Genomic DNA, 72,089 nt, shown 5'->3' with positions numbered 1-72,089 from the left:
GCTTCTTCATGTCCCAATTTATCGTTACAGAGCAAGTCAACAATTAGAGCGGTGTTTGCAATATCTGCACATGGTAGCTGAGAAACATTTCACAATATTAAAGGAATCATATTGAAGCCTTTTACACATAGGTCTAGATTATTACACACACAAATGGATCCTGATTTAATTCAGTGGCAACTAGAAGAACAATGAACACTAGAATTGTGAGTAGTGTTTTTTAAATTTAATAAGATTAAATTAAAATTTCAAAATGAATTTAAAACTTAAGCTATATTATATATCTTTGATTTATCATTTTTAATATTAACTATAATATGTATTTTTATTTTATTTTAATAGATAATGTTAAAATATTAAAAGCTAAATAACTTTGAAAACATACAAATATTGTTATTTTTTTAATTTACATTTACCTGAATTCTATATTTTTTGATGAAAATATGTTCAAATTTCATTTTTTAATTTATTCAATCATTACTGTCAGCAGAATATAAGTTATGTGAAAACCTTGATAATAAAATAGTGATTTTTGCTGATATAAATAAAAGGAAAATAAAGCTATGGAATAAGTACATAATTTGTGGTGTATGTGTGTATGTGTGTGTGTGTGTTTATTTAATTACTAATTACTTATCTAATCATCACCAGCCCACTAACAAAACGCCCAATTATGCTCAGTAAAAATTTAATTCCTTTGTCATTGGGTATTTGACAGTGTTCCATCATATAAAACCCACTGTTTTACGCATTTTGATTCTGTCATAATGAAGGTGTATTTGTCATGGTAGAAGGACAGAATATCTCATTAACCACCTTGGTACCTTGGTTTATAACTTCATCATTTTTAGATGTAAGGCACGACCTTGATCTGTGCCCTTGCCACAGAGGCTCTGCTTCCCAACCCACCAGCTTCCAACACAAGCCACAGCTGAGTCTCTTTGGCTCTGATTGGGTCATGTGATCCTGAACCCCTGAACCATTCTCTCCAACCAATTAAATGCAGTGTAGCATAGGCCAGCCCTCAAACACCTGCCCTTGTAGAATCTGGAATGGACCCAGCTCCACTTGAATGTCATAAAGTGAGTGTGATAAGAAGGGTGGTTCCCAGAGGCAGATCAAGTTTTGTGAGTTATAACATTTTTTCAACTGGGGGGCAGGGGGAGCTTTCTAAGAAAAAGACAGAAATTACAAACTCAAAACTTCAAAATTAGATATTGAAAGAAAATATTTCAAAGAAGAAAAAACAAACCCCAAATCCCCCAAAACAAAAGAAGGTCACCATTATCACAAAATCCTCCCTAGAATATCTCTATTAGTGTTGGTTTTTTTCCTACAGTTTTTGGCTGAATACTCTTCAATCACTTCTTCATACAACAATCACTTCAAAATATCTTTCACTGTTGTGGCCTCTCCCGTTGCGGAGCACAGGCTCCGGACGCGCAGGCTCAGCGGCCATGGCTCACGGGCCCAGCCGCTCCGCGGCACGTGGGATCTTCCCAGACCGGGGCACGAACCCGCGTCCGTTGCATCGGCAGGCGGACTCTCAACCATTGTGCCACCAGGGAAGCCCCAAAATATCATTTTTTTTAAGGAGAATAGAAAGATAATTCAGTCCTTATTCTACTAAAAAAATATTCTACTATTTTTTTAAATCACCGATAACTTTAAAATGTACTTTCAACTTCATATTGTATTGGTAATTTTCTGTGTATTTTATGCCAAATTATTATTATATTACTATCATTGCCAAATTTGGGACTTTTTTCACATTTCTCCTATGAATGTGCTGGATGATTTCAAGATATTTGACTCATCTTAAATACTCTTCAAATTGACAACACTCATTAACCAGTTTGCTGTCAATGTCCTCTTGTCCTATCAGATCAGTCACCGCAGTGGGCAGTAGTGAGTATTCCTGGAAGTCAGGAGTCACATTAGGATGCCAGCAAACACCGAACTATAATCGAGTGACTATGAACCACATAAATTCATCCGTTGAAGCACAAACTCAACTTCCCCTTAACTGGACTCAAAAATATGCCTTCAGCCCTTCTAATACTTTAAGTACAAGGGGAAATGTGAATGAGGAAGGTCAGGGTGGAAAGACAGAGTCATGCCAATGAGAAGCTTGGAGACTTAGGCTCGGTAGCTTCACAGTATACCCACCTCCGCGGGTTCCCCAAGGAAAATTCTGAAGCTCTTTCCTGAAGAAGGGGGAATGGATTCTGGCAGGCCAAAATAGCAGCTGTCCACTACAATCATGTTGGCTTTTAGTCCTTCCACCACTAAGTCCACTTTTTTCCCATGAATAAATATACCTTCTACAAAAGATTTTTTGCTGCCCTCAATTAAAATGACACCTTGTTTTTTGCTTTTGCTTTTCTCTCCCTCGAATATCCTGTACCCCATCTTTATGTGACCTAGTCATTCCCATCTTACAAGGCCCAGCCCAAGGGCTGTCTTTTTTACCTCTGATCTCCCTACCCCAGAAGTGTTCTATGGTCAAACAGATTTGGGAGAAGTTGCATGACTTCTCTCTCTCTCTTTTTTTTATTTCTCACAATTGAATTTTATTATTTTCTTTTTCTAAAAATTTGAAGTATAGTTGATTTACAATGTGGTGTTAGTTTCAGGTGTACAGCAAAGTGATTCAGATATGTATATATATATATTCTTTTTCAGATTCTTTTCCCTAATAGCTTATTACAAAGTACTGAGTATAGCTCCCTGTGCTGTATAGTAGGTCCTTGTTGGTAATCTATTTTATATATAGTAGTGTGTATATGTTAATCCCCAAATCCTAATTTCTCTCTCCTCCCCCCATCCCCTTTGGTAACCAAGTTTGTTTTCTACGTCCCTGAGTCTACAAATAAATTCATTTGTATCATTTTTTTCAGATTCCACATATAAGTGATATCATATGATATTTGTCTTTGTCTGGCTTACTTCACTTAGTATGATCATCTCCAGGTCCATCCATGTTGCTGCAAATGGCATTATTTTCTTCTTTTTTGTGGCTGAGTGATATTCCATTGTATGTATAGACCACATCTTCTTTATTCCTCTGTCAGTATGCCTGTGAGTACTTTGGGGCTTGAGAAGTTCCGCTCTACAAGAATAATCATTACTGAGAGCTTACTCTATACCAGGCTGTTCTCATTGCTGTACATGTCTTATCCTATTTAACCCTCACTACTTACTCTACAGAATACATTGATTTTACTGCTGAGGGCACTCTAGGGTTAAATAATTTGACCAAAATTGCACTACAGATAAGAGAAAGATCCTGGTGTTCAGCTCAGACACTCTTAGCCATTTTACTATACTGCTCATTTCCTTTTGTTTAAGCGGGGCTTCCTAACAAATTTAATCAACAGGTCCCCTCTCTGCACAACCCTTATTAATTCACCCATAAAAATAGGCTACACCCCATGCACCTAAGTTGCACCACTCCTGGGCCCTATCCCCTCTGCATCCTAGCAGAGACATTTGTGTATCCTTCTTATCTCCTCCAGTAAGTCATGAAAACCTCTAAAGGGACCTTCATTTTAATCATTTTATCCCCCAAGTCTCTCACAGTATCTGACACACAGTAGGTATTCAATAAATATTTGTGGACTTAATACATATTGATAGCATTTTAAACTTTCCCAACCTGCATTTAATTTCAAAAAGAAGAAGTAAATCCAATAAGTTAAATGCTAGAAAACGGAGACTAGAAGGTTTTATACAACTTTTCCAAATCCTTTCATATTGTTCCACTTCTGCTGTTTACTGAGTGAATAAGGAAATTAAAAAGCAGCGGCAGGCTGTTTAAATAGTCAGACAAATTCAATTTGGAATCAACACAAAGATGTATTATTTTTGAAGGTCCTTAACTGAAAAGGAATGGAAAATAAATAAAACTCAGAATCAATCGTAGCTTGATATCTGCAGCTTTGAAAGAGGAAATAACAACATTCTTAATAATGTCTAATAATTCTCATAGCACAGGGACACAAAAAATATTCATTCTGAATGACAACATGTCAATTCAGCTTCTTGTCCTTCAATCTGGAATAAACAAGGAGCACCCTCTGAATGTCCTATTTTTAAGAGCGACAAATGCAGAAGGGATTTTAATTTCCGAAGATTCAAGTTCAAATCATGAGTCATCTTCTCCATCTCAATCACAATTCTCGTATACTTTTTATTAGCTAAAATGAATATTTCTTACTGCAGGGGAAAAGGAATAGTATCTAAGCAAATTGGCCCACTCACTGTTGAAAACTTAATCCAAACACATTTTGCTACCAACAGAAATAAACCTCACCCAATTTTGCAGTGTCTTTCAAGACAACAAAATGGCTTATCTTAAAACTCCCTTAACCATATTATGAATATATCGCATATCACCAATCTCTATTACATTATTTTGATTCCAATAAGCCAGTTCAAATATTTAATGTGGATAGTTCTGAAGAGCAAAATTCTCTGCAGGTAACAACATGTGGACCAGAGCTGCCTGACAGGTAGGATCCCAGCTGTGAAACCAAATCCGATCCTCCACGTGACCTCCAGAAGGTTCCTGCCCCTGCCTTGCTTTTAGCCATTCAGTGGCTCTCCAGTACCTTCAGAAGAAAGGGTAGACCAGCAAGGCCCTCCAAGACCTGAATTCTTCTTTGCTCTTTAACCTTATTTATTACCACTCCTCATACAGAACCACTTCAAGTTTCCTGCACATGCCTTTTTATTCCATACCTCCATGGTTTTGCTCAAAATGCAAAATACCTTCCAATTCTCACCCTCCTTCTTCCTCCCTCCTCTGACCCTCCCTGCCTCTTCAACCTAAAACCCTAATCTTTCGAAACAGTGCGTAGCCATGCAATTCCACTCCCAGGTATACACACATCAATGTTCCTAGCAGCTTTATTCATAATAGCCAAAAAGTGAAAACAACCCCATCGTCCATCAACTGATAAATAGATAAACGAAATAGGGTGTACCCATACAATGGAATACTATTTGGTACTAAAAAGGAATGAAGTAGTAACACATGCTATGACATGGATGAATCTTGAAAACATTATGCTAAATGAAAGAAGCCAGATACAAAGGACCACATATTGTATGATTCCATTTACACTAAATGTCCAGAATAGGCAAATCTATAGAGACAGAAAGTATACTAGTGGCTGCCTAGGGATGGAGGGGTTGGGGGAAATGGGAAGTGATCGCTAATGCATACAGACTTACTTTTGGGGGGGGGGTAACGAAAATGTTCTAAAATTGATTGTGGTGATGTTTGCACAACTCTATGAACATACTAAAAGCCACTGAATTGTGTACTTCAAATGAGTGAATTATATGGTATATGAATTATCTATCAATAGCCGCTATTAAAACAATGCTCAGGGGCTTCCCTGCTGGTGCAGTGGTTGGGAATCCGCCTGCCAATGTAGGGGACACGGGTTCGATCCCTGCTCCGGGAAGATCCCACACGTCGTGGAGCAACTAAGCCCGTGTGCCACAACTACTGAGCCCACGTGCTGCAGCTACTGAAGCCTGCGCACCTAGAGCCCGTGCTCCATAACAAGAGAAGCTACCACAATGAGAAACCTGTGCACTGCAATGAAGACCCAACACAGCCAAAAGAAAAAAAAAGGTACATACATATGAACACTAAGACCTTATTAATTTTGATTATCCAATGAAGACTGGGATGGTCCAGTCTGAAACTGACCTATGAATTTTCTCTGAGGGTGTATTTTGCCAAGCAAAATAACAGCATAAACAAAACTTGTAGGAGTTTGTTTAACCTACTTAGCAGGAAAGAAAAAAATTAAGGGCTTTATTGACTCTATTATTCCTTTTTTCCTTTTTTTTTTTTTAGAAGATGTTGGGGGTAGAAGTTTATTAATTAATTTATTTATTTTTGCTGTGTTGGGTCTTCGTTTCTGTGCGACGGCTTTCTCTAGCTGTGGCAAGCGGGGGCCACTTCTCATCGTGGTGCGCGGGCCTCTCACTATCGCGGCCTCTCTTGCTGCGGAGCACAGGCTCCAGACGCGCAGGCTCAGTAGTTGTGGCTCACAGGCCTAGTTGCTCCACGGCATGTGGGATCCTCCCAGGCCAGGGCTTGAACCCGTGTCCCCTGCATCGGCAGGCGGACTCTCAACCACTGCTCCACCAGGGAAGCCCTGGTTTCTTTCTTAATTCTTTTGGAGTTAGTATTTTCCTGATTTTTAATAGGGAGCCTATATTACTTTTACAATCAGGATAAATAAAGGTCATTGAAATGAAAACAGTTCTTTTTTTTTTTCCTCCAAAATAATTCTTTTTTGAGGCCACAACAGTGAGAGGCCCGTGTACCGCAAAAAAAAAAAAAGAAAGAAAGAAAGAAACCAAATCACCGGGATTGCATCACCAGCTCAGGGCATTTACTTAGAAGCCTCTGTACCCTCAGCTGGAGCTCCCATATCATCTGTAGCCCACGGGAGAATCTGGGTCCTGCCTGGTCCTTTTTGATCAGCTCCCAGAAATTTGTACTCAACCAGGTCACCAGAGTTGGCACTAGAAAAAGCAGTTTTATCTCGTGTAAGCTCAGAGGGCTTTTGGAAGCCCAGACTTATATTTCCACCCCCTCATCACTTACAGGGTACCACGCCTCCCGTCTGTTTCGAATCCAGTGGCATTTCCTGGAATTCAACTGCCTTCCTCTCTCTACAAAGGAAGTGAACAGTTTAGAAACCTAGGATCTCCAGAATGGGAACTCAGTTATTGGCATAAATGTCTTTATACTGCTTCCCACGAGTGTAATTATCAAGTACCTTCTGTTTTGCTTCCGGTTTGTAGTACTTCATGTCAGATGTTTGACTCAGGTCAAGTTTCTGACCTTTTCCTTTTTTCTGTTTTTTTTACACTTTTATTGGAATATAGTTGATTTACAATGTTGTGTTAGTTTCTGCTGTACAGCAAAGGGAATCAGTTATACATACACACATATCCATTCTTTTTTAGATTCTTTTCCCATATAGGTCATTACAGAGTATTGAGTAGAGTTCCCTGTGCTATACAGTAGACCCTTATTAGCTATCTATTTTATATATAATAGTGTGTATATGTCTGTCCTAATCTCTCTGACCTTTTCTTATATAACTTAGTTTTCCTTGGACTCAGCTTTCAAACTCATTTGTCCTTGGGACACAGTACGGTGCAGTGGTTGTGTGAGTGTGAGTGTGAGTCTTATGACAGCACGCTGTGTGAGCGCTGCAATGGTGAAATAGGCACTTTGGTACATAGCTGGTGGGGATGGTAAAGGATCCAGGTCTCTTGGAAGGTAATTTGGCACTAGCTATCAAAATTACAAATACATATAGCCTTCAATTCAGTAATCCCATTTCTGGGAATGTATCCCACAGACAGACCTGCACACAGAGGAAATGAATGTGAGCTTCATCCTTATTGTAGCATTTATACTATTATTATGTTATTTATTATAATTATATATTATAGTACAATAGTATAATTGTATATTACAATATAATAATATAAGTATATATTATACTCTATATTCTATTGATACTATTATTGATATTTATTGTAGCATTCATATTATTATTATATTACTTTGTTATAATCATACATGATAATGGTATATTATATTATGGTATGTTGTATATAAGTGTATATTATTCTATTCTATATTATTATTATTACTCTAGCAAAAGATTTAGAAACAACCAAACTATCCATCAGTAAAAGATGGATGGTTGAATATTACAGAGCATCAGCATAATGGAATACTGTAGAGATGTTTAGAAAGTGAGCAAGTGGGAGTTCCCTGGTGGTCTAGTGGTTGGGATATGGTGCTTTCCCTGCCATGACCTGGGCTCAGTCCCTGGTCGAGGAACTCAGATCTCGCAAGCTGCAGGGCACAGCCAAAAAAACCCAAAACCAACCAAACAAAAAAGTCTGAAAGCTCTCTATGTACTGATATAGTAGATATTTAATTCTATATACAGAAGGTACATAATTCATATTATATGAAAGTGAATAGATTTTTTATAATATGTGATCTATATTATATATTCATGATGTATAATACCATATATATGTGTGTACCATATATATATATATATATATATATATATATATATATATATATGCTGAGAAAGGCAGCTTGGAGAGAGGTTAAGAGCACAGAGTCTGGAGGCAGACTACCTAAGTCAGAAGCCTGACCCCACGTCTTCCCATCTGTGTGATCTTGGGCAACTCACTTAACCTCTCTGTGTCTTGATATAATCATCTATAAAATGGAGATAATAATAGCACTTATCTCATAGGGTTGATGAGAGTATTAAGTGAGTTAATATGCATCAAATGCTTAGAACTGGGTGTGGCACACAGCAGAGAAGAACCATATAAATGTTAGTTACTTTTATATTCCATGAAGTGAAAAGAGCAAAGTTTGGAGGTGTATAATATGCTACGTTTTGTGTAAGAAATGGGAGAAAATAAGCACCCCTATTTGTATTTGCTTTTCTTTGCACAGAACAGCATTAGAAAAATACTTACAGGAGGAGGGGGTGTAGTGCCAGACATAGATAGGAGAAACTTTTTAAGTGCATTTCTTTGAATGTCCTTTCAACTTTTTGAGCCACATGGATTTAATGCCTTTTCAAAAATATATATATATTGTTAGTTTTTTTTAAAAAAGAAGTATGAACCTCAGATTCATGAGAGTCTGAACTCTGACTCTACCGCTCACTAGCTCCAAAGCCTGGCACAAAATTACAAAATTTATGACTTCTCCGAGGCTGAGATTTCTTTCTGCATAAAAATCATATCCACCAGTAATTGAGATGCACCAGTAACAGTGTAGGGCGGGCCCATGGCACGTGCTCAGGAAGTGTTAAAGGCCCCTGACTCCACTTGCTCTTCACGTCACTTTCTTCCAGGTGCCCCCAAAGACACTGATTCTCCTCCTCCAGCTGCTGGCATTCCAGAACCTGAGACCAGATTACCTGGGGATGGGAGAGGAAGGCCAGACTCTGGGATGAAATCAGAGCAGGGTTCAAATCCCAGCTAAGTGGATTATTACCAACTGCATGGACTTGAGCAAGTGGCCTCGGTTTCCTCATTTGTAAACTGAAGACAATGACAGCGTCTCCATCTTGTAGGGTGACGGTAAGAACTAAACATGGTGTTTGTGATGCACAGCTTAGCACAGAGGAGGCGCTGTGTCCGTGGAAGTGACTGTGACACGGAGGGCAGGAGGGGCTGGGAGAGACGGGGAATGGCGTTTGTTCCCAGCTCCCGCTCTCCCAGTGTTGTCAGTGCCTTAACTGCTGAAGGCCGGGTGCTAAGTCTTGCCCTCTTTAGCCTCCTGGGGGAGAGAGAGCGTCTGGGTTAAGAGGACACATTATCATTCTCAATATGCAAACAAGGCAGATAAGGCCCCAGCTCTCCAAGCATCTACACTCCTGTGGACCATAAACAAGCGAGCACAGAGAATTAGGATCATGTGTGTGGGCTGCTGCCTGAGTGAGATAGTTATGAAGGTAAATTGGAGAGCTCCAGGGGTTGGTTTAGGGTTTGACTATGCTTTTTGCAGATTGAAGATGTCCTGGTCTCCAGTTTTTTGAAAGATTGAGGACTTCAGACATGATATTCATCTAAGGAGAAGGAGGGGAGACTTCAAAATAGGAGGCAGTTTAAATCCTGTTTCCACCATTCACCTGGGCCTGTTCTCTCAATTGATGGAGTAGCAGTTGGGCTGGAAGGTAGCTAATTCTCCGGGTCCTGACACCAGGATCCGCTGCTCGATTTGGCATCAACCATAATATCTATGTGATGTCATTGCATAATATGATTTTTATGTCTTTGCAGACTTTACTGTTTTACTTTTCCTCTTGCTGAGAGCCATGTGCAGCTGTAAGTGTCATGGAGTCAGGTTTTTACTATCCTGAATGTGAAAGGCCGCATTTCTGGCAAGATGTGGATAAGCAAAACCCCATGTGTGTCTATAAAACTAAATAGTAATTCCAAAGTATCTCCTAGTATGAGCCTGGGATGTTACCCAGGTTTTAAAATATATAATTTAAAATCCATGATCCTCTTGAGAAAAAATTCAGGAAAGTAAAATAAATCTGCTCTTTTATATACACATGCCTCAGGGAAAACAGAATTTTATGTAAATAGCTGCAGGTGGTGATGTAACAGTATTACAATAGCCCCTATCAATTCTTGGAGTTTTCCAAGTGTGCTCTGAACAAAGGCTCTGAGTCTTTGCAAATTCTGTTCCTTCTCCCTGGAGTACCCTCTCCCTTCCTCCCTACTTGTACCTAATTCGCCTGAAAATTTTCTAATTTTCTTTCAGTTACAACCGAGACAACCCTTTCTCTGGGAAGAGATCTTCCTGTGCTCTCCCCAAAAGTGGGTTAGTGGCCCCTCCTCTGTGCTCTTTCAGCAACCTGAGTCTTTAGCAAATGATTTAAATAATCTTTACCACACTGTTTAAATAAAGTTCTTTTTTTGCCCTTGACTTCATAGGCACAGAATTGGTTGAAAAATAATCCTTGGTTTGTAATGCATTATCATTGCTGGCCTCTGCTTGGCCCTGTTTTATAGTTCAGTGTTTTATTTTACCTCTGTATTTATTTGTAACCATATTGCCCAGTAGAAATATAATGGAAGACTCATATGTAGCTTTAAATTTTCTAGTAGACCCATTTTAAAAAGTATAAAGCAACGTATGGAATTAATTTTAACAATATATTTTATTTAACCCAATATAGCCAAAAGATTATTATGTCAATAAATAATATAAACATTATTAATGAGATATTTACATTCATTTTTTTCCATATGAAGCCTTGAAAATCTGGTAATATATTTTACATTTAGAGCATATATTGATTGGGTCTAGTCACATTTCAGATGATCAATAGTCTTATGTGGCCAGTGGCTACCATACTGGACAGCACAGATTTATAATATAGCCAAACTCCATGCACACATGACCAAAAACAAGAACTAAAATACTACAAATAACTTATGTCTACCTATAGATGCTTCCCTCATCCTGCTTCTTGTCATCTGCTCTGTTGGCCCAACTAGAGGTCAAGTTCATGGAGGACAGAAGATGTATATTATATAGATGTTTATGTTTCATTATCTTCTCAAAGTGTGGTCCCTAGATGCTGCGAGTCCCTGAGACACTTTTATTTCAAAGTGTTTCTTATAATACTATTAAGCCGTCGTTTGCCTTTTTCATAGGCTGACATCTGCACAAATCACAAAAGCAATGGTGTGTAAAACCGCTGGCACATTACCACATATCAAGGTAGTAGCCCCATACAGCACTGGTAGTCATTGTAATCGTCAATGCCATGCACTTTCGGTTTTTTTAAAAAAGAAAGTTGCACTTAAAAAGTCCTTGATTGGGCTTCCCTGGTGGCGCAGTGGTTGAGAGTCCGCCTGCCGATGCAGGGGACGTGGGTTCGTGCCCCGGTCCGGGAAGATCCCACGTGCCACGGAGCGGCTGGGCCCGTGAGACATGGCCGCTGAGCCTGCGTGTCCGGAGCCTGTGCTCCGCCAATGGGAGAGGCCACAACAGTGAGCGGCCCGCATACCACAAAAAAAAAAAAAAAAAAAGTCCTTGATTAAGCATTAAAATGTATTAATATTATTAAATCTTGACCCTTGAATGCTCATCTTTTTAATATTCTGCGTGATAAATGGGGACACACATAAAGCACTTCTGCTGCACATCGACGTGCAAGTGTTGTCCCAGAAAAGCATTTGTGCCATTGTTTGAGCTGTGAGCTGAGCCAGTGGCTTTTTTCATGTAATACTGTTTTTACTTGAAAGAACAACTGACAGACAAACCATGATTATCCCGAGTTGGGAATTTAGTGGACATTTTCTCAAAATAAACAAAGTAAACCTGTCACTTCAAAGAAAACAACTCACAATATTTATTGACAATAATAAAAATTTGAGCTTTCAAGTGAAGACTCAAATTTTGGAAAATGTATATCTACCACTGTGAATTTCACAGCCTCTCAATATCTAAACAATTTTCCGGAGAAGTTGGTGGTGATATTAACAAATGTGAAAAATGTTTTGGTTGTTACCTAAAGAAGTGACAACATTTGGAAGATACGTATAGCTCAGGGAGCCAGTATTTCCCAAATGGCCAGTGTATAATGTTAACAAAATCACGCACGGATAAAAGATCCACTCAAAGTGCAGGAGGAAACAGTGGATTTTAACGTAAGAGAGAACAAAGTGTTCACTGATGTGGTTTCAAATGTTATGCTGCAACTAACTTTTAGGAAGTTATACTTACTGAATTTTGCTATAGTATCAAAGATTATCCACAATCATTTGAAAACGCTACCAAGATATCCCTCCCTTTCCCAAATGCGTACGTGTTTTCTTTCTTTTCCTTCATATACTTTGAGCAAAAAACATATTGCAATAGATTGAATCCATATTGCAAGCAGATATGAGGATTCAGCTGCTCTCTATTAAGCCAAAATTAAAGAGGTTTGCAAAAATGTAAAACAATGACATTCTATTCACTTTTGTTTGGGAAAATATAGTTATTTTTCATAAAACGTATATTATTCATGTTTCTATGTAACAAGTTCAGTATTGTTATTTTATTGTTTTTTTAAATAAGTTTATTTACTTATTTATTTATTTACTTATGGCTGCCTTGGGTCTTCGTTACTGTGCGCGGGCTTTCTCTAGCTGTGGAGAGTGGGGGCTACTCTTCGTTGCAGTGCGCGGGCTTCTCATTGCGGTGGCTTCTCTTGTTGCAGAGCACAGGATCTAGGCATGTGGGCTTCAGTAGTTGTGGCTCGCAGGCTCTAGAGTATAGGCTCGGTAGTTGTGGCACACGGGCTTAGTTGCTCCGCGGCATGTGGGATCTTCCCAGACCAGGGCTCAAACCCGTGTCCCCTGCATTGGCAGGTGGATTCTTAAGCACTGTGCCACCAGGGAAGCCCTGTTATTTTTAAATAAATTAATAAGTTAAAAATTTTAAATTTCTGTTTTAATTTCTAATATAGTAAGTATTGATAAATATAACTAAAATAAAGCTCTGAGACCCTCAATAATTTTTAAGAGTGTAACGTATTTCTGAGATGAGACCAGAAGTTTGAGAACCACCAGTCTAGCACATTTCCTATTCTATTCTATTCTATTCTATTCTATTCTATTCTATTCTATTCTATTCTATTCTATTCTATATTTTGCTTACACATTGTATTGTGCTTACATATTATATTTTACTTGTATATTATATTTTGCTTACATATTATATGTGTTAATATGGAATATATTTTATAGCTTTCATAATATTTTACTATTATCTTAAAAAGTGATCAAAGTCAACATCACCGGTGATGGGACAAATCAACATCATGTGCATCCCATATAATGTACTGAGATAGACACAACATCTTTTCTATGGTATTCTTAACAAAAATGTACATCCTGAATCTAATCGTAAAGTAACTTCAGATAAACCCAAACACTGACATCTACCAAATATTTTACTTGTACTTTTAAAAAATGTCAATATATGAAAAAAATACAGGACTTCCCTGGCGGCGCAGTGGTTAAGAATCCGCCTGGCACACTGCAACGAAGAGTAGCCCCCACTCGCTGCAACTAGAGAAAGCCCCCGTGCAGCAACGAAGACCCAACACAGCCAGAAATAAATAGAAGTAAATAAATTTCAAAAAAAAATTTAAAAATATATACAAACAGGGACTTCCCTGGTGGCCCAGTGGTAAAGAATTCGCCTTCCAATGCAGGGGACGAAGGTTCGCTCCCTGGTCAAGAAACTAAGATCCCCATGCCGCGGGGCAACTAAGCCTGCGTGCCACAACTACTGAGCTCGCGCGCCTCAATGAGAGAGCCCGTGTGCTGAAAACTACAGAACCCATGCGCTCTGGAACCTGCGCGCCACAACGAGAGAGAAGCCTGCGCGGCACAATGAAGAGCCAGCGCACCACAACAAAAGATCCCACTTGCCTCAGCGAAGATCCCGAGTGTTGCAACTAAGACCCGATGCAGCCAAAAAATAAAGAAAATAAAAATAAGTACTAAAAAAGAAGGCAATTAGACAATATTATTTTTTAAAAATACAAATAAAAACAAAGCAAAACCAAGAAATGGTTTCAGTTTAAACTAGCCTAAAAAGATATGACAATGGAATGCCACCTATCATCTGGGGGTTTTTTACTATAAAATAATACTGGGCTTCCCTGGTGGCACAGTGGTTAAGAATCCGCCTGCCAATGCAGGGGACATGGGTTTGAGCCTTGGTCCAGGAAGATTCCCACATGCCACAGAGCGACTAAGCCCGTGCACCACAACTACTGAGCCTGCGCTCTAGAGCCCGCGAGCCACAACTACTGAGCCCACGTGCCACAGCTACTGAAGCCTGCGTGCCTAGAGCCCGTGCTCTGCAACAAGAGAAGCCACAGCAATGAGAAGCCCTCACACCCCAATGAAGAGCCGCCCACGCTCGCCACAACTAGAGAAAGCCCGCACGCAGCAACAGACTCAATGCAGCCATAAATAAATGATAATAAATAAAATAAATATAAAAAATATTAATGGCAATTGGAAAAATCTGAATAAAGTCTGTAGATTAGAAAATAATAGTCACTGTTAATTTCTTGATCTGGATCATTGTACAGCGGTTATGTCAGAGAATGTTCTTGTTTTTAGGAAATACACCGTGAATAGGGGAAAGGTATCATTTCTATTATTGACTCGGATGTTTCAGAAAACAATATGAGAGAGAGGAGGTCGGAGAGAAAAGAGCAAACATGGTAAAATAATATTTGGAATTTGGGAAAAGGAAGTTCAGAAATTCCTCGCATTATTAGTGCAATTTTTCTGTTAGTCCGAAATTGTCAAAATAAGGAGTTAAAAGGGAGAAAGTTTACTCAACAAATACACGAGTGAATCTTTTTCTAGATACTCCACTTTTTTCAGCTTCTGGATTTAGATGTAAGAAGGATTAAACGGAGGAAAACGAAAAGTCTCTTACAGACATAGAGAACAGACTTGTGGCTGCCAAGGGGGAGGGGAGGTGGGGGAGGAATGGATTGGGAGTTTGGGATTAGCAGATGCAAACTATTATATATAGGATGGCTAAACAATAAGGTCCTACTGTATAGCACAGGGAACTATCGATATATTCAATACCCTGTGATAAGCCATATGGAAAATAAAATGAAAATGAATATATATATGAGTCACTTTGCTGTATAGCAGAAATTAACACATTGCAAATCAATTATACTTCAATAAAATTTTTTTAAAAAACAAAACCAAAAAGTCTCTTAAGGTTATTATTATATCCTTACATTGCTTTAACAATATGTGCTAAAAGTGCCTCCAAAATTTACCTACCCCTGTCATTTTTCTTAAAAGGGCCTTTAAACCCCAGAAATTGAGGTTTTCATTACATGCACTGCAAATTATTTTGTTCCTACTTTGATGTGGCAGGAAAGAGGATCCTTTGCCAGTCTCTAAGGCAACATGAAGAGGAAAGAGTAATTAGAGAATTACTGTTGGAAGAATTTAGAAAGGCGCTTGCGTCCCATCTTAGCTTTGGCCATCAGGAATTAGGACAGCCGGCAGGGAAGCTTAACCTCAGCGGCTCTCAGTTCCAGGAGGCTCTGGACCGCAGGGCCAGTGGGTGGGACGCCGGATCCGTGAATCTTCGTTCCACTCCTCTGGTCTGGAAGTGCACCGCTTGTGGCTTGACTGCTTTGAGGGTAAAAAAGGAGCTTGGGGCATCTAGGATTGGCTGAAAACGTGTGTGGTTAGGAGTCTAGCCCTGCGGATAATTAGAAGCAGATCCTGGAGTGAGGGAAGGTTTTGTGTTTGTGTTTTTTTCTTTTTAAAACAACACGCCCTCCGTCTTTTCTTAACAATTCAATTCTGCACAGGTCGCCTCGCCCGCCTCCCTCTAGCGGCCCCGAGGAGGATCGTCACAGCCGGAGGAGCCATTGTTTTGACCGTGGCTTCCTTGTCCGGACAAGGGGCGTGAGCATTGGTTTCTTGTTTTAAGAGAGAGAGCTAGGCTTCCTTGGTGGCGCAGTGGTTGAGAGTCCGCCTGCCGATGCAGGGCACACGGGTTCGTGCCCCGGCTGGGCCCGTGAGCCATGGCCGCTGAGCCTGCGCGTCCGGAGCCTGTGCTTCGCAATGGGAGCGGCCACAACAGTGAGAGGCCCGTGTACCCGTCCCAGGAAAACTTGAAGAGGGACCCACTGGCACACACGGAGAATCCCCAAAGCCATACTTAGAAGAAACTACAGAGACCTTATCTCCTTATCACTCAGGGCCTGCAAGCCGTGCACACCCCGCCCAGCTTCCTTTCTAACCTGCTCCCAAGCTCTATGGGCTTCCACCAACTGCTTTATTTTTACCGTGTAGCCAGCAGCACTCTCTGGCATTAGACTGTGCATCCATGTATCTGTTCATCGTCTGTCTTCCACTCTACAATATAAGCTCCAGGAAGGCTGCTTTTTCTTTCTTGCTCTCTCCTCAACACCGATCTCCTGATACGTGTATTAGATTCCCATGACTGACCTAACAAATCGCCACGAACCTGGTGGCTTAAAACAACGGAAAATTATTCTTTTACATTTCTGGGGGCGAGAAGTCTGAAATCAGTTTCACCGAGCCAGAATCAAGGTGTTAGCAAAGGCCACACTCCCTCCAGGGCCTGTAGGGGAGAATCGGTTCTTTGCTTCTTGCAGTTTCTGGTGGCTGCTGGCAATTCTGAGCTTGTGGCTGTATCACTCCAGTCTTCAAGGCCACCTTCAAATCTCTCTCTGCCTTTCTCATAAGGATACTTGTGATGGTGTTCACGGCCCACCCAGATAATCCAAGCTAGTCTCTTTGCATATCAGGAAATTGAGGTTCCTAAAGATTAAGTGACTGCCCATGGTCAGACAGGTAGGAGTCTCGTAGACACAGGTTTGAATCCAGGCAGTCTGACTCCAGGGCCCCTCCACTACCCTGTACAGGAGTCTGATGGGCACTTGTGCATTTATGGGTTTTGCTTTATAGATGAGCCCAACTATCTATCCTTTACTAAGTCCTATTCTAGACACCACAGGGATACAAGGAGGTCAAGGATCGCGCCTTATCCTCCAGGATGTAGCCATTTATGTGGAAAGAAAAGGCATAAAGTTGGATAGTGGTTACCCGTGTGTGGTAAAGTGACTAAAAGAGCGTGAACGGGCTTCTGGGAGCCTGTAATGTCATTTGTTGACCTAGTGCTGGTTACAGTAGTGTGTGAAACAGTTTGGAAAAATTCACACTATACACTTGTGATTTATGCGCTTTTCTTTGTGTATATTTTGAAAAAGGCATAAAATTAAGGCATAAAGGCAGGATTCTGGGAAATGCAGGGGCTTCGAGAGAGGCCATAAGGCAGTCTCTCCCACAGCACTGGATGTCTAGCTTTCTGACTAACTGCCTGACTAATAAAGGGCTGTGAAGTAGGAGGTGAGGGAGTGGAATTTTCCAGGGACTTTCCTATCAAAATTCCCAAGGTCAGCCCACCTCAGACTCAAGTTTGGCTGTAAAGCAGAGTTAAACAGACATTTTAAGTAACATTTAAAATGTTGCCAATAAGGATTAACTGCCCCCCCCAAAGAAATCTACTGTCACATAAATTTGGAAAATCCTAGGCTAAACAAATTTTGATCCCTTTCTTTGCTGCAGGACTTGTCAGAGCCTTTAATATATTAACATGACCTCTAAGTCTCCAAAAGGGAGATATATTTTGTATTTTTTTCCCCAAACTTATTTTACTATGGAATACTTTATTTGTTTTCTTAACATTTTCAGGATTAATGTTCTAAGGAACAAATTTTGGGAAGTGCTATTGTAGAATCCTAATTTATAGATCCAATTCATCCAAAAATAATGGAGACCAAAAGTCATCTTTCAAAGCATTCCCTGAGGCCTTTCTAGGTTACTCTCACTGTCCCTCAACAAGCCATAAGAGCTGGTTCAAATGACTAAATAAAATATCCCATAACCTAAATGTCTGGATAAATGATGGGGCTGGGGGGGCACAGAGGACAACTGGGGAGCAGGGGAAGGTTAGGGTGCGAGTAGAAAAAATTACAATGACTTGAGTTCCAGATTATCCTGAAAAGTCGTAAGAGTGGTCTGGTTGAACAAAATGATTATTTACTATGAGGATGCAGGGCTTTCTCCCACAGCCAAAGAGTGGACTCTGGGACTCAAGGACAAGTTGGAACTGGACATCTGGATGCCACCAAGGCTCCCTCTCTGTCCTAAGTGCCCCCTTCATCCTTCAGTCTCTCAGGAGACCTATGTTTTTGCTTCTTGGCTGGCAAGATGGAAAATACAAGTTACCAGCAGTTCCAGAGTTTATGTGTCACTGTCCAGTCATGAGGAGTGAGACTCAACTGACTTAATCCCAACTCCTGAAAAAGGGATATTGGTCAGGCTGCTAGCCACTGGTGAGAACACTGGGTGGGTCACAGCGCGTGCCACAGTCACACCATGACCGTGTTGGGGGAGGGGTGCCGTATGGATGCCCACATCCAAGTGGGGAGCTGGGCAGATCACCCGAAAGATCACCCATCTTTTGGAACAAGGATCCATCCTGTGTACAGCTGCTTTGTAAAAGCACTTTCTCACCTTCTATGTACATAAAGAAATACGATTTTTTTTTTTTTTTTGATGACTCGGGAACTTTCAGTTCTTCAGAATCATGATGCAGAACAGTGGCTCTCCTCCCCTGACCTGTAGATGTCTCCTGTGGAAGGGACGCTGCAGACTGTGCTAGCCATTTCTGAAAATCATTTCACCCAAGTAACATGAGAGGAGCTTGCATTTTTTAAAGAATGATTTGTTTCTTTCCCCTAAAATTTGAGTCCATGGAGGGAAATTTGGTTAATTAAAACAATATTTGTTTTGGGAAACTGGTTGTTTAAAGCTTCACTGGGCAAGATTTCCGTTGTTTTCTGCTATTACATCCTCCATATTTAATGCCGTCGTTTTGAAAATGGATTGACTTCAGAAGTATTTTTCTCTTGCTTTGGAGACTTTGCACATTGGCCCAAATGGGGTTTTATTTTTCATTTTAATTTATACAGTATAAATATGATGTTGGACTTCTTTGGAGTTAACAGTTTCACTGTGCAGATGTTTCTTGAAAGCCTTTTCAATTCATAGTGTTGGTTAAAAAAAAAAAATTTTTTTATTTTATTAGCCTGGCTGCCTGCCAGGGGTAGGTGGGGAAACTGTTCCATTTTGCATAAAACTGTAAGATTTTCTTTCCTTGTGCTTTCCCCACCCCCAGCCAGCTACATGATTATTAGGATTAAAGATGCCATAGTGACATCTTGTGGTCAGCTGCCAGAGACACAGCAAACAGTGGTCATGGTGGGATGACAGAAGTGATCTGTTCATTCTCCCACAAGTATTTCTTGATTTATTTTATTTGCTTTTTATTTACCAGTTGGCTCAAATCACCCTAGATTTCCAGGTTGTTTTGCTTTACGGAAAGTATTGAACTTTACCCCCATGGGAAGGATAAACATGCTGTGTTCTGGAAGGGGAAAGAAGGACATAACTCTTACTTTTGGCTTTTTGTTGGACGCCCTCATGAAAACAATGTTGCACAAGTTATTCAATAATAACTCTGAAAAATACCCAAATCTTTTCCCTAAAAGGGGACAGGAAAGAGTGATTCTAAATAAGCTCTCATTCTTTATTCTAATTCTCAGCTTTCAGAAACTAACAGGCGGTGTGTTTACTTCACTTTTTAGTATTTAGATGAAAACGTATAAATAATAACCCTCCAATCTTTATTTCCTCTCCCTAACTAGTGTCAATGGAGATAAAAATCTGCTTGCATAAGTCTTGGCTTTTAAAAGAAAAATGTAGCAAATATTATGCAGAAATTTAAAAAATTATGTTTACCAGAAATTTTGTAAAACGTAGAAGATATGATGTAATGTTAAAAGAGCAAAACACCAAGTTATATATCAGTTGAGGTCCTATATACATATCAATGTGAAGATCAGCGTGGGTGTAGAAGTCTACACAAGCGTGGATGTAAATGTCAATGTCAAGGTCCATGTGGAGGAGGGCATAGATGCAGAAACAAGCCCAGAAAAAAACATATATACTAACAAACATTTTCTGTTTCATAGTATTATAACTAATATTTACTTTCTTATGCTGTTCTCGATTATCTATGTTTTCTTGACTGAACATATATTAAAATCATAATCAGGAAAAATACTTGGCACTTTTTTTTTAAGGATCAATGTTCTGTTTGTTTATATGTAAAATATCTCCATTTCAGGATGACACAGAAACATGAAAAAAATTCCTGCAAAGTGAGACGCATAGCAATGCACTGAGATGAGGGAACCGGAGTGAATCATAGACCAAGATCAAAGTCACTCAGGGAGAGCTAAAATACTTGGCATTCCAGAAACCTAAAGGTCTGTCCTGTCTCTTAGGTGCCTTCCCTGTGGAGCTGAGGATACGGGGTCTCTCTGGTGTAGGGGGCCACTCTCTGCAGGAGAGGTTTGCCAAGGCCTCCAGAGAAACTGTGAAACAGTTCAAGTTTGTCTTCGGTGCAAAGTGTGCATCTCTTTTTTCGTACCTAATGTATACCAGGTGCTTTGCTAGAATCTTGACATATGTTAGTACTAAGATTGACAATTCTCCAAGGTATCTATAAAAGTGAGAAAAGTGAGCGTTGGAGAAATTAAGTGCCCCAAATCACACAACTGGTCGGACTGGGATTTGAATTCAGTCTCAGTGGGCTCTAAAGCCCCTCCTCTATACACTACACCTGGCTCTCACCGCCCTTTTCAGCAGATGAAATACTTTACACACACCTTTAGTGTCTCAGATCTCCAGAATCATAAAAGCAAATTCCTTTAGAAGCCATTGAAATATATCCTGAGAAGAACCCCTGGCAGGTGCCCCTCAAATTCCACTGTTACGGTGAACACCTTTATCCACGTGCTCCTCATGTTTCCATAGGAGAAGAGGTTTTCTTCTCCACTCCCCCCAAAAAAGAGTGGTAAATCCTTCTGGTTGCCTCTCTTCCCCATCACTCACTCGACCCCCTAGGGAGAGGAGTGTGATATTTCAGTGGTGATACTTTTGAGAGTCTAACAGCCTTTGGATCACATGAACCAAGGGGCAGGACCCCTGACTGTAAAGGTAACACATACAGCCAACAGTCCCCTCTTTGTTAACCAATGTGTTATACAAAGCCAATAAAATATTAACTTTTCACATTAAATAAGTTAATTCTAAAGTTTAGTTGGAAAAATAAACAGGCAAAAGTAGTCGAGAAAATTCTGAAAAAGAATAATTACCAGATTTTTTCCAAACCAGAAATCAAAGCATATTATAAAGCTATAGTGATTAAAAATGTATAGTGCTGATACATGAATAGACCAAGAGATCAATGAAAGAGAATAAAAAGTCCATAAATAGACCTAAGAGCATGTGGAAGTTTAGTATGTGATAAATTTAATATAGCTTAAAGAACAGTATCTCAAATCCATGGAGAAAAGATACGTTTTTCAATTAAAGGCTTTAGGACAACTAGATGGCTATCTAAAATAAAGTTGGATCCCATACCTCACAACTTCACCAGGAAAAATTCCGAGTGGTACAAAAATTTAAATGTAAAAAAGAATAGCATATGACAAGTGACATAAGAAACCATGGGAGAATTATTTAATAATCTCAGAGGGCAGAATATCTTTGCATTTATGACACACACGAAACATAGAAGTCACAACATTCCGCAGAAAAAATCAAAGACAAATGACAAAACTGGAAGGAAAAAATATTTGTAATAGACACCATGCTAATTTTTCTAAATATATAAAGAATTCCTAAAAATCAACAAGGAACAAACCAATGGCCCAATTAAAAACTAGACAAATGATTTGCAGCAACATGGATGGACCTAGAGATTATCATACTAAGTGATGTAAGTCAGAAAGAGAAAGACAAATATATCACTTATATGTGAAATCTAAAAAAATGATACAAATGAACTGATCTACAAAACAGAAATCGACTCACAGACATAGAAAACAAACTTAAAGTTACCAAAGTGGCAAGTGGGGAGGGATAAATTAGGACCTGGGGATTAACAGATACACACTACTATATACAAAATAGATAAACAACAAGGACCTACTGTATATTCAATATCTTGTAATAACCTATAATGGAAAAGAATCTGAAAAAGAATGTGTGTATATATATATATATATATAAAATATATATATATATATATATACACACACACATATGTGTAAGTGGATCAATTTGCTGTACACCAGAAACTAACGCAACATTATAAATCAACTATACGTCAATATAAGTAAATACATAAATAAATTTTAAAATAGGCAAATGATATGAACCAACTCTTCCCAGCACAGAAAAGACAGAAGGTTCTTAAAACATCTGAAAAGGGGTTCAACGTCACTCACAATTGGAGGGACGTACTTTACAACTATCAGGGAGCGTCGTTTTGCACCCGGCCCGTTGGCAGATCTGAGACTTTGGTAGGAGACTGTGCTGGTGAGGTTGTGAGGAAAGAGGCCTGCTCCTACACTGCTGGTAGAAGTGGAAATTAGAACAGCCCCTGTGAAGGGCAGTCTGTGAATGCCCATATCCTTTGACACAGCCATTCCACTCCCAGGAATTTATAGAACAAAAGATGCTCCCGTATGTAAAATGACTTAGGTACACGGTCATTCATTGCAGCAATGTTTAAACACCAAAAAGCTGAAAACATCAACCGAATATTGGTTAAGTAAGTTATAATACACCCACCTAAAAGGCTACCATGCAGCTGTAAAAGAAGAAAAGGATGACATTCTTTATGTGTGGATATAGATCATCTCCATGAGATATTGTTAAGGGGCTTAAAAGTGCATAGACTGTGCTATCATCTTGTGTTACAAATCAAAAAAGGAACGCACTGAATATACATATCTGCTGATGTTTACATAATCTCTCACTTGAAGAAGTGCTAACTGTGTTTAGTTAAGTAGCCAGAAAGAATGACCTCTGAATGTCTCAAACTCACTCAACATGGTGAGACCTTCGTGATGGTCAGGGCTATGCTCTCCACCCGAAGGTCGGGGGAGACTAATAGCTGAGGCGTGAACAGTACCCTCGGGGAGGCCCGAGCACTCCAACTACCGTGTCCTCCCCAGAATGGGGGGATCTTTTCAAACCATACGGACACTTTTTTCTTAATTAATTGATACAAATCTGATACATTCTCGTCATCAACATATTTACACTCATTTTAAGATAAAAATAACGATTTATTTTTCCCCAAGGAAGATGCACCATATGGGGCTGAGGTCTCAGATACTCACAGATATATGGTGGTCTTCACCCAGTTTTGGCAGCAAGAGAGAATCACTTGGGATCCATGCTCACATCTTTAACTACCCAACATTTTATGCTTGATCTTTCCTCCTGACTTCCAAATAATAACAAAAATAACAGATTTGTTGCACGCCAGGCATTTTGATTAGATGCTCACGGCAATCCTAGGATGTGAAGATCATTATTATCCTCACTTTAAAAACACGGAAGCTGGACTTCCCTGGTGGCGCAGTGGTTAAGAATCCGTCTGCCAATGCAGGGGACACGGGTTCAAGCCCTGGTCCGGGAAGATCTCACAAGCTGCAGAGCAACTAAGCCCACGCGCCACAACTACTGAGCCTGTGCTCTAGAGCCCACGAGCCACGACGACTGAGCCCGCGTGCCACAACTACTGAAGACCACACGCCTAGATCCCGTGCTTCACAAGAGAAGCCACCGCAATGAGAAGCCCGCGCACCGCAATGAAGAGTAGCCCCGGCTCACCGCAACTAGAGAAAGCCTGCGCGCAGCAGCGGAGACCCAATGCAGGCAAAAATAAAAAATTAAAATTAAAAAATAAATAAATAAAAACGCGGAAGCTGAGGCTCAGAGGGTTAAACGCTTGCACAGCATCACACAAGCTAAAAACCAGAAAGGCTGAAGTTCCACCACAGATGGATCGGATGACAAAGTTATTTCTCTTTATCTGTATCAAGCAACTTTCAATTCTCTCTGCACTGTTGTTTTTGGGGTTTTTTTTTTAAATTTATTTTTGGCTGTGTTGGGTCTTCGTTGCAGTGCATAGGCTTCTCAATGTGATGGCTTCTCTTGTTGTGGAGCATGGGCTCTAGGCGCACGGGCTTCAGTAGTTGTGGCACGTGGGCTCAGTCGTTGTGGCTCACAGGCTCTAGAGCACAGGCTCAGTAGTTGTGGCGCACGGGCTTAGTTGCTCCGCAGCATGTGGGATCTTCCCGGAACAGGACTCGAACACGTGTCCCCTGCATTGGCAGGCGGATTTAACCACTGCGCCACGAGGGAAGCCCTGCACTGTTCCTTAATGCCTTCTTTATTTGGTTCTCTTTCTAGTGGTCCTCTATGACATATTAAACCTTATACGCTCCTCTGGCTTCAATGTCTACAAATTCTAGTGGTTCTCAATCCGAGCTGCACATTGGACTCTCTCGGAGAGATATTAAAACATACCCACCAGAACTCACCCACAGATACTTTGTTTTCATTGGTCTGGGATGGGATCTAGGAATCAGTGTCTTCAACCCCTTCCTCCACTCCATGTGTGTTTTATTCAACTTTGCATCCCCAGTGCCTAGTAGGCACTCACTAAATATTTGTTAAATGAATGAATGAATAGATGATGAATGAATGAAAGAAGGAAGGAAGGAACGAACGAACGAACAAACTTCCGGGTAAGGTAGGAGCCAAAATTGTTTTTGACAATAAGGCAAGAGCAGTTCTGAAAGCCCTAGGCTAGGTCATAAATGCAGAGTCATTTTGATCTCCTGGGAAGCTGGAGAAGGAGGAAGCTACATCCCTGTAACCCGCTCCATTTCCACACAATGGAAAACTATAAATAGCAGCCCTGAATCACATGAGGGTTATGTAATATAAGGTTCACAGAACAGGCTGCCTTTATCACTCAGGCTTAAGTTGCACTGAAATGGAAACTCAGCTGATGCCCTATGTATTAGTTTCTCCAAAAGATGAAAGTCTCTGGCATTTGCCCAGACCATCTATTTCCATTGCCCAGGTTTGAGGCCGGTTGCCAGGGCCTGTCTCGATAAGGAATTCCTGCTGTCTTTCCAGATAACAAGTAGGCAATTTCAGCAGAAGAATTATTTTTATTTGCAAAGATAAGACCAGAATTTCCCCTGATCAAGTGAAAAGGCCGTGTATATCAGCTTTTCAGACACTTGGAAACACTGGATCATAGCCTCCAGTGAGAAGGTAGATATGCCACACTCGTGTGTACAGTTCCGGAGAGGTCACCCCTGCTTGTTCCCGTAGAGATTTGCCGATCATCTGAAATCCTTTGGTGAGACACTCGAATCCACTGTGCACCATTTAGAATGGGTTTGTCATCCTCTATAAAATGATAAGGTGGGCTTCCCTGGTGGCACAGTGGTTGGGAGTCTGCCTGCCGATGCAGGGGACGCGGGTTCGTGCCCCGGTCCGGGAAGATCCCACATGCCGCGGAGCGGCTGGGCCCGTAAGCCATGGCCGCTGGGCCTGCGCGCCCGGAGCCTGTGCTTCGCAACGGGAGAGGCCACAACAGTGAGAGACCCAAGTAGCGCAAAAAAAAAAAAAAAAAAAAGATAAGGTACCTCGCCTGCCTAGGAAAGGGATCCCTGAGCTACTTCTGAATACACAATTGATTCTCACTGGTTAATAAAGGGGGACTTTGGAATAAATGTTTCCATGAGCCAAAGCGTAAGGATGTGGTGGCAGAGATGGGCACCCACATTCTCCTTTTCTTCTTCAACGCCCAACTAGCCCTCATTTCCCATCCTGGCTTGCAGTTAGGCATGGCCATGTGACCGTGTCTTAGACGATGGAATGTGACAAGTGAGGTGTGCCGTGTCCACACCTGGCCAGGCACATTGCTCCATGTTTTCATCCGCCTTCTGGATGGCTGGTGTGGAGACGCCTGCTAGGGCAATTCTGGAAGCCATGGGATGAAGATGCTAGAGCGTCGCCCGTCTGGGTCCCTGAACGACTGCCTATAGGAGAGTCATCCTGTCATCCTTTTCATTACCCAGTGCTCTCATCAGAGCAAGAAATACACTTCTTGGGAATTCCCTGGCGGTCCAGTGGTTAGGACTTGATGCCTCCACTGCAGGGGGCACAAGTTCAATCCCTGGTCGGGGAACTAAGATCCCACAAGCCACGCGGCGTAGCCAAAAAAAATAAAATAAAATAAAACTTCTCTTGTGTTTGTGCCATTTTACACTATAGGCAGTGAGCCTTCCCTATCTAATTATAGATGTCATGAACGTGTCATTACACTTTAGCATCAAGGACAGGAAGCCCTCATTTGCTTTGGAAGAAAAGATCCCCACAGAATGGCTTACTCAAAACAATTCTGCCAGACTGCCTTTGCCCCCACGTGGCCCTGGGAGTTGATAAGCTCAGAATTCTTGTCTGAAACCAGATGGGGATGTTTGCGGGGATCATCTGGCTTACCTCTAACGTGGATGAGCAATTTTTCCAAATTTCATCTCAAAACACAGACACTCCATGCAAGGACTTTAGCAAAGGCCTGAACTGGAAGAAAGGGATACTTCAAGTAAAATTCACATTGCACAACAGATGGGTCTCTGGAACAGTTGATCAAAATTGAAATTTTGATCAAACTGATCATATGTCAAGAAAATAAAAAAGAATCTTTTAAGACCTTTTTGCAATTCAAATAATCACATTCCCCACCTAAGTACTTTTTGAAATATCATAGACTAGTAATTCTTTTAGTGAAACAACCTCTATTTTTCAGAAGCTGTAATGATTTCCACGATATCACTGAAGCGAGAGCGGAGGTGGAGTGGAGAAAGAAGAAAATAGAACACTTAGATGAAAGTGAAAATAGTCCTCAGCCCAGAAATCCACTACGGTACAGCAGAAAGGATTCCTGGGCAAGAAAGTAGGCAAAGAGTGTTCGATGCCCAGACACTGGATAAGTGAGCAGAACTCGTTGGTGAAGTTGGTAGAATGCTCTAGAATTCCATTCCAGAGATAGAATGCTAATGATAGAGGATGCTTGCTTGGTATCCGTTGCCAAACGTAAATGTCTGGCAATAGAAGAGAGGGGAACTCGGGCCCCAACCAATTCCCTTCCAACTCCAGATCAGGGGCAGGAGGGAAGGGGGTTGATAAAGCACGGTGCTTACTTGGGAAAAGAGGTGAAGACTCAGTCTGCAGAAGAGCTCCAACATCAAATAAACAGAAAACGAGTTCTCCAAGTATAAGGGGAAAAAGTACGCTCTTAAGATTCAAGATCCTGGCAGGAAGGAAGGGATTACTGAGCTAAGAAGAAATCTATCCTTCCTCTGTGTAAGAGAGAAGGTCTGGCACAGACTGTAGGACCTCACTCAAACTCTACTGCTCTAGAAACTTTGTATAAGTCTCTCCTCAGCCATCAGGCCAAATCTGAACCCAGTGACTTTGGAAAGCTCCCCAGATGAGCCTTTCAGCAGGGTTTTATATACTGCTGAGAAAGAAGAGGCAGTGTAGCTGTGGCTGTAGAGCAGGGAAACCCAAATTCTTGACTGCCCCCCCATCGATAAAACACTATTGAGCACATGACATATGTGTAGTTATGGATTCAGAAAGTATATATGTGCACTACTGCATGTAACACTAACATATTGTACATTATGGAAAACACATTCCCAATAAAAGAAATGTTACAAGGATACATCAAAATATTTTCTTTTTGCACCCCATGTGGGCTGTCTTGTACATGTTGGACTCTACCACCTTCAATCTTGGTCCTGGAACAGAGCCCTTATCTTCACAGGGGTGACTACGGTATGAAAAAGAGAATAATGCCGCACTCAAGTCTGTTGCCCAAGTAACTAAAAGAGTCACGTGGAAATGGAACTCCTTAAGGGGCTAACTCAGGTTTCATTTCTAGGGCTAGCAGGGCGCCCTAGGACACCAAGGACATGCTGGGTCCTCAGTGATGCTTGTTGAATTCAAACATGATCGAGTAAATGACTGAACAATCGAACGAATGCATGACAAACATTTTTAAGCTACAGGAGAAACACAATATTTAAGGCGTAATTCTCACTTGTCAATGAAAAATTTCCATTGCTGGAGGAGTGCACATCTGCCTGGCCTATAGTCTGGAATTCCCAGGACCAGAAATCAGCTAAGGTTCTTTCCAATTTCTCATCAGGAGTTTTTCTTCGAAGGCCTTTGAGGTCTAGGTGGGTGCCACAGAGGCCAGAAGAAGACCAAGTAAGGCAACAGGGAGAACTGATGGAAACTGGCTAAATGAAGGATGATGCATAGGGCCTGATGAGGGTGATCATATTTGCCTCTGTTAGGCCAGGTGTTTTCTTCTCTGGGTGTCTAATGGTTTTGTGACTCGTCTCATCAGCTACATTGCAAACCTAAACAGGTCTGGGGACATAGGGTGTTTCTTCTTTCTTCTGTCCCCTCCATGGTCTGGTGGAATGAGAACCAGACTTGGAATCCAAACCTACAAGTCTCCTACCCAAGTAGCTAGATGGCCTTAGACAAGACACTTAACCTCTGTGATCCTCAGTTTCCTTATCCAGCCAATAAGAATAGTACTACCTCACTCAACGGGCTGTTCAAAAGAGCAAAGAAGACTTTTGCAAACTGTGGTACTGTATACAAATGTAAGGAATTACTACTATAATTAAAGTAGAGAATAAATACGTGTTGAAACGCCTTGAACTGAGTAGAGAGGTGATGCAATTCTTTACACTAGGCAAAAAATCAATATGTGCCTCTACTTAAGACTCCTTTTAAAAATAACACGTATAGAGAATATATATATACACATAGAAAAAAATTTAAATATACATATATATAGAGAGAGAGCAAACTAATGCATACATCAACACATCACATTATTGTCACCAATGAATTGGAAATATCGAACACTTGTGATTTTATGGTAAATAAACAAGCATTGATTAATGTTTTTCCATTTTACAGTTTAAAATCTATGTTAGGGCTTCCCTGGTGGCGCAGTGGTTGAGGGTCTGCCTGCCGATGCAGGGGACACGGGTTCGTGCCCCGGTCCGGGAGGATCCCACATGCCGCGGAGCGGCTGGGCCCGTGAGCCATGGCCGCTGAGCCTGCGCGTCCGGAGCCTGTGCTCCGCAACGGGAGAGGCCACAACAGTGAGGGGCCCGCGCACCGCAAAAAAAATATATATATATATATATATATATATATTAATTGTATATGTGTTTTATTGGGACATGCAATATACCCATTATAAAGTATTGTATCCTAAACACCATAATGGTGATCACTGGAATCTTTCTGCTAGTAGAATTACTCTTACATTTTATTTTCTTCTTTGTGCTTTTCTCTATTTTCCAAATTTTCTTTAATAAACACATCACACAACCTTTTTTTCTGATTCTGAAGTATTTAAAAAGAAAAAAAAAAATCACCCTTTTATACCTGACTTACATCTGTCTTGGACTGGTGGGTGACCATAGACTTTTGTAAGAAAATTTGCAAATGATAAGATAAGGAGGGAATTCCCTGGCGGTCCAGTGGTCAGGATACCACGCCTAATCTGTCTGTATATGCTGTTTTGGGGTAAAAACAGAGAGGTATAACAATATACATTCATATTTACTTGCATAAAGGAAATATCAGGGGGGAAGGAGAGGTGGGAACCCAGATGACGAGGGCAAGAAAGAAGCAGGGCTTTGTGTACTTTTCGTTATACTGCTTGAATTTTTAAAATATCATGTGCAAGTAATAACCAACCTAAAATGCACATGTTAGAAGAGCTCCTGACCTTTGTTCTGGGGAGTCAGGCCTCACAGTGCGTCTGTGCTACAGGCTGCCGTCCCCAGTGGAGAGATGGATGTGCAGGCCTGGGCGGCGTGCAGGCGCCAGGCTGGTCCTGGGCTGGCCCTCCTCAGTCTGCTGTGTAGTCGTGCTTAAGATTTATCTGCTTCCTGTGGCAGCGCGAGGCCCCGGCCGCACACTGCCTCTGTTCTCTGCTCCAACCCAGCATGGCTCTTGGTCGCCAGCTGGTCACATTGAACGTAGCTGGCTATGTTTCAGGGACCCACCCTGTTCAATACACTTTCCAAGCCAGGCTCAGTACAAATTAAAAAACAAACAAAAAAAAAACACGTTCCCTTTATAGGCTTGCGTTCAGCTGAGTCTGAGATACAGTTGGGCTAGAAAAGCCTGGGAGGTGCCCCCAGTGCGGCCAGGCCCCCTCCATGCTCCCACGTAGGAAGGATCTGCAGCAAATAGAGCCTCAGACTTCCTCTCGGGAGTCCATTTACTCTAATGGGAAATGCTGACATAGGGTTCCTGACTAGCCAACTGCAAGCTGCCTTCTGCACATGCTCTGTCGAGGGGATGTGGGTTGCAGAATTTTGCCAATACAGGTAGGCTGGTCACATCTGGTGGCCCTCATCTGATCAGCAATGTTCTGTGAGACTCAGGGAAACATGAAAACTTTGTGAAAACTACATTACAATTAGAAACGTCTGTCCACGAGAACATACTATTGAAAAAAATGGCAAGACGAGACAAGGAATGGGAGAAGGTATTTACCACACGTATAGCCAACAAAGAATTAGTATGTAGAACATAAGTAACTCCTATAAATCAGTAAGAACCAAACAATCAAAAAATAGGCAAACAAGCAGTACACTCCGTGGTCCCACGGATCTCTCTTGCTGCAACGGCGTTTGGAGGCCACAGACCGAGGGACGCCCCTCGCTCCAGCCTCCGACTACCCTCCAACGTTTCTTCCAGTCGCAACCCTCAGAATCAGCAGTTCAGGATCCTTGGCCTCGGGACCCGCCAACACCCTTTTTTGAGCTTAACTCCTTATTACGAACCAACCGTGAGCTCCCAAATTGGTCAGAATGATTCCACCGAGGTGGAGGCCATTGTCCACCGCCTGGTCAACCTGCATCTGCGGACCTCCTACACCTACCTCTCTCAGGGCTTCTATTTCCACCGCAAGGATGTGGCTCTGGAGGGCGTGGGCCACGTTTTCCGCAAATCAGCCAACGAGAAGCGGGAAGGCTCCCGGTGTCTCTTGAAAATGCAAAACCAGCGCAGTGGCTGCGCCCTCTTCCAGACGTGCAGAAGGCACCCCAAGATGAGTGGGGTAAAACCCAGGACGCTATGGAAGCCGCCATGCTCATGGAGAAGAACCTGAGCTAGGCCATTTTGGACCTGCGTGCCCTGGCTTCTGCCCACGCAGACTCCCACCTGTGTGACTTCCAGGAGAGCACACGTCCTAGATGAGCAGGTGAAACTTATCAAGAACATGGGCGACCACCTGATCAACTACCGCAGGCTGGCTGGCGCCAGGCTGGGCTGGGCGATTATCTCTTCGAAAGGCTCACCCTCAAGTACCACTAGGAGCCGACCAAAGCCCAGCGACCTTTGAGGAGCCCTCTGGTGTCAGGGCTTCTGCCTGAAGCCCTTCTCTGCAGCCAGTAGGCAGCTTTTTAACTACCCTGGAGCCCTCTCCCAAGCCCTGGACCAAGTGGAAACAATAAAGCTTTTTTGCAGGAAAAAAAAAAAGGCAAACAATTTTATACCTCTTAGGTAGTTAGAGGTGGAATGGCTCGGTCATACTTTGTGGTATATTTCCCTTTTTAAGGAACCAACAAAATTTTCTGAAAAATGGTTGCTAGTATGCAGAAATGCAATATATTTTTCATACTGATATTATATTCTGTAGTCTTGTAAAACTCATTTATTAGTTCTAGGTTTTTTTGTAGATTCCATAGGATTATCTATGTTGATGATCATGTTGTATGCAAATAAAGACAGTTTTATTTCTAAAGCCAAGCAAGCAATTTACCAAAGGAAAACCTGGATGGTCAATAATATATAGAAAGACCCTCAGTCTCAAGGAAAGAAAACTAAAACTTCAGTGAAATATTGTTTCGGACTAATTAGATTAGGAAAATTGTAAAAGTCTGACAATCTTATTTATTTATTTATGGCTGTGTTGGGTCTTCACTGCTGCGCGCGGACTTTCTCTAGTTGCAGTGAGCGGGGGTTACTCTTCGTTGCGGTGCGCTGGCTTCTCATTGCCGGTGGCTTCTCTTGTTTCAGAGCACGGGCTCTAGGTACGCAGGCTTCTGTAGTTGTGGCTCGCGGGCTCTAGAGCGCAGGCTTCAGTACAGTAGTTGTGGCACACAGGCTTAGTTGCTCTGTGGCATGTGGGATCTTCCCGGACCAGGGCTCGAACCCGTGTCCCCTGCATTGGCAGGCGGATTCTTAACCACTGTGTCACCAGGGAAGCCATGACAATTCTTAATATTGGTTATTAAAACAATGGGAACACATACACTGTTGCTAGAAGCGTTAGTAGGTGTACCCACTTTGGAGAGCAATTTGGAGTTGAAGATATGCACAACCTATATATTAGGATGTAACTGGAAAAGAAAATCCATTCCAGGTCTTGAAACAGAAGGAATTTAATCAAAGGAGTTGGTGACCTGTGGATTGAAAGAGCGGGGAAGTCAAACAGCAAACAGTGAGGCAACCAGGGACCAGCCATTTCAGGAACTCACTCCCATCTCAGTCTATTGAGACAAAAGACTGAGGCTACAGAAGACCAGGAGTTAGTTGGGGTTTCTGGGCAGAAGCTAGAACCAGGGTGGACCTGTGGGATGGGAGCCGGAGGTGCAGAAGCAACATCATCTGAGCAAGAGGCAGATATGCACTCTGACTTCTCTCTCCCGCCAGCGCCTCCCATTGGCTAAGCCCAGAAGCAAGCCAGGGGACACGGGAATCTGGGAAATGCAACCTATGGGGGTCAGGTCCCTGAGATACAGAACAGAGCAGGGGAAGGACACGGAATGGGTCTGTAACCCCTACAAAAAAAGCCCTTGCACACTAGCAGATGGAGACATATATAATAAAACTTATAGCAGCGCTGTTCATAACACCAAAACAGGAGAAACAAGTGTCTATTAATAGAAGAGATGAATAAATTATAGTAGAGTCATACAATGGAATGCTGTAGTAAAAGCAAATGAACTATAGCTACATTTATCAACACGGATGAATCTCACAAAGCCAAACAAAATAAATAAATGTCAGAATCTTTAATATTTATGTAAGGCGTAAAAGCATGCAATATGATGATGAGGAGGAAGATAGATATGTTGTAAAAGTATAAAGAAAAGTTGAAACAGTGTAAGGAAATACATCTTTTTGAAAAAGAAAGGGAGATGTGGACAGAAAGAGATATGCTGTGGGTTTCACATGTAATAATAATGACACTGGGTAATGGGTACACGGGGCCGCTGTATATTGCCATTGATAGTTACCTTGACTTTACAAAGGGGCCTGGAGGAGCCTGAGTCTGAGTGGCTGTTCTACATGGCAGGAAGAGACTCCACTAGCTTTGATTGGAGGCAGAGCTTGATGCCATTTGGCGAATGCAGACTGGCCCCAGAAACCCCTTCCAGCTCTCTCCCCTTGGACCCAATCCAATTAGGCAAACAACCCTCGATCCCGCGAGCTCTAGCCATGCGCTTTGGTCCCATCCCAGCGGCACCCTCCTGACTGTCCTGCAGATATCGTGGGTAGGAGCTACGCTCCCGGTACGTCTTCAGTGTTAGCTTCTCAGGCCCCTCCGGCGGGCACTGGTTCTGTGTCTCACCATGGCAGGAAACACGTGTCAGAGCTCTTCAAGGGTCCCTCTTCAAGGGTCCCTGTGAACCGTCCCCGCCACTAGACTTGGGTTAGTTAGACGGTAGCATTCCCAAGCATAGCCCAGCTCTCCAAAGATCACCATCCCCCAAATCTCTCTTCTCTACTCTAAGCTTTTTCACTTTGTTTTGTTTTGTTTTTTTGGCTAAAGGATCTAAGCAGGGCCAGCTTCACAGGCATGTGACCTGTGCAGTCACAGGGGCCTCCACACTTGGAAGGGCCTTGGGCCTGGTTTAACGCTCTGTTGTTGCCATCTGGAATTTAATACTTTCACTTTGCCCCGGGCCCTGGAAAGGCTGTACCTTTATCCTGGGCCCAAGACTTGTGGGACAGGTTCTTAGAGCCATTTCCTTGTAAGTCTGCATATCAGGTATGGAATTCTGATAACTGCTCTGACAACTACCTTACTGGTCAAAAGAGGCAGGAACATCCCATTACATTTATTTACTTGCTTATAATCTGTGTTCCTAGCAAGGGGTTGTAAAGTCCATGAAGACAAGAGGAGTTGAACACTGTCCTCACGACCTAGTTATTTGGCTAATAAAACGTTTTCAATAAATACTCATTGGAAGAACAAACATTTACAGAATCATTAAACCCGTGCTTGTCCCAGAATTGTTTCCTAACAATAGTTTATATGAAAATCATATACCAGATTTTAGACAGAGGATATATCCTTGAAGAATGTGCATAACTCAATACTGATTTTTCCACAGAAGTTAATGGGAGATGCTTCCTCAAAATCCACAACTATTGTACATTTTTGCTTTCATGCTGCTTTTTATTTTCTCAAGATTATCACTAACATTTTACAGGGTCCTCGCTCTAAAATGTGCCACAGGAACTGTTTGTTTGGCCTTCATGACATTAAAGCCAATCTGAAGTTCATTCCAAAATGCCAAATTTTCAGCTCTAGCATTGTCACCCCCATTTAATGAGTGCTCAGGTGAGATTGCCTCAGAAGGTAAAAATATTTCAAATTATAAAACAGTCGATGTGAAAATAAGGAGAGTCAGGACTTTCCTGGCAGTCCAGTGGTTAAGACTCTGCGCTTCCAAGGCAGGGGGCGCGGGTTCGATCCCTGGTCGGGGAACTGGGATCCCACGTGCCCAGTGGTGTGGCCAAAAAAAAAAGAAAAGGAAGTAAGGAGATTTATCATCACAGGCACCTGCAGGAGCTCTAATTCAGGGAAGCCACAGCCTGGCTGACACAATGCTGACAAAGGGCTGCAGGTATGTTTTCTGTCAAAGTGCCAGTCGGCAATGGCATACACCAGTTTTACAGTCCTCTTGGCTTGCCAAACTTCAAACGAACTTTCAAACACTGGTGGTATTTCCATTATTTCAGGCTCTATACGTGATCTGACACATACACTTATACTGACATTTGCATAATTAAATCCACACAAATGCCACCGTACTGTGTGTCACTAGGTCACCTGTGTTTCAATGTGTCCATAAACACACCGCTTTACACTAAACAGAAGAACTAGTGGAGGGTGAGGCAGCACAGCAGCAGCGGCTCTGCAGCACCAGATGACCTGAAGTGGTTTGGGCAGCAAAATCAAACACAGGGATACTTCTTAAATGTAACTTGCTCCACATGGCAAGTGATGGAAGCAGTGAAATATCTGACTAATACCTAATATCTAATTCCTAGACAAAACACTTCAGTGCAAATAGGGAAGTGCTTTATTTACTCTGATCCAAGTCAAAGGTAGCTGGATAATTAGTTTTCTTTAAACAACATTCAGCTTTGCTGACATCTCATTTTCCAAAAGCAGCTGTTAGCCAAATATAGTATTGTTTATTCACTCCCTGGAAGGCTGTTTTTAAAAAGAGCTTCTTCTGGTAAAAATATTGCATCACATAATTGGAGATAACAGGAAAAGTAGGAGTTGATGTTTGTATTTAAACAAACATCTGCTCAAAAGTCCAGTTTTCTGTTTGTGAATAACTGCTTTATTTTGTACCATCAGGCACACTGAATGATTGCTGTTTATTCCTTGCTTTTTCAGCCATGCTAGGAAATATTCCAAACATGGAAACGCATGAGATATTTCTCTTGAAAAGGGATAAAAGAGATAAAGCTGAGTTCTTTGCCTTTTCCTTTATTATACATACGCCAGCTATTCCAGTGCCAGAGACCATATGAATATGTAATATTAACATCACAATGTTTATTACATGATACATGCTTAAATTGCAGTTGGACAGTTTCTTTTTTCGGTTTTTTTTAGAATGTGACTATTTACAAATACCTGTAACATCTGAGTTAAGCCCCCATTGCCCTCTGAAGGGAAGGAGAGAATGAGAATCGCTATTGCTCTGGCAAAGAGCACGCTCAGTACCTGTCGCCGGCAGTGTGCCCGGCTGGCACGCGCTCCTTGCGTTGTTGGCTATTTCACTTTTAATTTCTAGCAACTGAAAATCTACGCAACGCTCTCTGATCTGACTTCTATTTTCTCCTCACTGATTACTTGGGTTCTCTCCTGTCTGCACATTTTATCCTGAAAATACATAATTTCTTTCTTGAAGCCATTATTGACTCCCAGCTTCACTGTCAGAGGCAATCTAAAACAGAGCAGAAGTCTCTTTAAATTGGAAGTCAGAAAACCTAGGTTCTGTTTCTCACTCTGTTGCTGAAATCTGTAGGTTCCTCCTTGGGAAAATAAGGATTGAACCGAACAATGTCCAAGATCCCATTCAATTCAAAATTTTATTTCACTAACTTGGAAATGAGATTTGTTGCAAGTGGGTGGGTCACAGAGTGCCAAAATCTGGGGGGAGGGAGGTGAGATGTTGGCTCTTTAAGGTTATCCAAGCCGCTAGAACCTTCTGTTGGCATGGGTAACTAAGAGCTCTGAACATATAAATAACATTGCATTTGTCATCCAGTCCATGTGGCTTCAGATTGATGTTGACTGGTCTAAAATGTTTTGTGCCCACGGGGGAAATTGCAATCTTTCTATGTTCTGAACCATTTTCCATTAGCGCCTATGCATGAGAAGTAATTCAAACAAGAAGCCAAAAAGCATTTCTAAAACTATGTTCAAATTCTAGCAAGAAGATTTAAGATGGAGCAAATGTTCTGCTTCCCACTTGGATCTTTGAAGCAGTGAATGCAGTTCATGAAGAATAGATTTGTATTTTCTTGCACATAAATATGTCTGTCATGATACCAGAACCAGAGACAAATGGCTATGGTCGGTTGGGAAATGTATCTTTTCTGTCCATATTATAAAGTATGTTTTATGGTATAATTATTCTTGAGGTTTTATAGTTAAGGGCATTTTTATAGTATAGGAAGCTTCTGTCTATTGAAATAGCATAGGCCACTTAATTACTACAAAGCTCTTTACAAATACAAAAAACTACTAATACTCATTAGGAAACAAATTCTCCCCAAACATTCTGCTTTTGTCATTGCATTATTTCCTTAGCAGAAAAGTATAGCATGGTTTTGAAATCCTATCTCAAGGAAAGGCATGACTGCCCATAGAAATAAATGCTGCAGATTTTTACTCCTGACTGGTAAAGAGTAGGTACACGTATGTAAGCATTCCTCAAAAGTTTATAGGTTCTCTGAAAGGTCAATAGGAATACATCTATATCAGTACCATTCTACACAACCAATACTAGAAACAATGAAAACAATGATTATGAGAAATAAAGTGCTTTTAAAGGAAGATATTTATGTAAGGATTTATAACTATGAGGGTGCTTAAAATTCGGGGTTCCTTTAGGATTATTCATCCAAGTGTTATCTTGGTATTGACAGCTGTGGCTCTTGGGGTTGAAATGACAGAGCCCCAACTCAAACAAGATTAAGCAAAAAAGAATAAACAACCCACAACTCCTACCCCTACAAGGGATAGTGGGTAGCTCCGAATGTTAAGGCAGCACCGCCGGAACCAGGGACATCAAACTCCTGAGACTCTTTCTCTATTCACCACTTTCTTGGCTCAGCCAGTTCGGCAGAATGGGGGAGATGCCTCAGGCTTCCAGCCATGTCATCCCAGCTTAGCACTGTCAGCAGAAAGACGACTTCATTCTCTCGAGGTTTCTACAGCAAAAAGGACCCTCATGGGCCTTGCTTAGATCGTTTGCCCACCCCTGGACCAATTACTGCTGCTGGGTTATGGTTTACTTGTTTGTTTGTTTATAAAGGTCGGGTCACGGTTTACTGCACTGATCCAATCTGGGTCATCCGTATGAACAAGGAGCCGGAATTAAGCAGCACAAGAGGGCCATGTGCAACGTGATAAAAGGAGACAGTGCTGCCTAAAATGGGATAGCAAATGAACTGGACTGGAAGCGATCTCACCTTGGTCCTTTCAGCCTTGAGGTAGAGGTCTCAGGAGCTTCAGCGCTAATGAGGGCCTTGCAGGCCTGTGAGGGCTGGTTTGTACAACCCTGAGCTGGGTGCTCCTTGGCATCTGGGCTGCGCTGGCTTTAGCATTTGCCTGCCTTCTTCAGGTTCTTTCTTCTTAAGCTTTAGAAACTAAACACATGTTCACTTTATCGGTTTATTGTGGGAAACAACATGATGCCATGGAAAGAGAACAATGTGAAGCCAGAAAGCCCCCAGATCCTCGCTCCAGCGTTTACTAGCATTGAGACCTTTGGCAAATTATTTATGCTCAACGAATCTTAGTTTCACCATCTCTGTAAGGTACAGTTGCCCACTCCCTTACAAGGTTGCTGGGAAAGACAGGGAATGTATGTAAAGCACAGTGGCTGCTCACTATAGATGTTCAGTTGTTATTGAAGGGGAGGTGCCATAACCTTTGAGCAACCTTAAAGGGCTGGGATCGTGTCTAATGCTTGAGGTTCTAGACCAAAGCCTGTGAGGATGAAAGAACAAGACATGGCCCCAGCCCTCACTGGACTTAGAATTTAGTAAGGGAGAAAGTAAAAGTGCCAGAAGAGGTAATATAAGAAAAAAGTGCTGACACTTCAAAGGAGAAAGGAATTACCGTGTGCCAGGAACTTTACCCATATTCCCCATCTAGGGCACCTTGTGTTGCCATTTAACAGATTTAAGCACCAATTACTGTGGCAGAAAAATAGCTCTAACTGCCCAACTTTTGTAATGTATTGAAAAAAGAACATTTAGGGCATTCTGACAAGACATGTACTATATAACACATGCAAGATGCCTGGCAGCCCTATCTACATCCCTCACAACAATCCTACAGTCCTACCTATGAATTTATATAAATAAAGCCCATTTATTATCTCCATTGTGCAATTGAGGAAATAGATTCAGAGATGTTGAGTGACTTATCCAAGGCTACAGACAGAATTGGCAGAACTGGGAACCAAGTTCCAATATGGCTCTAAAACTGGAATCTTTACATTACACCGTTCACTTTTCTCAATTCTCAATGACAATGGAAGATTTAGGTTCGAATTCCAGTTCAACCTCGAAATGTATGCCTGGCTCTAGGCCAGTTTCTCCTTCTGCACTTCTGTGTTTCCTCTACAAATAAGCTGACCAAATAGCTAGGTTTCTGTTCAGTTCTCTAGAGTTCTGAGAACCATCCAGGCAGTGATTCTCAAAGTGTGGTCCCTGGGCCACCAGCAACATCACCTGGGAACTTGTTAAGAAAGTATATTCGTGGCTACGCAGGATGTACTGAATCACATGCTGGGGACGGTCCAGGAATCTCTTAACAAGCTCTCCAGGAGACCCTAATTCAGCATTCTCAGGAATGCTGGTATTGTGATACCTTTTTTCCTCCTCAACAAGTCTATGACTCTCAATGCATCTCTTCTGAAGCTTTTAAGGCATCTTAGAAACTTGATATTTACATGACAGCATGGGACTAAAAACGTCTAGTCTTGCTTCCAAATACTTCATTAAACTTCACTCCTTTCTCCAAAGGGTCTAAAGTTACAATCCTTGTCAGTACCATTAATATCCCACCTGAGCCTTCTACTAGATGCTATTTTTAGGTCGGAAGTACCTCTCTCTTCAGGGACTTTCACCCTTGATCCCTCCATCCCTCGCTTTCCCTTTAATCATTCAATACTCTATCCATCTTGTCCCAGACTTATTTAAACAATGCCCACTACTCTCTTAACTCCATAGCCCACAAACATCTCTAATTGTCTCTACTCTGTCCGCAAAATGTAAAATGATCCGAGGGTCCCATGGAACCTCACCGACTTCAGTTTGAATATGGCAACATTTAAAAGGCGTGGAACTGAAGTTGACCTATTATGAACTACAGTTTGCTAAAGGCACTAAAGTGGAAGTGTATTCCACCTAGTAGAACTTTCAAGTCTCCTTAAGTACTTTAAAAATTACTTTTTACTAATTAAAAATTATTTTAGTATGTTAATCTAAGTCCCCAAAAGACCTTTTATTAACTCTAAAACACTATCATTTTTTTTCAAACATTTAATTCACATACGCCATGTCCACACATAAATTAGTAAGATTTTACTACAAATTACGTATTAACTTCTTTGCACCATTACTGCCTATATATTTTAACTTTAACAGCAACAACAAAAAAAACCCTTCTCTAAAGCCTACGGACAATGAGAGGTAGAGCAATTGTCATAGTATATGGAAGTCGTCTATTGGTGATGAAATATACAAGCCCCTCCCCTCACTAAAGAGTACAGCCTGAAACAGAAATAGAACAAGTTAAAGATAATGCAAGGTGACATGAAGTTTTGAGACAACTAAAACTAAATGTCGGTCCAAAGTTGTTAAACTCACCACCAACTGGTAATAACTGGCTACGTCAGAATCACCCTGGGGAAATTTTGAAAAGAGACAAATTTTCAATTTCAGAATTGTTCAGGGTGGGACCAGCATTAGTCTCAGGTGTTTCTAGCACACAACAAATATAAGAACTATTAGCTCAGAGAAAAGATCCACTTTAAAATTAATCAGAAGCACCATGGCACAAGCCAATGTAAAAATATGCACGAGATGAGGACCCAATTCAGTAGCTCTTCACCCAGTCACTCAAGCTGACATAAACACTTCACGTGGGACTACACAGATAGCTGGAGCAGGACGGAAGGGTGGTCACTCATTACAGCAACTGTTGGCAGTGTTCTACAGTCTCATTTCCCTGGTCCACTAAGGAGGTTCTCAATTGATGAATTACTGACTTTTCAAACAATTAGACTGCATGGAACAATAGTAGTGAGGATGCATGCTGCTTCTACCAAGTCCACAAGGCCCCAAACATTGGCGACACCAGTGCATCTATATATTATTGAAACAAAAACACCAAGAAATAATTATATAAGATACACCAGTAGTTTCAGCATGGGGGGAGGGTATGATTGATTAATGCTGACCCTGAACCGCTAAAGGGCTGCAATGCACAATTTGAAAAGTAGACTCACTTCAATACTTCACTTCATAGGTAAGAAAACACAATTCTGCAGATACACCACGTCACCATCTCAATTCAATCTTTGGTGTGACCTCTCATTTAACAAATTCCCGCCATGAAATCTCTCCACAGTATGACCTCAAATGACTTCCAAGCTCTGCATTCCCTTACTGCAGGCGGGCTTCCACCAAAGCACCTAGGACAAGGCCACCAAAACTCTCAACTTATAAGCCCTGTTGCCAAAGAAAGTGACCCATCCTTTCTCCTCAAGTGCAAAAATTCTAAGACAACAAGATTAGGTAGATCACCCATTACATGTTCAATCAACTGGATCAGTCACACAAGAATGCCCATTCTAGCCATAGGTAACCAGGAGGAAAAATAGAGTCTATGGGCAGACAATGGATAGATGTACACTAAAAATGATAAAACTATTTTCAGAGACATTTCTCTAGGCTATAACAAATAAATTAGCCTGCTTACAGGTAAAAATCACAACGAGCAGCATTATTAATTAAACAATTCCCAAAGCTAGTGATTTTAGCTAAATAATTTTACATTAGAACCTTCTAAGAAGGCTGCTAATAAACTAGAAGAAGGCTGCTAATAAACTAAACTATGTCAAAATTTACAAACCGAGTTTTAAAGTCAGGCTTGAAAGCCAAGATAAGCCACTACTCCTTTGTATAGTTATTACCTCTGACCAAGCACAAGAATTCACTCAGACAAATAACTTTCATAACCTACCTAAAAATAGGATAGCCCATAAATTTTCTAAACTGTTCTTCCCTGCTGTGGACAGCCCTTAATCTCTGACTGTAAAACTTAGCAAACTTTGGCATACGCTAATGTTAGTTTTATAAGTTACTAAAAACCTCTCTAAATTAAGCGTCAGTTCTCAAATCTGGATAGTTTTCTCATCTGAATGCCTAAACATTTAGGTCACGAATTGAAATACCAGTAGAAAAATATTCATCTTTGGGCAGGTTGTAGAGTTACCACATGGCAAGAAACTGACAAGAAAATTTAAACATTCAGAGCATAAAAATACTTCAAAGCATTATGAATTTTCAACTTAGCACACTTTCGTAAAGTTTAGTATTTCCAACTACAGGAAAAGCAGACTGCTGTAGGATTTTAGATGATTTAAGCTAACTCAAATTTTTCCCAATTCCTGACATCAGTACTAGATTTATATAGTTTTATTATAGTAACAAATAGTTGTTACGGTGGGATCTACAAACATATACAGAATTATTATATTTAAATTCATATAGAACAGTATTTACATTTTTAAGTTACACTTTTGAAATCAGAAGGTGAGGCACAGCTTAAATTTTACAACAAAGAAAAGAAAAATACACAACACAAAAACAGTTAACAGTAAAAATACAGCTATCTGTTCTCGACACAACACATGGAAACTCTGTCAGAAAGCTACATCTTCTTAATCTGATTGTCCAAATCATTAAAGTATGGATGATTCAGTGCCATTTTGCCAGAAATTCGTTTGGCAGGATCATAGACTAACATTTTCTGTGGGAGGAAAAAGATTTTTTAAAAGGTTAAGAAATAAACCATTTAAAAAAATCTCCAAAAAGCCTTACTTTTCTACCAGTAAGCCCTAAGCTAATAATTTTAATGAAAAACTACTAAATGAACATTTCTGTTAGTTTAATACCAAAGCACATAAATGTCTTACTTCACCCCCTAGCTCTAAATAATCTATTCCTTAAATCATAGATATCTTGATAACCTCTTTTTGCTATAAATTATGGTTCAAGACACAAGCATTCAGATAGTTTTAAAACCAAGGCATAAATTGAAGAAAGATTATCTAGTTAATTATATTTACTTTGAGAATTAAATGGCCCTCTGAGTTATTTACAGCATTGCTGAAGTGGTGGCAATTAACTATAGAGGTTTCTAATGTAGCTTCCAGCAAGTTCCAAATAAAAACAAAACCAATGTGTTATAAACATAGTTTAAATGAGTCACTAAATGAATTATGGTCAGACAACCTAGTATTAAAGTTTATTCACACATTAACAGAAAAGGCTGAATAAAGTTAAAATTTATCTTAAAGAAATATTATTAATCTTAAAGAAAACTAAATCAATAAGCAGACCCAGAGATACTTTTACTATCTAGTTACCATTTGAGCTCTTATTATATAGCTAGCACTCTATTAAGTGCTTTGTACGTTTCATGTTACTTAATCCTCACAAAAAAAGGTAGGAATTAGTCCCACTTTACAAATAAGAACTTTGAGGCTCAAAGAGGTTAAGGAACCTGCCCAAGTTCATAGAGTTTAAGAGTGATAAAGCTGAAATTTGAAACCAAGATTGACTTAGGATTTACAGCAGTGATTGTCAACTGGGTGAGACTTTGCCCCTCGGGGGACATTCGGCAATGTGTGGAGACATCTGGGGTTGTCACAACTGGGAGGAATGTGTTAATGGCATCTATAGGACAGAGGAATGGGATGCTGTTAAATATCTTACAATGCACAGGACAGCCTCCAGCAGCAAAGAATGAGCCAGTCCAAGATGTCAATACTGGCTAGACTAAGGAACCATGATTGACAGTATGATTTTCATTTCATTAACTAAAGTGAAATTCTTCATGTTCAAGAATCACGGAAGTTAAAAAGACAGACTGGGCCAGGAATATAGAAGGCCTTTTACATCATATCATCAATATTAATGTACAAAATATCTGAGTGGCAGTAAAGGATCTTGGACTGCACTTGTAAGCATTTGGGAACTCTAAGCTGAATTTGGTGGCATGATTTATTTGTGAAGGTGCTCAAAGATCAGTTAGAACATGTGTATGATGATATAGCAGTAGATTTTTTCCTTTGTTTAGTAACCTGTCAAAATCTTTTTTTTTTTTTTTTTTTTGCAATCACATTAACTGAGATTCATAAAAACTAGTCCCTTCTAAAATCCCAGTATTGGACTTCCCTGGTGGCGCAGTGGCTAAGAATCCGCCTGCCAATGCAGGGGACACAGGTTCGATCCCTGGTCCAGGACGATCCCACATGCCACAGAGCAACTAAGACCGTGCCCCACAACTACTGAGCCTGTGCTCTAGAGCCCGCGAGCCACAACTACTGAGCCTACACGCCACAGCTACTGAAGCCCGTGCGCCTAGAGCCCGTGCTCTGCAACAAGAAGCCGCTGCAATGAGAAGCCCGCGCACCGCAATGAAAAGTAACTCCCGCTCACTGCAACTAGAGAAAGCCCGCGTGCAGCAACAAAGACCCAATGCAGCCAAATAATAAATAAAAATAAATATAAAAATAAGTTTAAAAAGAAAAGAAAAGAAAATCTCAGTATTTAAATACTGTTCTAAAACAAATTTCCTGAGGCAGGTCTAGGACAATTTTTATCCTAACAAATTTGTTTTTTATCTTGTTTTTAAAGAACACAACTGTTTAGTTGGGAACAGCAACGTAACAGAGGCGAAAGGTTTTAAGAACTACATTTGTCCTTCTGCTAACCTGTCTGATGGGGAAACAAGGCAAAGTGAGAAATGGGAATTCATGCAGTAAAGACTTTAAAAACTAAAACGACTGTGTCTAAACTAAAAAGCAGTAAATACTGAGACAAAAAACCTGGAGAGGAAGGCCACTCCAAGTCCACAACTTAAAGGTTTATTAACCTCATCCTCTCCTTCAGAGTATCTACAGCTACCTATCAGATTAAAAACAAGTGAACAAGGGCTTCCCTGGTGGTGCAGTGGTTAAGAATCCGCCTGCCAATTTAGGGGACACGGGTTCGAGCCCTGGTCCAGGAAGATCCCACACGCTGTGGAGCAACTAAGCCCGTGTGCCACCACTACTGAGCCTGCACTCTAGAGCTCGTGAGTCACAACTACTGAAACCCGTGCGCCTAGAGCCCGAGTTCTACAACAAGAGAATCCACCACAATGAGAAGCACGCGCACTGCAACAAAGAGTAGCCCCCACTCGCCGCAACTAAAGAAAGCCCGCGTGCAGCAACGAAGACCCAACGCAGCCAAATAAATAAATAAATCTATATATGGAAAAAAGTGAACAAATACCACATCCTCCTCTCAAAACCACTAGTGGTTTTTGTATCTAAAATGGAGCTAATAATGTGCTCACTTCGGCAATAAACATAACAGACATAATAGTTATGTGCCTGGCTCAGTATATGGTGGTTTTCTTCCTATTTCCTACGTGAAAGAAAGAATTAAGTACATTCAGAATCATGCACAGTGTTGAAGTCAATATAAAGGGCATTCCTTACCGAGAGCAGATCCAAGCCATTCTCATCCAAGTTTTTGACATGGGATGCTAAGCTTCCTGGTTTCCATTTGGGAAATGTATTCTTATAGTCCTGTAAAGATTCCACTTCTGGCCACACTTCATTATTGGGAGTACCCAAAGCTCTAAAAAGCCACAGCAAAACAAAAACTTATGGTTAAAGTATAAACATAACTCTTGTTATATACATGTTAATATAAAAGTTCTTAGTAGCTCAAGTATAAAACAAAAATACCTGAAAATTCTGAAGAGTTGATCGATTTCTGAATCCCCATGGAAAAGTGGTTTCTTAGTTGCTAATTCAGCAAATATGGTACCTATACTCCAAATGTCAACTGGAGTTGAGTAGCGAGCTGACCCCAGCAATACTTCTGGAGATCTATACCAGAGTGTTACTACCTATTACAAAGAAAATATCTTACTTGGAATAAATGTGGCACGTTAAATTACCTAAATGTAAACATTTCTATTTCATTAGGACTGTCCTTTAGAATGCTGCTTGATTGCCTCTGATAATAGTGTTTAAAAGTCAATTAACTATACACAATACTAAATGTTAGATAAATAATGAAGTATTTCTAAGTTATATTCATTAGGGGGAAAAAGAAAAAAGCATACCAAGTCTTTTCAAATCATTAAAATGCGAGGAACAAAATAGTCAAGATAGCCTTCACTTACAAAAAAAAAAAAAAGCCCAGTGATAATGGATTTGGGGTTGACACTGTACAAGTGCATGTAGCGATTACATGCTAAAATCAAAACGAAGTCAAACGACAGTTTATTAGTAGTCTAGCACCAATCTACTATTTTAGCATATCTAATTTATCACATTGGAGGTCAGTGGCATATGTTTACGCCAATGGAAACCAAATAATCTTTATTTATAGAGCCATGGGAAAAATGATAAAAAGGAATAATTAAAAGAAGCCAAGACATCTGACCAGATCAGCACTGTCATTAAGTTTTGATCTGGAGGAAGTCTTTGGGCAGAAGGGTAGACAACTCCACAGAAGACAAGGTTTCCCAATAATCCTTAACTATGTGAGTCAACATTCCCTTTCCCTCCAGAAACAGCAAACAAAATGCCAAGTCATCAATATAACACAGACAAAACTTGGTTATATTTAGAAGCTTCTAAATACATCTGAAACAGTAGCACTTAAGCAACAAAACCTGTCTTTTAACCAACCTTATTGTTTCAAGAGAGGATCCAATCAACAGACAGAAATCTCATGGTAATTTGAATGGGGAAAGTCTACTGTAAAAGATTAGTAACTATAACAGAGGATTGGAAGATTTAGATTGACTAGTAAGAATAACGACTCCTTCCTGTAATGCCTCTCCAGCACCCTCTACTGTCAAAGCGTAACATCACAGCAACTGGCAAAAGAAAAATACTCAAAAGGTTCCAGATACATTTTCACATAGCAGGCAATGAAGGATGACTTTGGAGCAGAGAGGCAATAAACTGATACTGGCACAGAGTGGAAATCTTTCTGATTGAGTATTTCTTTCTTGACTTAAAGAATATAGAAAACAATCCAGCAATCACACTTAACAAAAGCACCAAAAAACATACCTCATGTGTATATACTCTAATAGGTATTCCAAAAGCTCTGGCAAGGCCAAAATCTGCCAGTTTAATTGTTCCTTTATCATCAATCAATAGATTTTGAGGTTTTAAGTCTCTGTGTAGAACTCTTCTAGAGTGACAAAACACAATCCCTTGTAGGATTTGGTACAAATAACTCTGGAAGAAGGAACCATAAGTTAGAAACTTAACCATACCATTTAACAATTTTCTAAATAATCTTGGTGGCTTTCTTTCAAAGACATGAGAAATTATAATGCGGAGAAATAAACAATTTACAAAAAAAGTTCTCAGGGGCTTCCCTGGTGGCGCAGTGGTTGAGAGTCTGCCTGCTAATGCAGGGGACACGGGTTCGAGCCCTGGTCTGGGAGGATCCCACATGCCGTGGAGCGACTAGGCCCGTGAGCCACAACTACTGAGCCTGCGCGTCTGGAGCCTGTGCTCCACAACAAGAGAGGCTGCGATAGTGAGAGGCCTGTGCACTGCGATGAAGAGTAGCCCCCGCTTGCCACAACTAGAGAAAGCCCTCGCACAGAAACGAAGACCCAACACAGCAAAAATAAGTAAATAAAAATTAAAAAAAAAAAAAAAGTTCTCAGGCAATTTGAGACTAACAGGAAGTATTTGGGGGTGGGAAGCCCATTTATATAAGGTATTCATGTTTGTATACCTATGACAAAGATATTCACCTTATGGGCACATGTTTATGAACTCACTTATTCTTCTTTTACTTATTTTGGCCCCTAATTCTTAAGTTAGTTTTCTATATAGAAATTTTCTTAAACTTTTGTTTTATATAATTATAGCAACTCTATTTCTACCTTGAATAAGGTTAGTCTTTTCCATTTCAGCCTTTTATCTTTACATATTCATTTCCTCTTTGGAGACATTGGTCACAGACTCCAAAAGAAACAACAGAGAGAATATTATGACTGCGTATTTAAAGAGATACAATTATCACAAAATCCTGTTTGGTAAGTTCAGAGAAGTGTTTTATAAGATACTTGTTGCCAAGACAACGTAATTGACATTTGAAGCAACATGGATATTACAGAAATAGAAAATATACATAGTTATAGTATTGACTTATAAAGTTCAAAATTATAAAATACATAAAATCAATCAGTTGGAACAACTGGCTAGCCATTTGGAAAAAAATTAAGAACCCTCGTTCTTACACCAAAATAAACCTTTGATCCATCTAGAATTTAAGACAAAAGTAGGGGGTGGGGGTAATCTACTAGAACTACTAGAAAAACATTGTCATGTATTGTTCTAATACATGTGATCTTTGAGTGAGGAAGACTTAAATAAGACATAAAAAATCTCAAAGTCCAAAACTCATGTATAAGATTGTTAAATTATAAAAATTACTAACGGTGTACTCCATTATCAAAAGACAAAAAAAAGGAATAAAAGAACTATTATCAACATGTTACTGATAAGAGGCTCTTAGAAACCAGTGGAAAAAATATCCTAACAGGATCATCAGTGAAGAATATGTATAGGCTGTTTATAAAATGGCTAAGAAATGAAAAAATGTTAAATGACACGCAAAATGATATTAGTCTTTTTCACATAATAGATTATTATCAAAAAGATTGATAAAAACAAGTTTCAACAGTGAGGTATTAAAAGAAAATACACACCATGATGTTTAAGAGCAAATTGCTCTAATTTTTTAGAGGGCAAATGGCACTCTCTATCAAGATTTTAAGTGTAAATAAACATCTTCAACCCATTGATTCCACCTGTGAGAATCCATCCTATGAAGATGTATATGAAGATATAAAGATATTCACTGCAGCACTGACCATAAGGGCATGAATCACCAATCTGGAAAACAATTTCAATGTCCACCAGTGTGGAACTGGTTTACATAACTGTATCAAAAATTAGGAAGACTCTTGAACAAAATGGAATTGAAGAAAAAATCATAGTGGGGATTTCCCTACGAGGTGATATTACAAGGAATACTCATTACAGTTACGTTAAGATATAGATGGATGTCAAAAATAAATAATGTTTCTGAGTAAAAAAAAAAAAATTAGAAAGACAGGTAGGCCTATGGTCGAATAATGTTTTACACAGAAAAGGGAAAGTAATGCATATATATATATAAATATATATAATCCCATTTTTATAAAAACAGTATATGTATATACACATACAAAGTTGACATATAAGTATCTCTAAGATTACTAATAAAACAATGGCTACACAGGGAGATCAGCTCCATGCTTTGTGACCAGCTAGAGGGGTAGGATAGGAGGGAGACGCAAGAGGGAGGGGATATGGGGATATATGTATACGTATAGCTGATTCACTTTGTTATACAGCAGAAACTAACACAGCAATGTAAAGCAATTATACTCCAATAAAGATATTTAAAAAAAAAAAAAAGAATGCCTACCTCTAAGGACAGGTTTGGTAGAGATGGTGTAAGGATAATTACACATTTAAAATTTAAATGAAATTTAATGTCTAAAATAAATTAACCAAAATATATTTAAAACCAGAATAAAATGAAACCGCCTGCCACCATCACCCTGCCCCAGGCTTTTGCTACTTTGTTTTACATGTACCTGACTGCCAAATAAAGACCAGAATATCCTAGCTTCCAACAATGTAATAGGTACTTATTACTTTTTTTATCTCAGGCACTACTTTTCACTTTACAGCTAGAAGCACTATCTAGTAATAAAATGGGTAACCATTAACAGCCTAACCCATAGACTAACTGTGTGGGAGAAAACAAAATATTCTTTTCTTCCTTGTTCTACTTTCTAACACTTTCTCCAAGCACATTTTCATGAAACACAGGGACTTCTACAGAGTAAACACTTTACATTCACAGTGGAAAAATACTAATAAAATTAGGCAAGATTCTTACCTTAACAAGTGAAGGATCCATGAACTGACCAGGAGGGATAGAATCCAAGTATTTCTTGAGATCCATGGAAAGGAATTCAAAGATGAGATATAACCTGGAATCCTGCATAAGCACATCTTGAAGACTGAAGAATAAAATAATTATATGAAAATTTAAAACACTAACATTTTTGACCTCTCACAAAATAAAACTATTTCTATACATTTCACAGTTGCTGTTACAAAAAGTAGGGCCATAAGAAATTTTACTATACTGTTTTGGGAAAGAAGAGGTGGTAGCTTCCCTAGTTGTGAAAACCGTAGCACTAACCTAGAATTTGAGAAAGGAACCTCAGGGCAGCAATTGAAAATTAAGTCATATTATATTAGGCGCTAACTGGCAAGCGCCTTCTACTCCAGAAGAACGTTTCTAGGTTGACTGCTTGTTGCTCAGAGCTTGTCTTTCCATTGAGGTAAATAATAGAAACAATAGTATCTGACTTTACTAGTTGCTCACTATCTCTAGCCCCAGAAAAATGCAGTTAAATCCTGATTTGGAAAGATGCCAGTCCAAATACTAGGAAAGAAAAAGTTTTTCTTCATCTGACCTATCTACCTGTCTCAGGTCTCTGATTAAGGAGTCTTTAAGGATCAGAGCTCTCAGAGTGGGAGCAGTGTCAAAGCTCTGTGAAAGACTTCCTTTTCTCCCTTGACCAGTTTACCCTGATTTTCCAGCCCCCACTACTAATATTCATCACCAAGCTCCTCTAACTCTGTTCCTGCTTTACCAGCCTTTTTTTCTATGCCCAGCATTCTCAATGAACAAAAATAGTAGGGTTCTAGTCAGCTCAGCAAGGTTAGACCAGAAATTAAGCAAATGTAAAAGTTTCCACAATGAAATTCACATTTGAAATAGTATGCGGAAAATGATTCAAATTCAGACATTACACCATACCTGACTATATTTGGATGACGAAGTTCTTTTAATAGAGATATTTCCCGAATTGCAGTACTAGGAACTCCTTCCTCTTCACTTTCTAGTCTGATTTTCTTCATGGCTACCACTTGACCTGTAGTTTTGTGTCTACCCTTATACACAACTCCATAGGTACCTGAAATAGACAAAGTGTCTGCTATGTGACAACCTTCACAAACTAAAAAAGATTTTTAAAATGATTGAATCCCATAAGGTGTCACATGATAGAAATGTCTGCTGTGGCCAGATAGGAAGCATCTTGGTCATAATTATACCCTCATCACTTCCAAAACAACACTGAAGGTAACTAAAACCTATCATGGCTGTAGTTTAGAGAATTCATATAGTCATCACAGGTTTCCCATACATTTAAATTACCAGTAATTTTCCAGCACATTTTAGAGAAAAAGGATCGTTTGCAGATTGGAAGGTATCTCCTGTCAAATATCCTACCTGGCAACAAGGTAGGCATAAAATACAGTGCAAAGATTTGGGCTCAGGAAATATTACTAACAGGAGTCACTGTGACACTTTCAGAAAACTTCATATAGAGTGCTTCGTACGTTTCAAATATACAGTCAACAATCCTCATCTAGAAAAGAATGAGGATAAAATATTTTATTAAATATTTGATCTATTCAAGCTCATATCATCTACTATATAGCAGAAAGCCTCACATCCATTTGGAAGTTGAGAACACTGATTCTGATATATGGGCTTCAGATAATGAGCAACAATGTCAATATTGACATTGACAGGGATCCTGGAGCAGACCCCACTCAGGAAGATCAGTCATTTGCATAATATAGTCAAATAAACTGTTAATGGTAAATTCAGAGCTTTTTTTTTTAAGTATGCTTACCTCTCCCTCAAGTGTACAACATTCACCTGGTCCTAAAATTTACTCATAACAACCACTGATAAACTTATAGCAAACACTAGATATGCATTTTAAAATATATATTTATTTATTTGGTTGCGCTGGGTCTTAGTTTTAGCTTGCTGGTTCCTTAGTTGCGGCACGCGGGCTCCTTAGTTGTGGCTTGCAAACTCTCAGTTGAGGCATGCATGTGTGATCTAGTCCCCTGACCAGGGATCGAACCCGGGCCCCCCGCATTGGGAGCGCAGAGTCTTAACCACTGTGCCACCGGTTAGGTTCCTTGATACGTACTGAATTGAGTTTTAGACATCACAAGTGCTCTATGTCTCTCTTCTGACTCTTTTTGAACCATATCACTTCTCAATGAACTACTGGAATAGAGCGCTAGTTAAACAGAGCACAGTGATTCCACTGGTTAATTACCAAAAATTATTTGTGACATACAAGGTATGGGCTCTGAAATGAACTAAGCATTATAAAATTTTTAAATGTTCGATATGGACAAGTTATGGAGACTGAACAGTAAAGAGAAAAACCTTTGATCAACAAATGTTTACAGAGTGCCTACTAAATGCCAACTAAGGTTCCACATCATGGATATAGCTATGTTCTCTACAATCTAAAAAGACATTTCCTTAAGACAGGAAGGAGTTCCAAGACTAATGTAACAACACTCAGATTTTTGTTATTCAGAAGAAACCAGAGAACAACTTTGTAATAATTGAAATAAGAAGTCTGGATATATTTAAGAAATGAATTGGGCTGTCAAAAACTCAATGTCAAAGGGGAAAAGTCAGGTGGACAATTTTAAATCAGAAGACATTAAGGAGACATTAACCACCAAATGAAATGCATGACCCTGACTAGAACTTCAAGTATATATGCAGAAGTATTTAGAAGTAAAGCACATAATTCCACTGCCCTAACACCCTTCCCAACACACCTACAAGATATCAATAGTGTTTTCAAAATACAAATATTGCTTTAAGCATTTAGTATTAGAAGGATGTTAAGATTACTGGAAGGGGGCTGTTGGGGAGACATGGCAGAATAATTTCAATTCTCTTGAAATGTGAACATTTTTGTGTTTTATTATGTAGAGAACATATGTATTAATGCACTAATATACTGTTAGACGTACCTGAAAGATTGGATTTTAAAAAACTAACTAGTTAATTAATTTTTTTATTTTTGGCTGCATTGGGTCTTCGTTGCTGCGCACAAGCTTTCTCTCTAGTTGGGGCGAGCAGGGGCTGCTCTTCGTTGCAGTGCGCGGGCTTCTCATTGCAGTGGCTTCTCTTGTTGCAGAGCACGGGCTCTAGGCACACGGGCTTCAGTAGTTGTGGCTCGCGGGCTCTAGAGCGCAGGCTCAGTAGTGGCGCACGGGCTTAGTTGCTCCACGGCATGTGGGATCATCCCAGACCAGGGCTCGAACCCATGTCCCCTGCATTGGCAGGTGGATTCTTAACCACTGCGCCACCAGGGAAGTCCCAAAGATTAGATTTTAATGAATATTTACATGTCTTCATGTCAAGGACATTACAGCATCATTAAATCATTTTTAAAAAATCCTTTTATATTATTAAAACCACTCACCTTCTCCAATTTTCTCTATTTTGGTATAGTCTTCCATAGTTAATCAATGGGTATGGTAGATCCTAAAATGAGAGGAAAAGCTGATTTGATTACATGTCACTAACTCAAAGCGTGCTTTTACGTTATTAATGAGATACTATAAGTAAAGCATTTCCCACAGTGCCTAGTGCAGTATTAATTTTCCATGAATATTAGCTATTATATTAGAACAATAGTTAGAAGGGAAAGAACTCAAAGACTCTCCCACCCTTCTTAGTTTCTGAAACATTGGAAATATTTGTATATCCTATACCAGTGTAACATTTAGCCTCTTCCAAATTAACCCTCAAATTCACACATGGACTTACCTATTCTTCCCAAACACATCCCAGATGTTCTCTTTATGTAACACTTCTAAGGGAGCACCAGTGTGTGCCAGTTATACCCAAATATTTTAACAAGGTTATTTGACTGAATTTGTACAGCTTTATATTTTTATGAAGATAATTAAAAAAAAATTTTTTTGAAAGACATGAGTAGGGAGCTAAAATGTCACACTGCTCACCCATTAGAGGGTTTAAAGCAGCGAAAAGTATACGTGTTTCAACTTGCTCAAGTGACAGTTTTAATCTTTCTCCTGTTGTCAGCAGTCACATAACACAAACATGACAAAAAGTTTCAAGGTACTTTTTGTAAGGTAGGAAAGATCACTAAGCACTCTAAAAGAAAAAGTGCAATTCCACACATAAAATCTAATTATACCCCACAGAAATGTCAAGAACAAAGTAAAAAGCCATATACTTGAATCACAAAGAATGGTAAAAAAAAAAAAAAAAGAGCTGAAATGACAACCAGTTACTCAAGACTTCCTGGTAAGTCTTGGCTGGTAAGTTTGCAATGAAACAATAGCTCCAGCAGCCCAAAGCATCATTTTATAATACATCACCGATGAAACCATATATAAAGGTCACTGAGCCTGAGGTTATATTGACCCTTAAGTTATGTTTCTCACATTCTTCTTCAAAATCATTCCAGAAATAAGTAGAGATAAATCTTTTTAAATGAACAAAATTGCACTACCCTGGCCATCTTAAAAATGGTTAATTTTACAAATGACAGTGGACGATTAGGATAATTATCTTTTCTTCAATATCCAGATGTAATATGCCTAAAGCACAATGAAACTGCTGAGCTCACTTTAGACAAATAACTGAAAACCAACCCAATTTCAAAGCTTACTCTTCCACCCTTTCCTGGTTGTAACTATTTTAAATAAAGGATGCGGCCTCAGCATAGCTTTTGAAAGCCCCCTGTACGTGGCAGGATGTAAAATACCAGCGGCTTAATCCACCCAGAGACCTCCAGGTCGTTAGAGGAAGCAAGACGTGCACATTGGTAACTTTAGTATTAAATAAAAATTGATTAAAGGATTTAAAAACACACGTTTCTAACTCTCGGCATTTCTTAGATTTCCACTTTTTGCCAATTCCATAGAATGTAACCACCACCAAGCATAAAATAAAAACGACGACGACGACGACAACAAAAAATCCAAGTTCTCTAGTGTTCTATGCCTTGGCTAAGTGTTCTTAAAAGCTCTAGGAGGGCTGGGGTCATGGGCACAGAGGCAAGCCTGAGACGGCCCACAAGCTAGTTCATCCGATCGGTTTTCCGGGACAGCCTGTGATTGGGAACGGGCTTGGGTACCTGACCCAGGGGCGGTCTTGCTTTCCACCCCCGGAGGCGAGGGCAGGACGCACCGCGGACGGGCGGGAGCTGCAGGGCCGAGGGCCGAGCCTGGCACTCCGCAAGCGCTCGGCGTCGTCCAACCAAGGCACGGATTTGGCTTCAATCAGGACCCGGGAGCCTCCTCAGCCACCCGCGTGACCCCAGACTGCAACTCCAAGGCCAGGGCAACCCCAGCCCTGCCGGAGTAACCCCGCCGGGGCTGGGCTCCCACAAGCCTCCCGCTAGAGCCGGCCGGCGTCGCTCCCACGCCCAGGCCCCGGACCCCAGGTGAAGGCCCGGCCTGGCCGCACGCAGACCCCAGCCGCCTAATTATCACCCGGTTCCGTAATACACCCCCTCCGAGGCCCGCGAGTCGACGCCGGCCTGCCGAGTCGACGCCCCATAGGCATGACCCTGACCCCGGCAACTCTACCCGGCTTATTATCCCCCGGCGAAAGCGGCGGCGGCTATCACGTCAGCGGCGCTCTCCCCTAACTTCGAAGCGCCAGCTTTGAAGAGAAGTGCGAGCAGTTTCAAACTCACCGCGCTAAAGGGTCCTGGATCCACCAATCAGGTATCCCGTAGACTTTCAAAGAAGCCAATCAGTGCCCAGCTTCCCTTAGGCTGGGCTTTCCGGGTGGCTAGAGCGCGAAAGGCGGAGGAAACGGCGGCTGGAGAAAAAGCAGGAGGGCGGGCGCCCACTGAGTCTGAGCGCAAGCGCCGTCTTTCATTCCAAGAAAGTGTCGTCTTACTGTTTCTAGTCATCAGAAACCTGCTGTTCGCAGTGGGTTGGTTTCCCCCCTCCCAATATTGGCACAATTAAAATTTATTGTAATCAAATAGCTCATCACAAAAGCGATACTACACGCAATCCAAATCCCATTACTTTCACTTCTAATACTTAAAGCTAGTGTATATTTATTTTTTTCTAAATTAATGATTCTCAGGCTGGGCCAAAGGAGCACATTTCGGTTACCTTAAGGAGGAGATAACAGAAAACTAGGAAAGATGTCCTCAATAATGTAAAGAAAATTTTCCTATATATATAGATAGAGGACTTAGATACCTTTTTTCTACATCACACACATATATATATGGCTGTGCTATGTTTTTACCTCACTTTTTTATCTAAAATTTTTAATCTATTTAACATTTTATTTAAAAATTAAAAACAAAATTTTTCTTTTTTAAAATTTTAAAATATTCTCACATCAGAATTTTAAATGTTCTTTAAAACACAAAAATTTGCACTTCTGCGGGGGAAGAAAAAGAGATCTAAATTACACTTTAAATATTCCAGTATCCCCAAATTCTTTCGTTGCCCTCCACTGTATCCTAAACAGAGATTACTGCACTTGGTCATCATTGTGAAGTCTTTAAGAAAATAAAAAAGTAGGGCTTCCCTGGTGGTGCAGTGGTTGAGAGTCCGCCTGCCGATGCAGGGGACGTGGATTCGTGCCCCTGTCCGGAGGATCCCACATGCCGCGGAGCGGCTGGGCCCGTGAGCCGTGGCCACTGAGCCTGCGCGTCCGCAACCTGTGCTCCGCAACGGGAGAGGCCACAACAGTGAGAGGCCCACGTACCGCAAAAAAGAAAAGAAAAGAAAAAAGTAAAATAGAACTGGAGATAATAAGAGTCTTTGCACTGACTCTAAGGGACCTAGAACAAAGATTGATTGCCATGACCGCTACAATTACATATTAGATGACCCAGATTAGGATAAGCAATGGAACTAGCATATCACATGCATTTAAGTGTTTAATACCTTGTTACACAAGGAGCAGCATCTGTCATCTGGCCGTATATGTGGCACAAACACTCAGCCTTGGCAATTTTGTGCTACTGGGTAACAGAAGCAGAGCATTTGGGATTCAGGGTGGAAGTAGGGGACTGGGAAATCTTGGCCTGAACCTAATAACTTTTAAAACTTATTTTTAAAATCACAAATTCACATTTTAAATAAAAACTGCCCCAGAGAAGTGCTCTACAGAAGACTCTGCTAGTCTAAGATATTACTTTTAACTAATTTTAACAAATAAATATATATATAGCTTTCTCTCTGGGAAGCCCAAGCAAGGGATTCAATTTATATCATCTAAAAACAGCTAGTAATTCATTACATACATTTTACATTCAACATAAAGAAGACCACAAGCTTCCATAGCTCTGACGCTAGATTTTTATTTAAATTTAACTCAGGGGGAATTTCTTGGCGATCCAGTGGTTAGGACTCTGCACTTTCACTACGGTGGACCTGGGTTCAATCCCTGGTCGGGGAACTAAGGTCCTACAAGTCTGGTGGCAAAGCCAAAAAAAAAAATTAGCTCCGTTATCTCTCTTTTTTGCGTGTGTGACTTGTCTTTTTTTGTTTGTTTTTTGTTTTGGCTGTCTTTCTTTTTAAAGTTTCGGGGTTATTGTAAGTTCAGGCTATCATCTTAGCAAATACAGTTTATTGTACATTGGGCCAACTTCTATTCAGTGTCACAAAAAATAAGTCAGATACTTCTGCTCTAGGTGTTGGGGGTGGGAGAACACAACCATTACTTATAATTTGCTTCTAGCACTGAGGTTGTACGTTCTACTATAAGCCGATATGAAAACACCGACCAGGAAATGACTAATTCAAGCAGAGGATGTGACATTTGAAGGAACACTGGGGAAGGAATTGTGGAGTGAGCCTTCCACACAGAGGAAGTTGCATGAGTAAAGCACTGAAGTCTGCCCGGGTTATTCAGGGTACCTGCATCAGAGGGTGTAGGGCTCTTTCGGTGATAAACAGGGAAGGGAAATTGGAGTCAGAATCTTGACAAGCCCTGAATATTGTTCTAAGGGGCTGCTCAGGAGACCTACAGCCTTGGCACAATATCTTAGACCAATTCTGGAAGTGGCGTGGAAAAAAACTAAAGAGGAGAGGATGGAAAGGCATATGCTCCCCAAAGTTCCATATTTATATTTTGGCAACCTCCATTTAGAAGGGGAAAAAAGAAAAGATCCATTGGTACTGCACCTAAGTTTTGTTTTCTTTTGAGATATGTGTTACTGTGAACTGAATTATGTTTCTCTCCACTACCCCTTCCCTCCCATCCATATCTTGCAGCCTCTGGCTCAGTGTGATGTTGTTTAGAGATGGCGCCTTGGGGAAGAAATTAAATAAGACCGTTAGCGTGGAGCCCTCACTGTGGGATTAGTGTTCTTCTAAGAAGAGACACCAAAGAGCTTGGTCGCTCTATTTCCTCCTCGGGGGGACACTGCTAGAACGAGGCACCATCTGCAAGCCAGGAAGAGAGCTCTCACCAGATTCTGACCATGCCAACACCTCGATCCAGCCTCCAGAACTGTGTGAAATAAATATCTGTTTACCCCACCTGACCTATGGTCTTTTGTTATGGCAGCCTGAGCTAAGACAAGTATTTTTTCAGATAAAAAAGTTTGAGAAACGTACTTTTAAATACCTAAAATACCCTGGAAGGAGATGCAACAAACTAATAACAATGGGCTTGTGTGGAGTGGAATAGTGCCTGGGGCACAGAGGTGGGAGGGAGGCTTTGGTAGCTTTTGAATTTTGAACCATGTGAGTGTATGGTTCAAAACTCAAAAGCTAGTCACCTTAGTCCAAAAATGAATGAAAGGGTAAATGGATGAATGTATGAAGGAACGCATGCATGAATGAATCTTGCCAAGGCTTCTTTTGCTACTGGATAAAATTCATAAAAGTTTCTAAAATAAACATATCCAAAAGGAAAAGACTGTTCTTTTACATTAATTCAGAAAGTAAAACAGTGGAAAAAAGCAAGACACATAGTTTCAAGACCTTTTAATCACAACTGAAAACACTGAACTCTCATGGCTGTTCCTCAGACATTTCTCTGATAACAAAATAATGGGGTTTTTTAATAAATGTTTCAAACAATTCCATAAAAAAAAGTGTGTCACATAGCATACAGAGTGAAGTAAGTCAGAAATATAAAAACAAATATCGTATATTAACGCATACATGTGGAACCTAGAAAAATGGTACAGATGAACCAGTTTGTAGGGCAGAAATTGAGACACAGATGCAGAGAACAAATGTACGGACACCAAGGGGGGAAAGTGGCGGGGGACGGGTGGTGGTGGGATGAATTGGGAGATTGGGATTGACATGTATACACTGATGTGGATAAAATGGAAAACTAGTAAGAACCTGCTGTATAAAAAAATAAATTCAAAAAAAAAAAAGAAAAGTGTGTCACATACAATCTCCGTGCCTCCACCCTCATTTCCTCAACAGAAGACAGACAGAGGGATCACTGCTAACATTTTGGTACTTTATTTTTTTTAATTTTTAATTTTTAAAAATTTCCCTCACCTATTTCACTCATCCTCCTACCTCCCTCCCCTCTGGCAATCACCTGCTTGTTCTCTGTATTTATGACTCTTTCTGCTTTGTTATATTTGTTCATTTGTTTTTAAGATACATACAACTGAAATTGTATAGTGTTTTTCTTTCTCTGTCTGACTTATTTCACTTAGCATAATACCCTGTAGGTCCATCCATGTTGTCGCAAATGGCAAGATTTTATTTTTTATGGCTAATATCCCATTGTACACATATACCACATCTTCTTTATCCACTCATTTCAAGATGGGCGCTTAGGTTACTTCCCATATCTTGCCTATTTTGAATAATGCTGCATGAACATAGGGGTGCATATATGTTTTCGAATTAGTGTTTTTGTTTTCTTTGGAAAATTACCCAGAGGTGGAATTGCTGGACCATATGGCAGTTCTACTTTTAATTTTTTGAGGACCCTCCATAAATGTTTTCCTTAGTAACTGCCCCAATTTACATTCCTACCAACCGTGCAGGAGGGTTCACTTTTCTCCACGTCCTCACCAACACGTGTTATTTGTTGTCATTTTGATAATATTCATTCTGATATCTCACTGTGGTTTTGATTTGCATTTCCCTGATGGTTAGTAATGTTGAGCATCTTTTCATGTGACTGTTGGCCATCTGTAGGTCTTCTTTGGAAAGATGTCTATTCAGGTCCTCTGACCATTTTTCAATGGCATTGTTTTTTGTTTTGGGGGTTTTTTTAAATCAAGTTTCTTTCACATATGAGCTGCTTGTACTAATACTCTGAGTTTATGCCCTACAAACACAGCAATTGTGGAAGATTCTAATTTACGGGATTCTAAATATTCCAGATCCCAAAAACTGTCTGATGCATTTATAATTGTTCATGCTGTGTTAACGAGCGTGTTCCTAATACAAGAAAAGTTCATTTTAGAGGAGGTAATGATATACTACAGTATTGAAAACTCTCTCTTTCATTGCTTCCACTATATCCTTAAGAGAGATTTCTGCTCTTGAACATCATTCTTAAGTCTTTAAGAAAATAAAAGAGTGAAACAGAGCTGAGGTTAATAAGAGTCGTCTGGTAAGGTTTTCTCTTTGCACTGATGGGATATGTAGATATAATTTTACACATCTGATAATTGGAAGAATTTTCCACAGATTAGCTTTTCCCCTATTACCCACTACCCACTTATTTCCAGTTCAGATAACATCTCTTGCCCTATATCTTCATTTCGAGATGCCTGGAGGGTGAGCAGAATGGATGGAAGGAGTTGTCCCAGAAGCTTTTCTTATATTAGGACTGCTGGGAGTAACTTGGAAGTGTGAGATACCACTCATCCTAAACTCAATATATCCTTTTTTTGTTTGTTTGTTTTTGTTTTTCTGCGGTACGCGGGCCTCTCACTGTTGTGGCCTCTCCCGTTGCGGAGCACAGGCTCCAGACGCGTAGGCTCAGCGGCCATGGCTCACGGGCCCAGCCGCTCCGCGGCATGTGGGATCTTCCCGCACCGGGGCACGAACCCGCGTCCCCTGCATCGGCAGGCGGACTCTCAACCACTGCGCCACCAGGGAAGCCCTCAATAGATCCTTAATTCAACATCTCCTGAGCTGAATCTCAACAGTGTTCATGGTCGTGCCAGTGTCACTGGACAGGTGGAGAAGTGTGACTGACTGGAAGTTGAAGAGGAAAGAAACAGCAGCCTTAACAAACTGTGTTCAAGATATCTTACTTCATACATTTTACAAAGACATGACCATGTGAACACCTCTCTCAGAGCCCTGGAAGGGGCCTGTGCAAAGCCAGGATCCTGATATGTAAGTTTCATGAGATCCATGGTGATCTGCTTCATGTGACATGCTTACTACCATTGACAGATTCCAAAGAGCGAAGTTACAGGTACCCTTTCTTACTGCTAAAATGATACGGAAACATAATTTACTCTATCTTTAAAAAACAAGACAGGCACTTCAGAGCCTTGTAGCGCCCGAGGGCCTCCCCAAGAACATCAGCCGTCTGGCTCTTGCTCGTGCATCAGTCTCTACCTGATGTGAGAGTGAAGTACAACAGCAAATTAAACTCTATCGGCTCCACTCACCAAATATTTGAGTTTCTTCTGTTTGTCTGGAATTATTCGGTGACTACTAAAGATACAAAGATGGATTAGATATCTGTTCTTATGGAGCTTGACAGGAGGGGCCGAGATAAGAAAAATGCACCAAATGATGATACTTCTTTTATGCTAATTAATTAAATACTTTCCTTCCGGCTGAGTACTGAGGGAATACAAGGTAAAGTGATTTACATTCGAACAAGGCAAAAAGAGAAAGATATCCACTGTTTCAATAACATTTGACAACTTTATGGAGGCCTTATTGTGTCCCAAGCACTAGCTTAAGTAATGGGCATATACAAACAAGAATCAAATGCAAGCCCCCGAACTTCAGACTCCAGATGGGGAAACACACAAAATGAAAAAATTTCAAAGAGGAAAAGTAGAGCCTTTTATTCAACAAGACAGAACAAAACCTTTTTCCTACCCCAGGAATCAGTTTCGATTTCTTCCACAGCCAATCCCAAACCAAACATCCAAAATGAAGAGTAGGAGGAAAGCCATTCAAGAGACACTGTCCTGACCAAGAGCCCTTCTGGAATGGCTGTACCATCACAGTTAAAAGCTCAGGGTCCCAATGTCCGTAGCAGCACTATTCACAATAGGCAAGACGCGGAAGCAAGCTAAATGTCCACCGACAGATGAATGGCTGGAGGAGATGTGGAATATATATACAATGGAACATCACTCAGTCATAAAAGGAGAATGAAATACTGCCACTTGCAGCAACATGGATGCACTAGAGATTATCATACTAAGTGAAGTAAGCCAGAGAAAGACAACTATCATATGATATCACTCATTGGTGTAATCTAAAAAAAGATACAAATGAACTTATTTACAAGACAGAAAACAAACTTATAGTTACCAACAGGGATAGCAGGGGTGGTGGGGGGGAAATAAAGGAGAAGCTGGAGCTTTACATACACTCACTACTATATACAAAATAGGTAAGCAACAAGGACCTACAGTACAGCATAGGGAACTACGCTAAATATCTTGTAATAATCTATAATGGAAAAGAATCTAAAAAATAAAAGATATGTATATGTATAACTGAATCACTTTGCTGTACATCTGAAACTAACACAACTTTGTAAATTAACTATACTTCTATTAAAAAATAAAGCTCAGGGTCCAAAGGTCACCTGGGCTCAAGTCCTTTTAAATCCTGACTGCTTCCCTTAACTTCTCTGTGGCTTTGGGCAAGTCACTTCAATTCTCTGTGCCTCATTTACTCAAATGATGAGAGTAATAGTACCCAGTTGTGTCGTTTTGAGCGTGAAATGAGGTAATCCATGAAATGTCTAGTTAGATCAACGCCTCGCCCACAGTAAGGACTTCACACATAGGATTTTCCTTGATTGTATTGATCACTGTCTCTCACAAAATTAGCTCTGGTGGTAGATACTGGAACAGAGACTTGAGTAAATTGCTATGGGGTCACAGGAGAGACGGGAGAAAACAAAACTGGGGGAGGCAGATCAGGCTTCATTAAATGACATGACCCTTGCATCGGGTTGGGGAGGAAAGCTGATGTCAGTTTACATGGGAACTGAAGGGGAGGAGCCTGCGGAGAACATCCAGGCAAAGGGAACAGCATATGCAATAGACGGCATAGTGTCAGAGGTACCCGGCTTACATGAAATTGGTGAAGGGAGCTCGATGATGCTGAATAAAAGCACATTTGAAAAAAGTCTTGAAATATGAGCACAATTCTGGCAAATAGAAATGAAAGAAGGAAGGTGAGTGGGGTGGAGATGACTACACGGGTGGCAAGGTAGGCAGAAAGGAAAATCACAGGGCAGGCGTGGAGAGCACGCAGCAGTGAGATTTGGCTGGAAGGTGGGGTGTGCCAGGAGGTAAAGGGATAGGAGAGGGGAAAGGAGAGTTGGATTCATATTGTGAAGACTTTTGGAAGTCACTGTGGGGAAGTTTACCAGCAGCACTTCAAACAGCTCAAAGGGAAGGAAGGACTGAAGGTTTTTTCATTCATTTGAGCAGGGGAGTGATAGGATTTCCCCTTTAAACAGACTAATCTGGCAGTATTTTTCACAAAGGATTAGTGTGGGAAGAGAGAGGAGCAAGAATGTCAGTTAAAACTGACATTAGGGCTTCCCTGGTGGCGCAGTGGTTGAGAGTCCGCCTGCCGATGCAGGGGACACGGGTTCGTGTCCCGGTCCGGGAGGATCCCACATGCCGCGGAGCGGCTGGGCCCGTGAGCCATGGCCGCTGAGCCTGAGCGTCCGGAGCCTGTGCTCCGCAACGGGAGAGGCCACAACAGTGAGAGGCCCGCGTACCGCAAAAAAAACCCCAAAAAACTAAACTAAACTGAACTGACATTTAAACTGACGTTAAAACTTATAACTCGTTCCAGGAGTTCATCATATCTAAGGCTGGGACCAACTCTGTAAAGCTGAAATTTATAAATCTGTGTGTGTGTGTGTGTGTGTGTGTGTGTGTGTGTGTGTGTGTGTGTAATCTGGAAGCAATGCTGTAAGGATATTATGACTATGGTTCCACTAGAGGGTAGTAGAGACAAATTGGTAAAGTAGATGAAGCTGTTTCCATCTCCACCTGTTACCAGCCAAGTGTTTTTCTTCTTGTCTATATTTTGTAATGGTTGTAAGCTTAATTCAGTCATTCCGTGGCTAAGAAATATATGACAAGTACATTTAGTAGGTTGTAGCTCTAGATAAGTTAGTAAATTCAAGGTACCCAATTTTTAGAAGGTGATATAGCTGGGTTAGGAAGACCAGAAAACCAGTTGGTATTTAGTTAGCCTCTTCACAACAACCAATATCTCATTATGACCTTGAAAAGAAACTTTTTTTAAAAAAAAACGGAACCAAAAATATTTCATCCAAGTCTTTTATTGATTATAGTAAAGGAAAAAGAAGGAAAAGGAGAAGAAGAGGAAGAAGAAAGAAGAGGAGAAAAGAAGAAGAAAAGAAAACTTGGTACAAGTTAATTCTGGTGTGTTCTCTTAGATAATTGAAGTTGGAAGAAGCATATTTTTAATATACTCATTTATAGATAATGTCTTAAAATATATATTGCTATGTTGTATATATTGCTATATTTTATACACATACACACATCCTTTTGGAAACCTATATAGCACTGAAGAGCTATAATACCCATACTCTTTTTTTTTGGTAAACTTAGTATTTCCTCCAACATTATTTTATCATAAGTAAAACTTTTTAAATGAATAAAAGTCATATATTTGAAAAAGCTTATTACAACATTTTCCATAATAACAAAAATTTAGAGCCAACCTAGAAGTCTAATAGGCAAATAGTTACATAAGCAAATTATGATATTCCCCCCCTTAAGCAATTACCACACACCCAAACACATACGTTATGATTGCAAATTTATAAAAGTATGAATTTATTGTAGAATGAAAAAGACACAGAATTGTTCTCTTAGTGTGATGGGATGTGTGGTCATTTAAACACATTTCCATCCAACTAGTTTTATGGTGTTTTTACAATGACCACACACTAAAAGGGAATGTACTGCCACTAACATTTTACTTACAATTTCAAGATTTTGTCATTTAACTTACATTTTTCAAGGCTGCACGGTGCAAATATCACTATATATTAAACTTCTCATCACAATAACTCTCTTCAATGACCTCACCTTGTTTAAAAAAAAAAAAAAAGGAAGGAAGGTATGGAGGAAAGGAAGAAACTAAATTGAGACATCTAGAATGAATATGTCTACAATCAATATATCTCTGGAGTAAAATATACTATTTGAGAAGATTTATAAATACCTTCCCCAGCAGCTTAAGAAAAGGAATGCAAAGAAGCCAGCAGAGCAAACAGTAACTTCAAATGAAATGAGTCGGTATTGCAGCAGTACCGTGTGTTACTAAATATCAAATAGGCACGTCCTAGTGTAGGAGTAGATGCTTCCGTAAACTTGTTCAGTCATGAAAATGTCTGTGTTGACCACCCTCTTCCATCGGTAAAAACATGATAAAACTCCCAAACTACAAATAAACTCACCTTCATTTCAATGCCTTCTAAACACTTGCAAAGGCAATTATCATAGAATTTATAAGATAAAAAATGTTACAGCTGTGGAGCCTTAGAGATCATCTTATGAGGAACGAAGAGAGTGTTAAGGAGATAAGTTTTTACATTTCCCCTATTTTCAGAGCTCCACAGACTTATTTGTATTGTTATTTAAGTTCCAGATAATAAACAGTGTAACTTTGTTAGTAAGCAGGAAATAATGCAAACATGTATTAATATATGTATGTGTGTGCATAGTAAAATAGATAAAATAAATCAGTTTAAATGTTTTGGGACGATAATAATAGCTAACTTTTATAACATTTAGACTTATGCTATGAATTGTGCTAAGAACTTTACATGGTCTATCTTTAAAAATGCAACAGTCCTATTGGTGCAGATTCAGCTGCAAAGGAGGAAACTAAGATCTAGAGAGGGTAAATAATTTGTCCAGTGTCAGCTGACAAGAGGTAGAATGGAGCCTTGAACCCAGGATTTTCTGACTCCAAAGCCCAGCTTCTCCACTACCATGCAATCTTCCACTTACGTGTGATCAAATAAATCTGACCCTCTAAGATGATAAATTATTGGAAATGTTATTAACACTAATTTTGGTAAATAGGAATGATACGTTTATCCCTCATACTGCATCTCTTAAGGACAATTTCATTCTCACTAGTGTCTCCTTAAAGAACAGTAGAAGTGTATCATTTTCTTTAAATAAGAATATGATTAAACAAGGTTGAATCATAGGTTAATAGTAGAGTATTTAAAATAGTTGTTCATTATTCTTGGAACACCACATGATCCGCTTCAGATGAAAGGGATGAAAAAAATCAGAACTCATTCTCAAATAGCTGTTGGTCCAGCTTTTCTCTCAGTACTAGAATTTTCCACTCAGGATATCTGGTTATTTTCACTGTTTTTGTGGGTGTAGGCTGGTGGTGCCTTAAGAACACAGAAGTGAATTAATGGTTTGTGACACACTTTCATCATTGGTGCATTTTTGACCCCCTTTATTCATACAATTATTAGTTTATAGAAATAATATAATAAGCACCCACGAAACCATAACCCAACATCAAAACTGGGACCTTAACAATAGCTTACATGTGTGTGATCCTTTTTGTACCATATCATTCCACGATCACCCCCAACCTCGGGTAACTGCTATCCTGAATCATCATTCCTTTGCTTGTATTTTTGTGTAATTTTACCTTGCCTGTACAGTCTTAAAGAGTGTGTGTGTATATGTTTCCCCTCAACTTTTTATTAAAAAAATTTTTAACCTACCAAAAAGTTGACAGTAATAACAGTAAAACCACTATGCCTTCACCTAGATTCACTGATGATCACCATTTTGCCAAACTTGTTTTATCTTGTCTTCTCCCTCCCTTCACCCCTCCCTCCCTCCATCCTTAGACTATGTAACTGAGCCCAGGAAATGTCAACGGAAGGAGTGGGGAAGCACCAGTCAAGACTTGCTGGTCTGGGGACTTCCCTGGTGGTCCAGTGGTTAAGACTCTGAGCTTCCACTGCAGGGGCACAGGTTCAATCCCTGGTCGGGGAACTAGGATCCTGCATGCCAAAAAAAGAAGACTTGTTGGTCTGCAGTTGTTTTCCCTGCCCTTCACCTGCACAGCTTTCCCGAGCCGCCCTCTGGTCCAGCAATTTCTGTCAGTTTCCTAGTGACTTCCAGTTGTTTAGTTTAAGATGACAAGAATGCAAACTATGTGGGCCTGGAGGCAGAGACTGGTTATCTCTGGCCCCACAGGAACTGGACAGGGTTTAGCACATGGTAATGGTCCAGTAAATAATTCTGTAGTGAAATAGTGATAAATGAGATGAGGGTGGGACAACAATGGTATTTACATATTGATGACAAACACATATTGGCTATTTAACAATATCAAAAGTAAGAGTATATAAAGAATTTGAAAAAAAAAGGTAAGTTCATTGGGTTATTTTACAGAAGTAAAAATTATTTGGTTTGTTATTCATACAGATAGAAAAGTCAGACAAGAAGCATTTATTTGCTATACGTACATAAGTTTGTATGAACTCTATGAGGCGTTCAGTATTTTTGCAAAAAACTTTGGCTTTTGAAACTCTGTTTTAGAAGACACATCTTTCAGAAATAAATGAAATAAAATAAAAAAATAAAAGGCACATCTTTCTCACACCAGCCTCTCTTGTGGTTTTCCTCTTACCACTGGTTTCTGCTTCCCAGTCTCCTTCACTGGCTGATTTCCTTTCTCTCCATCATGATTGCCAAGATTCCACCCTGGGTGTTCACTTCTCACTCTATTCTCTTTCCTTGCATAGACCGTCTCATTGAACCCCAAGGTGATAGCTACCATCTATAGAACGGTGATGACTAAATGCTTATTCCAATCCTCACCTCTCTTTCGAGTTCCAGGGTTACTCCTCCTGGATTTCCCACTGGCATCTTAACCTCTAATATCTTCTGCAACCAAATATAGTCTCTCCATTTCACCCACTCCCGGAGTTGCACTGGTCCACTGTTCTCCCCAACCACTCCTAATCTGATACGTCCATTCTACCTTTTCTTTTCTTTCCATTCCAACTGCTACTCCTGTAGTTTGTCATCATCACTTCTTGGTTACGGTTTCAATAACTGCCTACCTGGTTGTCCTCCCTTCAGTGTCTCCTCAATCTTTACAGCCAGGTTAGTACTTTCTTTAAAATTATTCAGTCGCTCTCCATCACAGAGATAATAGAGCCTAAACCGATTAGCATGGCTTTCTCCTTTCTTTACAGTACAATTCCGGTCTACCTAACCTATCACACCTCCTTATAGCCCTGACGCTTCATGCTGTGCTACATCCAGTAGCTTCAAGCAACTTGTTGATTCTTCAGTCACATCATATTGCATTCTCTCTCTCTGGAATGACTATCTGCTTTATCTGTACTTTGTTGAGTGAATTGGTCTGTAATTTTCTGGCTAAGAGGAAGAGAAAGGCCTCAATTTTAGCTGGTAGTGAAGGAAGGAATCCAGTAATTTCGAGAGAAATTGAAGGTCAGCCAGAACACAAGAGGCAGCAGCCTTAGAGAGTGGAAAGCAAAACGAGGAAACAGAACTATTAGCTAAAGTTTCATGGTCCATTATCAGGTTCTGGTTTACCTTGGCTGTGGGATCATCATTTTACGGTAATTATACCATAACGAGAAAACCTATGTGCAAATAAAGTAAATAGTCATTAGGGATCTTGGCCTAGTAAGCATTCCTTGGAAGAAAGTCAGGGGATGATTTTGGGAGGTGTCTGTGCTATAAAGAAAGAATGAAGTCATGGAGGGGAGGGAAATGTTTATGTATTTACAGGATTAACCTGAGCCTGTGCTTGGGAGAGCTTCCTGGGACCATACACCTGTGTTTTCCCCACTGTTTTTGTCAGTCAGTGTAAAGGAATAAAGCATGTGGTTATAAATGTCTCTCATAGTCTATTCACCTGTTTCTGTTTGGAAGGAAACCCTAGAAATCAAGAAGCTAGACTGGAGAAATGGTGGACACTTGCTGTCTCCCAAAGGTTTGGAACAATTTAGGCGGTTTGGGCATTGGCTTGCCCTTCTGGTCCTGCCATTACTAAATGAGGAAGGTGGGGAGGGGTGTAGAGGGCAGAGACAAATTTATCCAAACCTATCCTGGGGATTAGAGCAAGGAGACAATCTATAAGGAACTTGTTAAATAAATGATACCTCCCCAAATTGTAATCCTAAACTATTAAGAAAAAAGAAGCCTAGGGCTTCCCTGGTGGCCCAATGGTTGGTTGAGAGTCCGCCTGCTGATGCAGGGGACACGGGTTCGTGCCCTGGTCCGGGAAGATCCCACATGCCGCGGAGTGGCTGGGCCCACGAGCCATGGCCGCTGAGCCTGCGCGTCCGGAGCCTGTGCTCCGCAACGGGAGAGGCCACAACAGTGAGAGGCCCGCGTATCAAAAAAATAAATAAATAAAAAGAAGCCTAGGAGGGAAGGGTGTGGAAAAGAGATAGTTTCTTATGTATCAAAATGGTATCATCCCCAATATACAAATAAATAAAAAAAAATAAGATGCAGAACATGAGTATACTATGCTAGCTTTTGGGTAAGAAATGGGAAAAATAAGAATATACATGGAGCATTTGTTAATATTTGCATAACAACACTATAAACTTACATAATAACCTAATAAAAATGGTTTTCTATGGTGGGAGAAATTAGGAAACAAGATGGAGAGTGTTAGCAAGGTATCTTAATTATGATTTTTTATATTGTTTTGATATTTGAAATAAGCAAATGTTTTATCTACTGAAAATAAAAGATGATAAAAGTAAGTTTATGGAACTTATGGTTACCACGGGGGGAAGAGGGCGGAAGGGATAGACTGGAAATTTGGGATTGACATGTACCCACTGCTATATTTAAAATAGATAACCAACAAGAACCTATTGTAACAAAAATAAATTGAAAAATTATAAAAAATATAAAATAAAAGAGAAAAAAAGATATAATAAAGAACTCACAATTTGCTTCCAGCAAAAAAAAAAAAAAAAAAGATCAAATGCCGAACACAATTTTGCTTCTGCCTCTGCCCGCCTCCATACTTGTCATTATATTTAAGAATTTTCTCATTAAAAAAAAATCTAAGTTTAACTGTTGATGAGTTTTTGCTACCTTCTAGAAATGAGTCAGAAAGAAATTATCAGATGATTATTAGACAATTGACAGGGAGAGATAGAGAGGGAGAGATGTTCATCACAGTGTCGATTCTAATAGAAGCAAAAGAACTCTGACAGGCAATCGACCAAACACAATAGCATTCAATTATGTAATGAATACAGGGAGCTATAAATTATGATATAGATGCATTATTGAGAGTAATAGTGGGAAAATATGATACCAAATAGTATGTGTAGTATGATCTCTCTATATGGAAATAAAAAACTGTGGAATGATATGCACCAAAGTGTTCATTTGAGAATACAGGTGAGTTATGTTTAATCTCTGTTTTCTAATGTGGTTAAGTAATGAGTTAATGTTTTATGTATTAAAGAGGGGGGGAGAGATAAATTAGGAATTTGGGATTAACATATACACACTACCATATATAAAATAGGTAAACAACAAGGGCGTACTGTATAGCACAGGGAACTCTACTCAATATCTTGTAATAACTGATAATGGAAAAGAATCTGAAAAAGAATAGATACATACATATGTATAACTGAATCACTTCGCTGTACACTAACAAAATATTATAGATTAAGTATACTTCAATTTAAATAAGTAAAGTTGACAAATAAAAACATTTTATTATGTATTAAATAAATAAAAGTTTAAAAAATACCACCTCTCACTGTCCCTCTCTCTACTCATTAAGTAGGGCATTCTTCCATATTTTGTACTATTAAAGAAGTGGTAGTAGAAGCGCCGACATTTACTGGGTGTTCCCCAAGTCCCAGGCATTGCTGTAAGTGCTTTATAAGGATTGTATAAGTTAACAGTCAAAACATCATTATAAGGTTCTGAAGTATGAGTTATTATATTTCCATTCTACAGGCAAGGATCCTGAGGCTTAGTGAGGGTAAGTCCCTAGCCCAAGTCACATTGATAATAATCAGTGGTGAGGGTCTTGAACTTAGTCTGACTCTAGAGCTTATGACCTCATCATTGTACTATTACATTATCTATACCTTTGTTGGGCTCTTATCTCACTTTGTTATAACCGTACAATCTTGGCTCCCCAAGATTTCTTTTACCTTTCCGTCCCTACAAAGCAGCTCACCGCCAGGCTTTTAACACACAACTAAGTGTTTGTTGGCTGAATGAATGAATTGGTTTTAAGCCAGAGTAGAAGTCGTTCAGCTTAGCACGTCTCTGGGTATTACAGAGTGTGGTGGTTCCTAATCATATTGGTTGGTTGCTTCTCAGGAATATCTCTCTATCCAGACACTTCACTGTGAATTCCATGTTTCTGATAGTCATGCATTCCTGTACTGTGTAGCTGAGGAGTAATTTTTTCATTCTATCAATAAGCCTGTCGAGAAAAATTGATACAACATGTACTGGGTACCTAGTATGTAACAGGCTTGGTCCTGCGCACCAGATGTACAAAGATAATAAAAAAGTCTGCTGTCAGAGAAAGACAAACATCATATGATATCACTTATATGTGGAATCTAAAAATATGATACAAATGAACTTATTTATAAAACAGAAATAGACTCACAGACATAGAAAACAAACTTATGGTTTTCAAAGGAGTGGGAAGAGGAGGGATAAATTAGGAGTTTGGGATTAACATATACACACTGCCATATATAAAATAGGTAAACAATAAGGACCTACTGTATAGCACAGGGAACTATAGTCAATATCCTGTAATAACCTATAATGAAAAGAATCTGTAAAAGAATATATATGTATATCTGAATCACTTTGCTGTACACTT

At 40.2% G+C, this 72,089-nt stretch overlaps 1 protein-coding gene and 1 pseudogene across 4 annotated transcripts; one reads left to right on the top strand and one right to left on the bottom strand.

Annotated features, from left to right (window-relative positions):
* Positions 1-28,684: 28,684 nt before the first annotated feature.
* LOC113612193 (ferritin light chain pseudogene) lies at positions 28,685-31,716 on the top strand (annotated as a pseudogene).
* Positions 31,717-34,970: 3,254 nt separating this feature from the next.
* On the bottom strand, positions 34,971-55,829 carry CDK1 (cyclin dependent kinase 1). 4 transcript variants are annotated; one of them, XM_027091806.1, is made up of 8 exons: positions 55,576-55,594; positions 53,450-53,511; positions 50,953-51,109; positions 50,020-50,143; positions 47,115-47,285; positions 45,771-45,934; positions 45,519-45,660; positions 34,971-38,379 (listed from the first exon to the last, which is right to left on the bottom strand). In XM_027091806.1, exons 2-8 carry the CDS (start codon positions 53,484-53,486, stop codon positions 38,248-38,250), a joined length of 927 nt encoding a protein of 308 aa, XP_026947607.1. In that variant the 5' UTR covers positions 53,487-53,511; positions 55,576-55,594; the 3' UTR covers positions 34,971-38,247. The 4 variants fall into 4 exon arrangements, with proteins under 4 accessions (XP_026947607.1, XP_026947606.1, XP_026947609.1 ...); XM_027091805.1 differs by having other exon boundaries at positions 34,972-38,379; positions 55,590-55,693; XM_027091808.1 differs by lacking the exons at positions 34,971-38,379; positions 55,576-55,594 and adding exons at positions 39,368-42,778; positions 55,700-55,829.
* Between the last annotated feature and the right edge of the window lie 16,260 nt (positions 55,830-72,089).

This window comes from Aethalodelphis obliquidens, unplaced genomic scaffold, assembly GCF_003676395.1.
Source record: "Aethalodelphis obliquidens isolate GAN/ISIS:26980383/991018 unplaced genomic scaffold, ASM367639v1 scaffold73, whole genome shotgun sequence".
Classification (NCBI taxonomy): Eukaryota; Metazoa; Chordata; class Mammalia; order Artiodactyla; family Delphinidae; genus Aethalodelphis; species Aethalodelphis obliquidens.
Note: the sequence above shows the minus strand (reverse complement) of the source record. Positions and strands in the feature narration are given on the sequence as shown.

Bases quoted from the DNA above. Each gene is read 5' to 3' on its own strand.
- CDK1 (XM_027091805.1), bottom strand. From the start codon at position 53,486: ATGGAAGACTATACCAAAATAGAGAAAATTGGAGAAG. The intron at 45,935-47,114 runs GTATGTTTTTTG...TCTTTGTAATAG, and splicing joins TTAGAGTATATACACATGAG to GTAGTAACACTCTGGTATAG. The intron at 38,380-45,518 runs GTAAGGAATGCC...ACATGTGTTTAG, and splicing joins ATGGCTTGGATCTGCTCTCG to TTTCTAAAGCTTAAGAAGAA.